Source organism: Hakea prostrata, chromosome 1 (assembly GCF_041222555.1).
Source record: "Hakea prostrata isolate BN-2017 chromosome 1, UWA_Hpros_2, whole genome shotgun sequence".
Taxonomy (NCBI): Eukaryota; Viridiplantae; Streptophyta; class Magnoliopsida; order Proteales; family Proteaceae; genus Hakea; species Hakea prostrata.
In genome coordinates this window covers 54,891,664-54,963,752 of record NC_142600.1, presented here as the reverse complement: position 1 = coordinate 54,963,752, position 72,089 = coordinate 54,891,664, and positions in this window count along the sequence as shown.

The window sequence follows — 72,089 nt, the reverse complement described above, 5'->3', positions numbered from 1 at the left end:
AAGTTGGCTAGGCTGTGTGTTGACAATGTGGTGAGACTGCATGGTGTTCCTGTTAGTATTGTGAAACCCAGCCCTAACCTGACCCTGACCTTGACCCGGTAACCCGGTTGTTTTTAGGTTCGAAGACCCGGAGTAAAGGAAGAAGTCAACTATGGGCCATCTCAGTAGAAGACATGGTGTTTGACTCTGAACCCATGGATGTTGTTGATGGAGTTCCATACTTGGATGTCTGTGTAGATTTGGAAAGGAAGCTGCAGCTGTCTAAAGATGAGAGTAGTTGAAGGACTTGGAGTATTATTTGACTTGGTTTGGAGGTATTTCCTTACACTTGACATGTCACTTGATGTGTATGCAAAAGCCCATAAGGTTTAAAGCCCATTTGATCCTCCAAATCCCTGTTTATTCCTTACTGTCTGCCTTGGTCGACTCCTTGGTCGAGTGGGCCACTCGACCAAGCACTCGACCAAAGGAGTGTGAAATCCGAGAATTTGTAATTTTAGGGTTTTTCACTTTTATTTAAACCCTACTTCATATTTCTTTGTTACAGCTGCCTCCTAAACACTTTGTGAACGTGAGAACACCTCTCCGAAACTCTCTCTGGTGATTTCGAAAACTCCTCTACAGATCTGAAGCCTCTCATCGCTGTTCTTACAATTCAAGGTTAGTAATCTCTTCAACATTGCGAATTTCTTTTCTTCGATTTTGTTCTTGATTGAGATCAGGAAGTAGATGTTGCATCCTTGCAACCATCCCTTCGTGATCTCCTTCGTTTCTTTGAGATCTATGATCATCATCGTGATCTTAACCCTGGCCGTATATTTTTCTGGAAACCCTAACCCTTGCTTGAATTCTGGAAAACTTTGGTGAGCTCCCATGCGAGGGAAACCTCATGGGTAATATTTCTAGTAACCTAAACTATAATTTCTATGATTTTCTTGTTATAATTGGCAAATCATTAATTCCCTTTCATTTTGTGATCATCACCTTTCCTGGGGGGCCATAAAGGTTGAAACCCTAATTTCTTGGGTTAAATCAAGAACCCATTTTTTTACCATAATTTGATGTTTTTATCTTCCCATATGATTCTAATACATCCTAGGAAGTTCCCCTTCGAATTTCGGATCAATCCGACTTCAAGCGAGGAAGTTATGGCCAAAGCAGTCTGTACAATTCCGTACTGACTTGCTTGGTCGACTGGGCCAGTCTACCAAGCACTCGACCAAAGGAGTCAGTAGCTTCGTTTTTCGCTCGATTTGATTCGTTTGCTCTTTGATCTTTTAGGCATCTTTCCTAATGTTGTATCTATGGTTATTAGGAGTTTATTTGCTAAGTTTGGAGTTGCTCACTTTGATCTTTGGATCATCTTCTTTGATAATCAAGGTAAGGACAATTATTTCCTTAACTACATAGACTGCTTGTTCTCTGGTTTCTACCTTATGAAACTATCAGATTACTTACTGTTATTGTAATTTAATTCTGATCTCTTACTGTGAGAACAGTAGCACTTGTTTATATTATCTTTTTCATTATTCATGTTATATGAATTACTTATTATTACCTAATCTGATTTTGCTTTTACATTCTCTTGTATATGATGAACTGTTGGTTGTATATGTCATGACTGATCTGAGAATGTGTTTGCTTAAGTTTGGTTTGGGATTGGGGAGTGTCCTTTGGACACTTCTGTCCTTGGACATCGGAGGGAATAGTATGGGATGTTCTCTGAAGATGCCCATCGACGCTTTCCCAAATCATTGGTTGTCATACCTAGGGATGTCTAGGAGTGTTTGGCTAGGATATACCCCTGTTATATCAGATCCGAATCGGAAGGGTATTGAGACCGAACGACCCGTGGTAGCAATGTGATTCACGGGCGCTCAAGACCGGTAACCAACCCGTGAGAGGACGGGAATCATATTGTGGGGGCCATTTATTGGAGGGTTGCATATGGCTAGACTTGGGCTCATGGGCGCTCAAGACCGGTAACCAACCCGTGAGAGGACATGAGAGCTTCCCGTTTACCATATGTGGATAACCGATAGGGTTGATGAGTCCGTATTCCGAGTTGGTCGGTGCCATAGGATACCGGAAAGGATCGTCATGGACGAGGAATGGACGTATCTGGAACTGAGATGATATAACTGACTAGATGACTTGCATTGGGCTAGGCTTTTCCCTAACATGCGCCGGTACTTATGCCAAATGGTTGTGAGAGAGTGTGTTGACTAAATCCCCTACCATGGTTTGATGAGGACTTTACCCAATTACCCGGCAGACCCAAGATGCCAGGATGGCTGAGGGGGAGTGATTGACCTACCCAAAGAAGTATGGTGCTATGACTTAAAGCATGTCTACCATAGAGACCAGCATACATAGTGTAACACCCAGCCCAAATCTAGCCCGGAAACCCGATCTGTTTTGGGTCAAGTAGGGTTTGTTTAATGTTGACTTTGAAGTTTGACCGTGATTTCAATTTTACTATCTTTTAAAATCTTAGGAAGATGTCTTTGTGGGCCATCTCAGTAGAAGATATGGTGTTTGACCCAAAACCCATGGATATTGATGATAGTGTTTCCTTATGGAAACCTTACTTGATTTGGTGTTGAACTACTTATTTGTGAAGAAGAATTTGGTTGATGGACCTAAAGCTTAGTTGGACCTAGTTTGAAGACTTCCCTCCATACTAGGTAAGTAGTACGATGTATTGAAAGAAGCCCATCCAAAAATATTGAAGTTAGGCCCATTAAATCCCTATTTTTGAATAAGCTGTCCGAGCAGTGGCATTTTGGTAAATATCTGTTTTGAAGGTTTTCAAAAGCTTTATTTCTTTTAATTTCGTGGTAAACTATTCCCACCATGTTTCTAAACCTCTTGATAGTGTGGGATCGACCTTTGAACTTCCTCTTTGGCAACCAATCAACCAACAGGGTCAGTTTGGTCAGTTTGGTGAAACCCTAGTAATTCTTGGACTCTTTGTGATATGTAAAAGGGGGAACTCCAAGTGTTTCACTCCCACTATGTTTCTAGTCCTTGGGAGAACGTGGGAAGATCCCTAGATCCTCTCCTTCGAAGCCAAGGAAGATCCTCAAGCAACTGTTCAGGTTTCTTCAGCGGTTTCTCTTCTAAAAGGTTGGTATTCAATTCGCTTCTTCTTTAATTCATTCTTTCTTCTCTACTTCTGATCTTCTGATCATGAGAAGGGTATTACACTACTGTAATGACCTCTTCTTTAATTCTTTTAGCCCTAGAGTGAATCCCCCAATTCACTCTAGGATCTTGAAGCCATATGGCGATGATCCTTGAATTTGATCCCACCAAAGCTCTTAATGATACTTTCCCTAATTTCCTACCTATCTTTATTATTGTGGGGAAGGTCTCATATTATTACCATGACCTTCCCTTGTGTCCTCATGATTGAGGAGTTGATCCTTATTTTTCTTTGGAACAATTGGCAACCCTTTTATTTTCTATTAATTCATTGGACCCTCCCCAAAACCTTTCTTGATTGTAAATTCCTTGCCCTAAGGGTGAATCTTTATTCTCCTTAGTCTTTTCGTGGGATACACGGATTCTTGTTAGTAAATCCCTAATTATATGATTTGAATTTCTTTCCCTTCACTTTAATTGAGAACCTTATTTTCTCTCATTGGTAGACCCTTTCTAATTCCATTCTTTATTTTGAAATACTAATGAGATGTTCTTTTATCTATCTTGGGTTGTTTTTGTGAGAGTTAATTATGGGTAACTCTCATGAGAGGTAACCAACTCTTATGAGAGGTAACCATATATGAAACCCTATTGTTCTTTTATTTGTTGGAAACTCCCCAACACCTTTTTCAGATTGTGCATTCTTTGTTTCTCTTTCCCATGGGTGAATCTTGATTCTTTGTTTCTCTTTCCCTTGGGTGATATTTTTGTTAACCTAAACTTGATCATCTATGTTTTCTTGTTTTATTGGCTATCAATTTATTTCCCTTCATCCGGTGCTCTCAACCTTTTCATTGGGAGCCAAAAAAAGGGTGAAATCCTAACCTCTTGGATCAAACCAAGAACCCTTAGTTTGATCTTGTTAACAGCCAATCAATGTGTTTTCTTTACTAAAATTGTAACCTATCATTCTCTAATTGTTTATCCTTGATCACACTATATTTTCTTCATGATCCATGCTTAACCTAATTAGGATTTCTAATTATTCTTTCTTCGTTCTTGTTCTTGTTTGAGATCAGGAAGAAGATGATGCATTCTTGCAACCATCTATTCCATGATCTCATTCTATTCTTTGAGATCTATGATCATCATCATGATCTTAACCCTAGCCAAATAAATTCCTTGAAACCCTAACCCTTGAATGATCTTTCTGGAAACCTCTTGTAACCTTCCATGTGTGGGAAACCTCATGGGTAATGTTTCTGTTAACATAAACTAGATTTCCTATGATTTCTTGTTATTTTCTTGATAACAATCATTCCCTCTCTTTCCGTGATCATAACCTTTTCATGAGCCATATGTTATGATGAAACCCTAACCCCTTTATTACAAACCTATTATGATTGATTTTTCGGACTATGATCTCCCCCATGTCTTCATTTGGGTTTGGTTGTACTTGGTCTTCAACCCCATGAGCAAAGCACCCTTGTATAGCAATATACTTGGGGGCGGTTACTAGTGGCGGTTGATTAAACCAAGCGACCGCCTTAAGCGACCGCCCGGTTCTGCTTGCGGGAAAATGCCCTATTTTGCCCCCTGTTCGTTATAAATAGCATCCCTCGCCCTATTAACGCATTATTATGTTCGGGATTGCTATTTTGGGCGATTAGGCGGCTGTGGAAACGTGCGGGATTCAAGTCTGAAGTGCTGTTAATGATATGAAACATTTTTCTTCTATTCTTGGTGATTCTTATTAAGGTAATGAATCTCCATCTTCTATTCTCTTCTTTTTAACCTCTGATTGATATGAACCCATCCCCATTTTGTTAGTGGTTACCCAATTGATTTGTTGTATCTCCCTTTTCAATGTTCTTGATGAGATCCTGTCTAGAAACGAATCCCCGCATTTGTTTAATGGATGGATCCCATCAAGGGGAATGATTTGGGTAATAAATCTTTGTTAATTTTAGGGTTTCTTGTTACCCCCTTGTTCTAGACCTATTAAGCTTGAAATTCGGACTAAGATCATCCCAAAACGGATTGAAATCGGATGATAAAAAGTCTGATTTTCGGAGTTGGAAACTATCTGAAACAGGGGCGGTCGCTTGTGGAGGTCGCTTAACTTAAGCAACCGCCACAAGCAACCGGCTGGTTTCCGAAGAATCGTGTAGGTTTGATTTTTGAATTGTTTTGACTCTTGACTCTTATACATTCTTGTAACCCTATGCCTAGGTGTTCTCTGTTTCAAATAAAAGTCTTATAATAGTTTTTGGATTGCAAGTTAGAGGACTTCTACTAAATTACAAGTAAGGACATGCATTCTTATTTATATGCAATTACATATACATGATGATTCTGTTGTTCTATTTACTATTCTTTGATCATGTAACTTGCTGTAATTGTATAAAGCATGTGAATCTTATTGTACACTTGCTGTTTGTGGTGTTCCTTGATGTACTTCATCTTTCATGATATTGCACAACTGTTCATGGTATGATAAAGAGTGTTGTAGTGTAGTTGTGATGGAAGGGGTATTCCATTGGGATATCTTGGCTTGGGATATCAGAAGGCTGTGGAATGGGACACATGCCTCGCTGATGTCTCCAGCACTATCATGATTACTTGATGACATACTTAGGGAGTCTAGAATTGCATGGCTAGGTACCCCACATGCTATTACCCTTTCGGCAGGGGAATTGAAGCCGGGTGACCCGTGACAATGGTGACGTGACTATGTTTCATCCAACAGCGGTAACCAGTCCGTGCGGAGACTCAGTGGTCCACTATTGGTCATGTAATGGTAGGGTTGCATATGTTAGGGTAGGGCTCATGGACGTCCAAGGAGCGGACCGGGTGTCGCGAGGAGTCATGAGAGCATCCGCCCCAATAATATGTGGATGACCATAGGGTTAAGGAGTGGAGTCCAATAGAGGTAGCCAGTCCGTGAGGATTCACACTCCTAGGTTGCGAAGGATACTTGAACCGAGTTGGTTGGTGCCATAGGGGAAGTATCTGGACTTCATATAGTATGTTACCATTATGACTTGCATTGGATTAGAAACCCCGACATGCGCCAAGTACTCATTGCCAATGGTCGTGGTGAGAGAGTGTTGACTTAACCCCTAGCCATGGTTTGAGAGCCGGTGTGGACTTACCCCTTTGCCCGGGATCCCTACAGAGGTAACCAGTCCTTGCCGGATCGAGTGATGAGACTTACCCAAAGGAGGGCTGGTGTATATCTTAAAGCATGTCAGCCATTAGAGACTTGCATAGTTAGATCTTAGTAGCATTCATATTTCGCATATCATCCATATCATTTCATATGTGCATTCGTGGATTGTATTGACATATATATGAGAATTGCTTGTTCCTTACTGAGTTCGTTGGAACTCATTCCTTTCATTGTATGTATTATATAAACTGTACAGATGGTTGCACAACGTCGGAAGTTGGAGATGATTCGTATGGAAGAGCCTTCTCGTTTGAAGCTGATGTGGCACAGACAGTGATACATGAACTTGCAGAGCATGAAGCCTCCTGAAGATGAAGATTACCTAGTTTTTTATTTTGCTTCCGCTGAACTCGATATTACATTTGATTCTTGATTCTTTCCTTTGATTATTTCTTGGATATTTATTGGAGTATTTGGACTCCTGTAACATTTTTATTAATTATTGCACTATTCTTGCTCTTGATTACAGGTATTTGTATTTATTATTATTGATAGACTAAAACCATGGATCCTGTGACGGTTCGCACCCACGGGTCGTCAGGCGAGTAACCGGGCCTGGCGGGCGGGGTGTGACACATAGAGTTTAGATGCATTCATACTTTATCTGTTTCATATTGCATTGTGATATGGAGAAAATATGATCGAACCGGGTTTATACCTGGTTCGACCCTTGACCCCGGTCGAGACAGAGGGAATCGACTCGCTCCCGAGCGAACCGGATCCAGAAGATGGCTTGCTGAGGAAGAAAACTTATTCAGCTACAAACACGCCCTAATTCAACTTATGAATTAGGTTAATTACCCTAATGATGGCAGACTCAAATTGACGGCTGCGGCTAATCATTATCGAAGGGATAATTATCGCATAACCTAAAGGTTATCTCAGGAGTCCTCTACTAGTCCAAATTAGTAGAAGTCTATTGCTCAACGGTTCTAACTGTTAAGATCCAACGACTACCCGAAGAAGGCTCAAGTGCATCCAACGAGAGAGATTCAGATACATACTGGTAGACGTAAACTATCAGAGGCTTATGATCTAGATCACCTTTCCCAGTTCTTTATTCCTTAGCTCTGTGCTTCTAGTAGCGCCGTTTGTGATTAAGTTCATCAATTGACTTAGCCTTCGGAGGTGGACTCCCGACCCCCGCGGCCGGGCCACATCTGACGCTTTCGTTTTGCAGGTCATCACGAGGAGATCTAAGGGCTGAGAAAATTTTGGACGCATCATCTGGCGCCGTCTGTGGGAAAGACTTGTGAAGCCATGGTGACTAGATCAGCAGCAGCCGTAGCAGCCGCTGCACAGCGCGATTCCAGTGTTTAGATCCCCAGAGTGAATAATCCGGATGTTCCCCAGGGAAGCCAAAATCCTATCGAAGTAGATGGTGGTCAGGGAGGACGTAATCCTCCTGATACATTCCAAGATCAATTGAATCAAGTAAAGATTCAACTCTTGGAGGTGAGCCAAGCACTCTGCATGCTCACCAGACGAGTGGTATTACCACAAGTGTAAAACCCAGCCCTAACTTGACCCGGAAACCTTGTTATTTGTAGGTCCAGTGACCCGAAGTAAAGTAAGAAGTCAGCTTTGGGCCATCCCAGTGGAGGACTTGGTGTCTGGCTTTGAATCCATGAGAGTTGATGATGAAGTTCTATTTATGGAAACTGAATCTTGATGAAGATCGGATTAGTTGATGGACTTGGAGTGCTCTCTATCTTGGTCTGAAGGCATTTCTACCTATTAGGTAAGTCACTTGACATGTGTGCAAAACCCCTTTAGGATTGGATTTGATCTGGGTCTTCAATTCCCTGTTTTGGAATTGCTGGCAGCATTGGTCGATCGATTGGTCGATTGGACCCGATCGACCAATCCACTCGACCAATGAGTCTTGTCTTTGGCAATTAGGTTTTGCTTGCTCTATTTAAGTCCAATCTCGAGTCTACTTCGTATTTGCTGCCTCCAAACTCTTTGGAACGAACCAAAGACCTCTGCAAGTCATCTCCCTTGCATCCTTGGTGATTTTCTTGACGGATCTTCGTCGAAACTCTTCCTTTTCATCAAAAGGTATGTCTACACTCTCTTCTTCTCCTCCATCTCTTATTTTCTTTAATTTTGAGTTGAGACAGTAGAGGAGATGCTGCATTCTCTGTTCCAAACATCTCTGGACTTGTCTCTCATGATCATCCTAAGGATTAATGGCTAGAACAATGATCTTAACCATGATCATTGCAAGCTTTTGAAGGAATCATGATCAAACCATGATCTAATCTTTGTTTAACTTCTGATTTGAATTCTGATCTCCTTGGATCTTCTATATTGATCATATTAGTAGTCAATTGCTGTGTTTTCTTTTCATGATCCATGATCTATCAATCTCTAGTTGTTCTCTTCTACCATACTATGTGTTCTTCATGAATCATGATAGTTACATATATGGTAGGTTTTGTTTCCTTATTTAGATTTATGCTTTTAAGCATATTTCCTTGAAGATCTAAGTATGCTTTTCATGATACCTTTACCTGAAGCAATGATCCATCCTCCTATTGATCTTGTCTTTGATTTCTATCTTGAATTCTTCAAGATCCATGGTTGATCTAATTATGGTAACTTTTTGTTTCCTAATTTGGATCTTGACGTCTTGTTTGGATTAGTGTTTTGAGGTCCCCTATATGTTAGAATACTACTGATGTAGTTTACCCCTTGATTAGTACCCTTTTGAACCACCAAATTCGGATTTCATATCTTAAAACTCTGTTTTTTTTAGGCTACTGTCTGCATTGGTCGACTGATTGGTCGACTGGACCAGTTGACCAATCCACTCGACCAATGAGTACAGCAACTCCAGAATTGGTCTGTGTTGGATGTTTTGGTATCTTTTCTGTTAGGGATCTTTCCTAATATGTTGTATGCACTTGTTTAGGACCTTCTTCTCAAGTTTGCCAAGATCTTACTTGATTTCTTAGGATTCCTTTGCGAGTTATAAAAGGTAAGGATGGTTATTTCCTTAATTACATAGATAGCATGAATCTAGTTTCTATATTTGAATATCATTGAGTTGTTTCCTAAATTAGATTCTTACAATGATATACTACTGTTGCATAACTTTGATTACAGTAACATTACTTATTCATATTGAATTGACTCATGTATGATTTACTTACCAATTATATACAAAGTGATTGTAATTATTGATTTCTTTCCATATATGAAGTTACCATATATGTGATGATATGAATTGATGCATGTGTATGCTTAAGTATGGTTTGGAAAGGAGAGGTGTCCTTTTGACACTTCTGTCCTTGGACTACTACGGGAATATTATGGGATGTTTCCGGAGATGCCCTCTGGACACCTTCCTAAACTATTGGATGACATATCTAGGATTGTCTAGTAGTGTTTGGCTAGGATGTCCTGTTATGTCAGACCCTAATCGGAGGGGTATTGAGACCGAACGACCCGTGGTAGCAATGGGGATTCATGGGCGCTCAAGACCGGTAACCAACCCGTGAGAGGACAGGAATCACATTGTGGGGGCCATTTATTGGTAGGGTTGCATATGGTTAGACTTGGGCTCACGGGCGCTTAAGACCGGTAACCAACCCGTGAGAGGACGTGAGAGCTTCCCGTTTACCATATGTGGATGATCAATAGGGTTGATGAGTCCGTAGTCAGGGACTATGAGGACTCTAGTGTGAAGGATACCGGAAAGGATCGTCAGGGACGAGGAATGGACGTATCTGGATCTGACTTGATGTAACTAAGTAGAAGACTTGCATTTGGCTAGGCTTAACCCTGACATGCGCCGGTACTTAGACCAATGGTGATGTGAGAGAGTGGTGACTTAACCCCCAGCCATGGAATGTCCGGAGGGATGCCGGACCCATTACCAACTGATGATGAGTGATTGAGACCTTCCTAAAGAAGTACGGTGCTATGACTTAAAGCATGTCTGCCAATAGAGACCAGCATACATAGAGTTAGATTCATTCATTCATTGCTTGTCTCATATCATATTGCATTTATGTTTGTTCTGAAATCCTGCCATTTATGTTATTATGGATTTAACTGCCTTACTGAGTTTCTTTGAAACTCATTCCTTTATTGTACAATGTTTGTTAGACTATTCTGCAGGTTCTGAGTACTATGACGGTCCCTATGAAGAAGCGCAAGGCGAAGAGGCATATCTCCAGGAAGGTGATTGCGGTTACCACAATTACACTGAAGATCCCGCGAGTGGTTATGCTCCGTACGATGCTTAGTCTGACCATTGAGTGGAAGCGCCCTTGTGCCATTTATGAGATTTATACTTATAGGGATGTTGTCTATAAAGTGGAGAACAATTTAGTTACCCATTGTACTTGCTACTGAGATTAGATTCTGTCTTGCTTATTCACTTTTAGAGCTACTTTTCCGCTGGTTGTAGAGTGGGATTTTTGCCTCACTTTACTTATCTGTTTTGACACTCTGATTATATCTAGTATTCTGATTTATTTATGATTCATTCTTTCCTTATTGGATCTATGGTTTATCTTCCGCACTTTTATTATGATTGTTCATGATTATGTTATTGTTTATGTGGGAGGTTGATTACTCGATACCTGATCTTCGGGCTGTGAATCACACTCTCGGGTATGCCAGATAGGGTACCGGCTGGGAGGATGTGACAACAAGAGCCTGACCATCGCGATCTAGGGAGGCGCGCGTTACCACGTGATTAACCGCGTGATCAAAGATTGGCTGAAGACCGGAATATCGGTCAGAACTTTTATGAAGGCGATCGAGGACCTAGACGAGTTGACGATCAACCTAGGCGGGACGATCGGTTCGACAGACCACAGGAAAGTACAACCAATTCAAATACAAGGTTGGACACAGGGGTGAGAACTCACTCACCAACTGTTAGAAGAACCGGTCGCGATGATCGAGCAGTTCTCGACGAGCGGAATGTTCGGGAAGGACGGGCTGTTCGTGATGATCGAATCTGTCACGCCCTCCCAGCCGGTACCCTATCTGGCATACCCGAGAGTGTGATCCACAGCCCGAAGATCAGGTATTGAGTGATCAACCTCCCACATAAGCAATAACATAATCATGAACAACCATAACAAGAGTGCGGAAGATAAATCATAGATCCAATAAAGAAAGAATGAATCATAAATGAAACGGAATACTAAATATATAATCAGAGTGTCAACAGATAAGTAAAGTGAAGCAAAAATCCCACTTTACATCCAGCGGAAAAGTAGCTCGAAAGAATAAACTAGATAAAAGCTAATCCCAGTAGCAAGTACATTGGGTAACTAAATTATTCTCCACTTTGTAGACGACATCCTTGTAGGTGTAGATCTCATAAATAGCACAAGGACGCTTCCACTCAATGGTCGGACTAAGCATCGTACGGAGCATAACCACCCGCGGAATCTTCAGAGTAATTGTGGTAACCGCAATCACCTTCCCCGGAGATATGCCTCTTCGCCTTGCGCTTCCTCATAGGGACCGTCATAGTATTCAAGACTGCAGGATAGTCTAACAACATTGTACAATAAAGGAATGAGTTTCAAAGAAACTCGGTAGAAGGCGATTAAAATCCATAATAACATAAATGGCAGGATTCCAGAACAAACATAAATGCAATATGATATGAGACAAGCAATGAATGAATGAATCTAGCTCTATGTATGCTGGTCTCTATTGGCAGACATGCTTTAAGTCATAGCACCGTACTTCTTTAGGAAAGTCCACTCACATCCTCAACCATTTAAGATATCTTGGATTCTCTCACGGATCATTTCACCGGTCTTGAGCAGCCGATTGGTAATGGGTCCTTCATCCCTCAAGACAAACCATGGCAGGGGGTTAAGTCAACACACTCTCTCACAACCATTTGGTATAAGTACTGGCGCATGTCAGGGTAAAACCTAGCCAAATGCAAGTCTTCTACTTAGTTACATCAAGTCAGATCCAGATACGTCCATTCCTCGTCCCTGACGATCCTTTCCGGTATCCTTCACACTAGAGTCCTCATAGTCCCTGACTACGGACTCATCAACCCTATTGATCATCCACATATGGTAAACGGGAAGCTTTCACGTCCTCTCACGGGTTGGTTACCGGTCTTAAGCGCCCGTGAGCCCAAGTCTAACCATATGCAACCCTACCAATAAATGGCCCCCACAATGTGATTCCTGTCCTCTCACGGGTTGGTTACCGGTCATGAGCGCCCATGAATCCCCATTGCTACCACGGGTCGTTCGGTCTCAATACCCCTCCGATTAGGGTCTGACATAACAGGACATCCTAGCCAAACACTACTAGACAATCCTAGATATGTCATCCAACAGTTTAGGAAGGTGTCCAGAGGGCATCTCCGGAAACATCCCATAATATTCCCGTAGTAGTCCAAGGACAGAAATGTCAAAAGGACACCTCTCCTTCCCAAACCATACGTAAGCATACACATGCATCAATTCATATCATCACATATATGGTAACTCCATATATGGAAAGAAATCAATATTTACAAACATTTGTATAACATTGGTAAGTAAATCATACATGAATCAATTCAATATGAATAAGTAATGCTACTGTAATCAAAGTTATGTAACAGTAGTATATCATTGTAAGAATCTAATTTAGGAAACATATTAGTCATATTCAAATATAGAAACTAGATTCATGCTATCTATGTAATTAAGGAAATAACCATCCTTACCTTTTATAACTCGCAAAGAATCCTAAGAAATCAAGTAAGATCTTGGCAAACTTGAGAAGAAGGTCCTAAACAAGTATATACAACATATTAGGAAAGATCCCTAACAGAAAATATAGCAAAACATCCGAAACAGACCAATTCTGGAGTTGCTGTACTCATTGGTCGAGTGGATTGGTCGAGTGGTCCAGTCGACCAATCAGTCGACCAATGCAGACGATAGCTTAGAAAATCGGAGTTTTGAGATATGAAATCCGAATTTGGTGGTTCAAAAGGGTACTAATCAAGGGGTAGACTACATCAGTAGTATTCTAGCATATAGGGGACCTCAAAACACTAATCAAATCAAGGTATCAAGATCCAAATTAGGAAACAAAAAGTTACCATAAATAAATCAAACATGGATCTTGAGGAATTTTGAAATAGAAAACAAGGACAAAAACAATAGGAAGATGGATCATTGCTTTCGATAATGAAAACATGAAAACATGCATAGGTCTTCATGGTATAAGGCTTAGAAACATAAATCTAAATAAGGAAATAAAACCTACCATATATGTACTATCATGCATCATGAAGAACACATAGTAAGGTAGAAGAGAACAACTAGAATTCTATGGATTATGGATCCTAGAAAGAAAACACAACCATTAACCACTAACATGATCAATGAAAGAAGATCCAAAGAGATCAGAATTCAGATTAGGAAATTAACAGAGATTAAATCATGGTTTGATCATGAATCCTTCAAAAGCTTGCAATGATCATGGTTAAGATCATTGTTCTAGCCTTTAATCCTTAGGATGATCATGAGAACATGTTCGGAGATGTTTGCAACAGAGGATGCAGCATCTCTTCTACTGTCTCAACTCAAAAAGGAAAGAAAAACAAAGATGTAGGAGAAGAAGAGAGAGTAGACATACCTTTTGATGCAAAAAGAAGAGTTCCGACGAAGATCCGCCAAGAAAACTCCAAGGATGCAAGAGAGATGACTTGCAGAGGTCTTTGGTTCGTTCCAGAGGGTTTGGAGGCAGCAAATACGAAGTGGACTCGAGGTTAGGCTTAAATAGAGCAAGAATCAACCTAATTGCCAAAGACAAGCACCCATTGGTCGAGTGGATTGGTCGACTGGCCCGATCGACCAATCGGTCGACCAATGCAGACAAAGCAAGGCCAAAACAGGGAATTGAAGGCCCAGATCAAATCCAAATCTAAAGGGGTTTTGCACACAAGTCAAGTGACTTACCTAGTAGGTAGAAATGCCTTCAAACCAAGATAGAGATCACTCCAAGTCCATCAACTAATTAGATCTTCATCAGGATTCTGTTTCCATAAATAGCACCTCATCATCAACCTTCATGGATTCAAAGCCAGACACCAAGTCCTCTACTGGGATGGCCCAAAGCTGACTTCTTACTTTACTTCGGGTCATCGGACCTACAAATAACAAGGTTTCCGGGTCAAGGTTAGGGCTGGGTTTCACATTCTCCCCCCTTAAAGAAATTTCGTCCCCGAAATTGAAAGCGTACTCCGTGCTTCCAAAGAGGTAAGGAAACTTCTCCTTCATGTCTTCTTCCTTCTCCCAAGAAGCTTCTTCAGGGGTATGGTTCTTCCACCGAATCTTCACCAAAGGAATGGCGCGATTCCGCAGCTGCTTGTCCTTCCTATCCAGGATTTCGGCCGGTTCTTCATCATAGGTCAAATCAGCACTAAGTCCTTCAGTGCTTGCTGCAAAATGTGTTCCGGATTCTCTATGTATTTTCGGAGCATCGAAATATGAAACACATTGTGCACACCAGCAAGAGACGGAGGTAATGCTAATCGATACGCAACGAGGTCCAACCTTTTCCAAAATCTCGAAAGGTCCAATGTAACGAGGGCTAAGCTTTCCCTTAACATTGAATCTCATCACACCCTTCATTGGTGAGACCTTCGGAAAGACTTTCTCTCCAACTTGAAATTCCAAATCGGTCCTTCTCTTATCAAGATAAGATTTCTGTCTCTCGATCAAGCGACTTAATCCTTTCTCTTATCATATCTACCATAGCACTTGTAGCTTCAATCATCTCGGGACTTAAGACTTTTCTTTCACCTGTCTGCCTCACCAAAGACAAAGGTGTCCTACAAGTACTACCATACAAAGCCTTGAATGGAGCCATGCCTATTGTTGCTTGATAACCGTTGTTATAGGCAAACTCAACCAAAGCTAGGTGTTCATCCCAATTACCACCCATATCCACCACACAAGATCCGAGCATGTCTTCCAATGTCCGAATTGTCCGCTCGCATTGTCCATCGACCGTGGATGATGAGCTGTACTCAAGTTCAATTGGGTTCCCAAGGCCTTCTGCAAACTATTCCAAAACCTTGAGGTGAACCTAGGATCACGATCCGAGACAATACTCAATGGCACACCATGCAGACGAACCACATTATCCACATAAAGCCCGGCTAGCTTATCCGGAGTATGAGTGATCTTCATAGGAATGAAATGGGCTGATTTGGTCAACCTATCAACAATCACCCACACAAGTGTCATTGCCTTTACTTGTCCGAGGCAAGCTAGTCACAAAGTCCATGGAGATATCTTCCCACTTCCAACTAGGAATAGGAAGGGGTTGAAGTAATCCAGATGGAGGTTGTCGAACGGCTTTCACACGTTGGCAAGTCTCACACTTGGCAACAAAATCGTCAACATCCGCCTTTAGACCAATCCACCAAAAATGTTCCTTCAAGTCCTTGTACATCTTGGTGCTTCCGGGTGTCTGAAGAAAGACCGATCGGTGTGCTTCCTTCAATATTTCTTTCTTAACTTCATCGTTTTGTGTGCACACACAGTCTTCCTCTAAACAACAAAGCACCATCCATGGATATACCAAAGTCGGGGTCCGACTCAGGATTTGAAGAAATCTTCTCAACTTTGGTCAAAAACTCTTGATCGAACTCTGCAGAGCAACAATCTTATCTCTAAGACCAGATCTTGCCGTCATGGCGTAAAGAATAAAATCGGAATTCTCGAGAACGATTTCCAAATCAAAACTCTCAATAGAAGACCACAATGGTAAACTCAAAGCATTCAAATCCAAAGTCTTCTTCTGGTTCTTCCTACTAAGAGCATCAGCAACAACATTTGCTTTCCCAGGATGATACCGAATATCACAATCATAATCGGAGACGAGTTCCAACCATCTCCTTTGTCTCATGTTCAACTCCTTTTGGGTAAAGAAGTATTTCAAACTCTTATGATCCGTGAAAATGGCAATCTTCTCACCGTAAAGATAATGTCTCCAAATCTTCAAAGCAAAGACAACGGCGGCAAGTTCTAGATCGTGAGTGGGGTAATTCCGCTCATAATCCTTCAATTGCCGAGAAGCATAGGCTACGACCTTGCCATGTTGCATCAAGACACAACCCAAACCAATCTTTGACGCATCGGTATAAACCGTCATACCACCGGAACTATCGGTATAGTCAAAACCGGAGCACTTGTCAATCTATCCTTCAACTCTTGGAAATTCTTCTCACAAAGCGTCGCGACCAAACAAACTTCTTCTTCTTTCCTCCGGTCAACTTAGTCATAGGAGCAGCCAACCGAGAAAAGTTCTCAATAAACCTTCGGTAGTAACCCGCCAATCCAAGAAAACTTCTTATTTCCGTTATCGACTTCGGTCTCTCCCAATCCGCCACAGCTTGGACCTTTTCGAGATCGACACGAATACCTTCGGCTGAAACTACATGACCAAGGAAAACCACTCTCTTAAGCCCAGAAATCACACTTGCTAAACTTAGCAAACAACTCTTTTCTCGCAACCTTTGCAAAGTGAAACTTAGATGACTCGCATGCTCTTCTTCGCTCTTCGAATAGATCAAGATGTCATCAATGAAAACAATCACAAACTTATCAAGCACATCATGAAATACTCGGTTCATGAGGTCCATGAACACCGCAGAGCATTGGTCAATCCGAAAGGCATGACTCTAAACTCGTAGTGACCATACCGCGTTCGGAAAGCTGTCTTGAAGATATCACTAGACTTCACTTTCAATTGGTGATATCCGGACCTTAAGTCAATCTTTGAGAACACAACTGCACCCTTCAACTGATCGAAGAGATCATCGATTCGGGCAGCGGATATCTATTCTTGATAGTCAACTTATTCAACTCACGGTAGTCGATGCACAAGCGCATACTACCGTCTTTCTTTTGACGAACAAGACCGGAGCTCCCCAAGGTGACACACTAGGCTGCACGAAACCTCTATCAATGAGCTCATTCAACTGATTTTGCAACTCTTTCAACTCAGTAGGAGCCATCCTATACGGAGCTTTAGATACGGGAGCGGCACCGGGGACGAGATCAATAGAGAATTCGACATCTCTCGTCCGGAGGCACTCCCGATAGATCATCGGGGAAGACATCAACAAAGTCGCAGACAACTCGACTTCATCGACTCTTTTCTCCACTATACCCTTGCCTTCAGATGAAGCATCATCCACTAGGGCATAGACTTGCATCAAAGTGCATAAAGCACCTTCTTACAAACCCTTCTCTTTTCACCTTGAAATTCAAAGACCGGACTTCCACAAATATGGAACTGAATCTTCTTTGAGGAACAAAGGAACACAGCCTTTGTGGGCTGTCAACCAATCAATTCCCAAAATAACATCGAAGTCCTTCATGTCAAGAATCACAAAATTGGCTTCCAAGTTCTTTTCACCAATCAACACAGACATTTAGATAACCCCTTATCTAGTTTCACAACAGACCAGTAGGTGTACTAATCAATAAACAACTAGACAACTTCTCGGGGATTAGGTTAGTCTTCTTGATGAATGCAGATGACATGAACGAATGAGATGCACCCGTATCAAATAAGACAAATGCGGAAATAGAAGCGACTAACAATGTACCCGTAATCACATCATGGCTTGGATCCCGCTCAAGATCGGAAATACCGAAAACTCTACCAGAGGGAGGAGCAGGAGCACTCTTCACCACCGGGGCAGGCTGTTGGCAGGCCGCTTCGGACAGGCACGAGCAAAATGACCAGCTTGCTTGAAGAGAAGCAAACAGGATTGCCGGATCCAACAGGGGTGGCTGCAACAGAGGACTTCGAACAAAAGGCCTTGCACTCGCACTTGCACTTGCACTTGCACTTGCATTTGCTGGTGGTCGGTTTCCGCCATATCGTTTAAACCGGCCGGGCTGCTGAAAACCCGTGTTCCGACCTACACTCTTAGCCCGAAAGGTAGGAGTGGGGTAGGGTGTAGGTCTCACATAACGACGGTCATTGCGATCCACCAAACCAGAATTCCTTGATCGCCAAGGCTTTTGCACACGAGCACTTTCCTTCTCTCGTTTCTTCCAACTTCTTCGAGTTCGCACCACTTGAGCATAGCTCACAATAGGCCGGACCGTGAGGTAAGCTTTAATGGCAGGGCGCAGTCCTTTGAAGAACTTCTTTGCTTTGGCGAGGTCTTCCTTCAAAGAATCTGGAGCAAAGAAATGAAGCTCCTCGAACTTCGTTGGTACTCCAACACAGTACAAAGTTCCTTGAGTCGAATCATAAACTCCGCTTCCTTTGCATCCTTCACCGCCTCGGGAAAGTAGTTCATACAAAAAGCCTCTTTGAATAACTCCCAAGTTACAACTCCCGCATGCAAACCTTCCAAAAACAGACGAGTGGAGATCCACCATGCATCAGCTTCTTGTTGCAACTCTCGCTCAAAAACAAAATCTTCTCGAGCTTCCGAGCATTGCAGATGCCGGAAAGCCTTCTCCAACTCACGAAGCCACTTGTTAGGAAACAAGGGGTCCTTGGTAACTCCAAGTGAAAGTGGGTACTTGCATCTTCGGAAAACTCTCCATCAAAGTAGTATGAGGAGTTCCAGCTAAACCTCCCGCATTCGAGATCGCGGCATGAGGATTCACATTAGCACCAGCCCGGGTCTCATTATGCAGAGTCATGAAACCCACCAACATCTGGTTGAACCGAGCCGCTTGTCGCCGCATCATATTGCCCATGATATTGGCAATATCTCCGAAACTTCCAACATTCGGGGCACCAGGGATCTCATGAGTACCCCGATCAGCATTTGGTATCTCACCACCTCCATGAGGCACTTCACCACCTCCCCGAGGTATTTCACCACCACCATGACCACCGGATTCACCACGCCCACTTCTCGTGAGTAACCATTCTCGCAAAAACCGAGAACATCAAAATACCGAATTTCGAAGATTCAACATAAACCACAAGTCCAAATGATTTGAAAACTTAAATCATGCTCAAATATATCCATATAGTCATCAAACAATATTCCATAAGGCAAAAATCACATTTTCCAAAAATTCAACAGCAAATGAGGTCACTGTGACCATTGGTCGAGTGGTTGGTCGAGTGACCCAGTCGACCAATCGGCCGACCAATGAAGACAGTAATACGAAAATTCGCATTATAAGCCTCATTTCCACATTCCAACCTCATTCTAACTTCTTCCAAAGGTGAGAGAGCTCTAGGGAAAATATCCAAGAGTTCCCACAAGTGTTCTTGAGGTGATTTAGTGCTTCAACAACAACACCACAACACACCATCTTCATAAACAAGGTAAATCTCTCATTCTTTCTTCCATTTTCATCTTCTCATGCTTGCATTTCAATAAAACTATGCTTTACTTGTATCCAATGCTAGAAATCATGCTTAGGAATGCTTAGAAACATATTCCCTAGGTTTTAAACACAATGACATGCATAGACAACAAGTTTTAACACATTTGGTGCTCATCTCGCAAAGTTTTATACCGAAATCGATATCTTTAGAAAAATTTCGTTTTCTCTCAAACCGCTTGAAATTTTCGCACGAGATCAAATGCTACATGCTCAAGATGACATTGTAGATAGGTCCATACAATTTGATTTAACCAATTTCAACTTTTCAAAAATCCAATTTTGACCTAAATTGCAAAATCCCCAAATTTCTTCTTGCTGAATTTTTCGCTTTAATCCAAGTTTTCGATTGATTTTCATCAAAACAACTTCATAGACATGAAATTCCAAGTATTGTGCACATGCTAGTATGTTCAAATCAAATTTCCCCCAAATTTGAAATTTTCCGAAAAATTACGAAAATACCCTTTTGGCTAAAATCTTGTATAGCACTAATTGGAATTGTCTCTTGTCTCTTTCACGGATACATCATGCGAGGGGGAGGACGAGGAGGAGGTAGAGGTAGAGGTCGCATCGTAGGTGCTCTCGGGGGCAGAGGTCGGGTTCCTTTCGAGCCCAGAGAGGAGGTTAGGAGACCGGACCTATTTGACACACCTCGAGCCGAGTTTCGTACGAGGCCTACTTCAGCTATTGTAACATCGAGATGGGGCGTCTACTTCACTTACGCCAGCTCGTAGCCTTCAGGATCCGGCAGAGGTTCGACACTTTACAAAGTGGACTCACCTCTTCACCGAGGATTTGCCGGTATACCCGGAGCTAGTGAGGTTGTTCTTCAAGCAACCTTACTTACACAGAGGAGGCTCGGGGCCGGGGACATCCACTCGGACTTGTCCTCGGGAGCAGTGGTCCACCAGCACTCGGATTCGCTTCTCCACCCGGACATCGGGCTGAGATCCCGCAGTTCCTTACTACCCACATCGGTGTGTGTGGATACCCGCGGAGCAGACACTGGACAGCCATCCGATGCCGTACGAGCTTCGCGAGATATGCTCCACGCTATGGGATAGCCGCCGATGCTTCACACCGTGGACTAGCGGACGGATGACGGGTTCTCGCACGTATTATCGGTCGCATAGTCGGCCGAAACATCATGCCGAAAGCCGGACATCACCATCGGGTCACAAGTGATGGAGGCCTTGGTCATTTACCGCATCTACATGGGCTTCGAGATCGATCTTTCCTACATCATTCAGCAGGTCATGCTGGACTTAGTTCTGCGGCCTAGCATGCGGAACCTTTGCTATGGGAGGCTTCGACTTTGATCTTCGGGCATTTCGGGGTGAGTTTCGAGGATACTCCGATGGACACTAGATCACGGGGATACCCCATTGGGACTCGGACCATTCGACGGATGAGACTACATCGTTAGAGAGATCTCCTGGTCCGAGAGGGTGAGGATGATGATGAATCGGAGGATGAGGATGAGGGATCCGAGGATGGAGGAGAGGATATCGGTCCCGATAGTGATGATCAGGCCGGAGATGATACAGATATGCGCGAGGCCGAGCTCGTGCATCACGAGTTTCCTTCATCACATTTCGAGGCAGGTGGCCCTTCACATGCGGTTCCGGAGACTTCAGATCTTGGTGCACAGATGAGATCGATGACTTCCATGCTAGAGAGGATGGAGGTCGGACAGAGCAGATGTACGAGAGGATGGAGTCTCGACAGACGTGATAGAGCATCGGGTGACTCGGCTAGCGAGAGGAGTTCGGAGCATATAGAGATCGAGTAGATCACCTAGATAGACCGTACCTTAGGATTTTCCATTTATGCTTTTCAGATGTAATCATTGTAAAACCTTTGAAATTAATGAAGTTCATTTTGTTTCTCTTTATTTATTGTATGTTATGCACTTTTCTTTTCCTTGCATTAGTGACATTTGTTCAAGTATAATTATGGTATGTTATTCAGAAATGTTCTGTTATGCCTCAAAGTTCAAGTTTCTAATTCAGTGTTCTATTATTCACTTCTAAGAGTAGAAGAGTCACTTCAGATCAATGACTCAGAATGTTCAGTTGTTGCCTTTTGTGGTTAGGATCTCCTCGAACCTTGGGCTCGATACCAATCTACGCCCTCCGCAGCCGGTACCCTATCCGGCATACCCGAGAGTGTGATCCACAGCCCGAAGATCGGGTATCGAGTGATCAACCTCCCACATAAGCAATAACATAATCATGAACAACCATAACAAGAGTGCGGAAGATAAATCATAGATCCAATAAAGAAAGAATGAATCATAAATGAAACGGAATACTAAATATATAATCAGAGTGTCAACAGATAAGTAAAGTGAAGCAAAAATCCCACTTTACATCCAGCGGAAAAGTAGCTCGAAAGAATAAACTAGATAAAAGCTAATCCCAGAGCAAGTACATTGGGTAACTAAATTATTCTCCACTTTGTAGACGACATCCTTGTAGGTGTAGATCTCATAAATAGCACAAGGACGCTTCCACTCAATGGTCGGACTAAGCATCGTACGGAGCATAACCACCCGCGGAATCTTCGAGTAATTGTGGTAACCGCAATCACCTTCCCCTGGAGATATGCCTCTTCGCCTTGCGCTTCCTCATAGGGACCGTCATAGTATTCAAGACGACAGGATAGTCTAACAACATTGTACAATAAAGGAATGAGTTTCAAAGAAACTCAAGAAGGCAGTTAAAATCCATAATAACATACATGGCAGAATTCCAGAACAAACATAATGCAATATGATATGAGACAACCAATGAATGAATGATTCTAACTCTATGTATGCTGGTCTCTATTGGCAGACATGCTTTAAGTCATAACACCGTACTTCTTTAGGAAAGTCCACTCACATCCTCAACCATTTAAGATATCTTGGATTCTCTCACGGATCATTTCACCGGTCTTGAGCAGCCGATTGGTAATGGGTCCTTCATCCCTCGAGACAAACCTTGGCAGGGGGTTAAGTCAACACACTCTCTCACAACCATTTGGTATAAGTACCGGCGCATGTCGGGGTAATACCTAGCCAAATGCAAGTCTTCTACTTGGTTACATCAAGTCGGATCCAGATACTTCCATTCCTCGTCCCCGACGATCCTTTCCGGTATCCTTCACACTAGAGTCCTCATAGTCCCTGACTACGGACTCACCAACCCTATTGATCATCCACATATGGTAAACGGGAAGCTCTCACGTCCTCTCACGGGTTGGTTACCGGTCTTAAGCGCCCGTGAGCCCAAGTCTAACCATATGCAACCCTACCAATAAATGGCCCCCACAATGTGATTCCTGTCCTCTCACGGGTTGGTTACCGGTCTTGAGTGCCCATGAATCCCCATTGCTACCACGGGTCGTTCGGTCTCAATACCCCTCCGATTAGGGTCTGACATAACAGGACATCCTAGCCAAACACTACTAGACAATCCTAGATATGTCATCCAACAGTTTAGGAAGGTGTCCAGAGGGCATCTCCGGAAACATCCCATAATATTCCCGTAGTAGTCCAAGGACAGAAATGTCAAAAGGACACCTCTCCTTCCCAAACCATACGTAAGCATACACATGCATCAATTCATATCATCACATATATGGTAACTCCATATATGGAAAGAAATCAATATTTACAAACATTTGTATAACATTGGTAAGTAAATCATACATGAATCAATTCAATATGAATAAGTAATGCTACTGTAATCAAAGTTATGTAACAGTAGTATATCATTGTAAGAATCTAATTTAGGAAACATATTAGTCATATTCAAATATAGAAACTAGATTCATGCTATCTATGTAATTAAGGAAATAACCATCCTTACCTTTTATAACTCGCAAAGAATCCTAAGAAATCAAGTAAGATCTTGGCAAACTTGAGAAGAAGGTCCTAAACAAGTATATACAACATATTAGGAAAGATCCCTAACAGAAAATATAGCAAAACATCCGAAACGGACCAATTCCGGGAGTTGCCGTACTCATTGGTCGAGTGGATTGGTCGAGTGGTCCAGTCGACCAATCAGTCGACCAATGCAGACAGTAGCTTAGAAAATCAGAGTTTTGAGATATGAAATCCGAATTTGGTGGTTCAAAAGGGTACTAATCAAGGGGTAGACTACATCAGTAGTATTCTAGCATATAGGGGACCTCAAAACACTAATCAAATCAAGGTATCAAGATCCAAATTAGGAAACAAAAAGTTACCATAAATAAATCAAACATGGATCTTGAGGAATTTTGAAATAGAAAACAAGGACAAAAACAATAGGAAGATGGATCATTGCTTTCGATAATGAAAACATGAAAACATGCATAGGTCTTCATGGTATAAGGCTTAGAAACATAAATCTAAATAAGGAAATAAAACCTACCATATATGTACTATCATGCATCATGAAGAACACATAGTAAGGTAGAAGAGAACAACTAGAATTCTATGGATTATGGATCCTAGAAAGAAAACACAACCATTAACCACTAACATGATCAATGAAAGAAGATCCAAAGAGATCGGAATTCAGATTAGGAAATTAACAGAGATTAAATCATGGTTTGATCATGAATCCTTCAAAAGCTTGCAATGATCATGGTTAAGATCATTGTTCTAGCCTTTAATCCTTAGGATGATCATGAGAACATGTTCAGAGATGTTTGCAACAGAGGATGCAGCATCTCTTCTACTGTCTCAACTCAAAAAGGAAAGAAAAACAAAGATGTAGGAGAAGAAGAGAGAGTAGACATACCTTTTGATGCAAAAAGAAGAGTTCCGACGAAGATCCGCCAAGAAAACTCCAAGGATGCAAGAGAGATGACTTGCAGAGGTCTTTGGTTCGTTCCAGAGGGTTTGGAGGCAGCAAATACGAAGTGGACTCGAGGTTAGGCTTAAATAGAGCAAGAATCAACCTAATTGCCAAAGACGAGCACCCATTGGTCGAGTGGATTGGTCGACTGGCCCGATCGACCAATCGGTCGACCAATGCGAGACAAAGAAGGCCAAAACAGGGAATTGAAGGCCCAGATCAAATCCAAATCTAAAGGGGTTTTGCACACAAGTCAAGTGACTTACCTAGTAGGTAGAAATGCCTTCAAACCAAGATAGAGATCACTCCAAGTCCATCAACTAATTAGATCTTCATCAGGATTCTGTTTCCATAAATAGCACCTCATCATCAACCTTCATGGATTCAAAGCCAGACACCAAGTCCTCTACTGGGATGGCCCAAAGCTGACTTCTTACTTTACTTCGGGTCATCGGACCTACAAATAACAAGGTTTCCGGGTCAAGGTTAGGGCTGGGTTTCACAGAATAACACGTGATGATCGTGTTAATCAAGGTCGTGATCATATCGCTGAAGATCACCCGACCCAAATTGGTCAGGAATTGGCCAACATCAATCAGAAGTTAGGGCAGTTGGCTAAAGGAAGGATGACTGAGGATATTTACTCAGTCATTCGGAAGACCCCCTTTGTCGAGCCAATTGTGGGATATCAGTTTCCCCATAACTTCCGTTTGCCTACTTTTTCTACATTCGATGGCTTCGGAGATCCAATGGCCCACAATGGCTATTATCAGCAGACCATGGCAGTTTCAGGTAATTCTGATGAAATTTTATGCAGGGTTTTTGGTTCATCTTTAACTGGAGCAGCACAAAAGTGGTTTTCAAACCTCCCCTCTGGAAGGATCGTAAACTTTGATGAATTGGTGTGCAAATTCATAGGGCGATTCCAGAGTGGAATACAGGTCAAGAAAACGGAAGAAACCTTGTTTACTGTCAGACAAGGAAAGAGCGAATCAATCAGAGAGTTTTTGAAAAGATTCAACAAAGTAACGATGGAGATAGAAAACTTTGATGAGCAAGTAGCCAAAACTGCTCTATTCACAGGACTCACTAACCGGAAACTCCTGGAGTTATTACTACAGGATATGCCCTGCAACTTCTGTTGAGTAGGTACAGAGATGCCAAAAGCAGGCCGAAGTCATGGAGATACTAGATGCGCACCAAGGAGATAACAAAGTCTCCAATAAGGAACAAAAGGCTCCTGAGCAGGAGCAGAAGCCAAAGAAAAATGTCCGTGATCGGGTTGGAAAATCTCAGGCTTGGCGCCAGAGGTCTCCCGGTAAAAGTGAATATACTCCATTGAATGTTCCTCGGGCTGATATTATAAATATCATCAAAAGAAAAAATATTTTGAAGTGGCCACCTAAAATTCTTTTGAAACCTGGGGAGCAGCAGGATCGAGAAAAGTATTGCCGATTCCACAAGGACTATGGTCATTATACAAATGACTGTCGTCATCTGAAAGCAGATATTGAGAGATTAATATCTCAGGGACACTTGTCCAATTTTGTTAGCAGAAGGAGGGAGGAGCCACGTGAGCCACGCGCCGCTGCTCCTAAAAGGTATAGTTCGGTTAGTTCAGAACGATGAAGGGAGGCTTCGAAGTCTAAGAAGGGCAAGGAGGTGACTGAAGCTACTTGGTCACCTATCCTTACCATTTTCGGAGGACCAGAGCCCGAATCACTCCGCAGTTTGAAGACAAAATCCAAATTTGTCGGAATCGGAGGGACGCAGAAGCGAAAGAAGCTGAATGGTGAAGATTCTATCACCTTTGGCGAGGAGGATGAAAGAGGCGTTTGTTTACCTCATGATGACGCCATAGTCATCAAGGTAGAGATTGCACGTCGGGAAGTGCATAGAGTTTTGGTTGATACAGGGTCTGCAGCTGACCTAATTTCTTATGAAGTGTATCAAAAACTGAAGGTGGATGAGGACTTGATGGAGCCTTCATCCACGCATCTATATGGTTTTCCAGGGTCGTTTGCGGTGGCAGAAGGATCTGTCCAGTTGGACTTATCTATTAGAAGTTTTCTTAAGGAAACAACCGTCCGAATCAATTTTTTGGTGGTTCGAGAACTGCCAGCTTACAATGTTATCCTTGGGCGACCATCTTTATCCAAGATAGGTGCTATTGTTTCGACAAAACACCTGAAGATAAAATTCCCGACTGACATGGGAATTGGTCAAGTTTCCTCTGACCAGAGGATCTCTCGGCAATGTTACGTTGCCTATTTAAAAGACAAGGAGGGCCTGAGGAAGGTGACTGCCCTACCTATAGAAGTTCGAGACGATCGGGAAGAAGCAGAAATGCAAAGGCCCGAACCAGTGGAGAAGCTGGAGCAAATCCAACTGTGTACCGAAGATAAGAAGGAGATTACTTATATCGGGTCTGAACAGCTGAAGGAATTCAAAGATGAGTTGAAGTTATTTCTTCAACAGAATAAAGACATATTTGCATGGTCTGCTGAAGACATGCCAGGAATCGATCGGGTTGTCGCAGAGCATGAACTCTGGATAGATTCGAAGGTGAAACCAGTGATACAAAAAAGGAGAAATTTCTCCATTGAGAAATATGAAGCTGTTCGGGGCGAAGTTGAAAAACTGAAGAATTTTGGTTTCATAGAACCAATTGAATGCCCAACTTGGTTAGGTAACGTGGTAATGGTAAAAAAGGTGAATGGGAAGTGGAGAATGTGTACAGACTACACAGATCTTAACAAGGCTTGCCCTAAAGATTGCTATCTGTTGCCTCGGATTGACCTCTTGATAGATGCGACTGCAGGATATGAAACTCTAAGTTTCATGGATGCCTACTCAAGGTATAATCAGATCCTTATGAATAAGGAAGATGAGACGTTTACGGCTTTCATGACTGATCGTGAAAGCTACTACTATAAAGTCATGCCATTTGGCCTGAAGAACGCAGGAGCTACATATCAGAAGGCCGTCAACAAGATTTTTAAAGATCTGATAGGAAAGAATGTTGAAGCTTATGTTGACGACATGCTGGTGAAGAGCTTTACAAAAGCAAATCATATTGCAGATTTGACTGAGGTATTCTCAGTACTGCGAAAATATCAAATGAAGCTGAATTTAGAAAAGTGCGCCTTTGGAGTTTCCTCAGGCAAATTTTTGGGCTTCATGGTGTCACAGAGAGGTATTGAGGCTAATCCGGCCAAAATATAGGCTTTGGTTGATATGGAGGCTCCCAAAACTGTTCGTGATATGCAGTGTTTAACAGGGAGAGTTGCCGCTTTGAATCGATTCATCTCCAAGTCTGGAGAAAAGTGTTTGCCATTCTTCAAGGCGCTCAAAGATTCGAGGGGCAGCAAGGAAGCAAAATGGACCGAAGAATGCCAGAAAGCTTTCGAGGAGCTAAAAGAAGCACTCGGACAACCGCCGATCTTGTCCCGACCAGAGAAGGGGGAAATATTACAGCTATATCTAGCGACGTCCCTTTCAGCGGTCAGTGCAGTACTTGTTCGTGAGAAAGATAAAAAACAATGGCCGATCTACTATGTGAGCCACGTATTGCTAGATGCGGAGACACGATATTCGCAGATTGAGAAGCAGGCTTTGGCTCTCATGATGGCCGCCAGGAAGCTAAGGCCATACTTTCAGGCTCATCCAATTGAGGTATTTACAACTTTTCCTCTCAATAAAGTTCTTAATAAACCTGATTTATCTGGAAGGATGGTGTCCTGGTCGGTTGAACTCAGCGAGTTCCAATTTAGTTTTAAGCCCAGAACCGCAATCAAGGCTCAGGCGTTAGCCGATTTTGTAGTAGAAACTACTGCACCAGTGGATTCCACCATTGAGGATCCCATTATACCAACCACTTGGGAGGTATATGTGGATGGTTCAAGTAATAAAGATGGAGTAGGAGCTGGAATTCTATTGAAAAGTCCAACAGGATTTATTATTCGATATGCTTTGAGGTTTGCTTTCGGAGCAAGTAATAACGAAGCAGAATATGAGGCTCTGATAGCTGGACTTCGGTTGTCAAAAGCATTGTCTATAGCAGATGTTACTATTTATAGTGACTCTCAACTTATAGTCAACCAAGTCCAGGGGGAGTATGGTATTAAAGAACCACGCTTGCAGAAATATCAAGAGATAGTACAGGCATTTCAAAACCAATTTCGGAATTTGAAGATATCTCAGATTTCGAGGACTGAAAATTCAGTGGCAGATGAGCTATCCCGACTAGCCAATGCCAAAGAAAAAAATCTAGACCTTTCGGTCTATATTGAAGAGATAACATTTCCAAGTTATCATGAGAAAGAAATTTCTTATATTGAAGTAGAGCGTTGCTGGATGGATCCGATAATTGAGTATCTGAGAGACGACAAATTACCTGAGGATCCGAAAGAGGCAAGGTTGATCAAGATACGATCGGCGAGATTTGTCATTCAAAATGGGAGACTATACAAAATATCTTATTCTGGACCCCTTATGAGATGTATAGGCCCCGAAGGAGCATAGTCAGCTTTGGCTGAGGTTCATGAAGGAATTTGTGGAGCTCACATGGGTGGACGAGCCCTGGCCCACAAAATTCTAAGACTTGGGTTATATTGGCCTAGATCCAAGAGGCTGCTATGGAGTATGTTCGTCGATGTGGCAATTGTCAAATTCATGCTACAGTATCGAAGCTCCCAGCGGAAACCATGACTTCAATTCTAGATCCCATTCCCTTTGCGATGTGGGGAATTGATATCATGGGCAAATTCACCAAGGCGTCAGGCAGACGGGAATATCTGATAGTAGCAATTGATTACTTCACGAAATGGGTTGAAGCCAGTGCACTGGCAGCAATTACTGAGAAAAAAGTGCAGAAATTTGTGCTTGAGTCAATCATATATCGCTTTGGGATTCCAAAGATTATCATCACTGACCATGGTACTCAGTTCGACTGTCCACAATTTGAGCAATTTTGCGGAACATATATGATCGAGCATCGTATGTCCTCAGTGGCATACCCCCAGAGCAATGGACAAGTAGAGGTTACTAATCGAACGCTCTTTGGAAGGAATAAAGAGAAGACTCGAAGCTGACAAGGCTTCTTGGGTCGAAGAACTTCATAATGTACTGTGGGCCTATTGAACTACGATTCGAACACCCACAAGAGAAACTCAATTCAAGTTAGCATATGAGTCCGAAGCATTGGCACCGGTGGAGATAATGGCGGGGACATTACGGGATCGAGAGTTTCGAGGAAAAAGCAAATGAGCAAGGACTGCTTGATAGTCTTGATCTGTTGGACGAAGTTCGGGCAAAGGCAATAGCACAAACTCAACATTATCAAAAAAGGATAGCGTCTCATTATAATACTGGAGTGAAGAATCGTCGGTATTTAGCCGAGATTTGGTGTTGAGAAAAACCATAGCTTCCGACCCGCGTCACCAAAGAAAATTGGACCCTTCCTGGGAAGGACCTTATATGGTTGTAAAACCAGTTGGTTCAGGAGCTTACAAGCTGATGAACATCAACACCCAAAAAGAGTTGGATCGTTCGTTGAATGCCAGACATCTCAAAATTTTTTATCCTTGATGATGATTTCAATTTTGTTCGTGATGTAAACATTTTCAACTCAATCAATGCAATTTTTGGCTTTCAAAAAATTATCTTTTGATTGGGGGGCATCATACACCACATTCAAGAACAAGATCCAACTATAAGGCATCGGATGAAAATCCGTGTGGGTCCTTCAACACTTATGGAATTTTTTCGGAATCTCTTAAGTCGAGGCATCGGATGAAAATCCGAGTGAGTTCCTTCTGCAAGGCGTCGGTTTGAAACCCGAGTAAGTTCCTTCAAGACTTATTGAATTTTCGAATTATCCTTAAGTAAAGGCATTGGTTTAAAACCCGAGTGAGTTCCTTCTCAGACTTATTGTATTTCTCCGGAAATCCTTAAGTAAAGGCATCGGTTTAAAACCCGAGTGAGTTCCTTCTCAGACTTATTGTATTTCTCTGGAAATCCTTAAGTAAAGGCATCGGTTTAAAACCCGAGTGAGTTCCTTCTCAGACTTATTGTATTTTTCCGGAAATCCTTAAGTAAAGGCTTCGGTTTAAAACCCGAGTGAGTTCCTTCTTAGACTTATTGTATTTCTCCGGAAATCTTTAAGTAAAGGCATTGTTCTAAACAACTAAGACTTAGTACAACAGCGATTCAAGTGGCTAGCAAAGTTCAAGATGAAGTTAATTTCTTATTTCTTCAAAAGACCAGAAGAGGCCGGTCTCAACATCAAACATAAGATTACAAGAGCTGGATACAATCTTCGGTCCAAAAAGAAAATCATCATCGATGATCATTAAGAAGTCATACAAGATCGGCACAACTTTGCTAGAACAAACACATGAGTCAATCATTGGTATGGATTCAAGGAGAAGAAAAGGAGAAATGAGGATTACAAAAAACATTTCAGTATGTATAAAATCCTCCGCAATTTCATACTCTTTGTCCAGCTTGTCCAGGAGAAGTATGGTCTTCGACCAAACTTGCATTCAAGGCAAGCTCGTCATAATTGAATCCTTCCAAGGGAGAATAAACAGGAAAATCTTCCAGATAATGCATAATATCTGGATCAAAAGGCAGAGGATCAATCTTATTTTTGGTCCAGTCAGGAGGAGGAAGGCCCAGTTTGGTAAATACTTCAGGATGGCAAACAACACTGTAGGGAGTTGTATCAAAATGAGGATCCTTCCTTAATATTGATTCCCATACTTCGTTCTCACCATCCCGGTACGCCTGCAAGTTATAAGCATTCAGCATATCAACAAAGGGCTTACTGTGTAAATACTTGAAGACGCAGGCTCTGCGAACATTAGTTGGAAGGGATTCGGGCAAAGGAACGACAGCTTGCCTTTGGGGTAACGTTTCAGATCCTTTGGCTCCTTACTTTCCAACTCCTCGCTCCAGGTCCCGAATCTTCTCCCTGGCATCATCCAAGTCTGACCGAAGACGATCGATCACCAAATTCTTTTCTCTTGCAAACTCCCAAGCTAGTTTCCTAAGGCAAGCAACCTCAGCATCTTTAGCTTCAGAGATTTCCTGAAGCATAGAAACTTCATTGCTCAACCTATTGAGCCTAGAGGCTGCTTCCACTTGGTTGTGGAAGTTACCAGTAAGACTCCTGCAAACAACTTCCGAGTTAAAAAGGAGCAGAAGAGTAATATTCAGAATCAAAAGATAATGAAGAAAGGCTTACATCACCAGTGACTTCATAAAGACTTCATCTGGAGGCTTGGAAAGAACTGCGCTCTCAGAAGTCATTCGAGCAGCAGTGCACCATTCCAACGCTCTGTCAAACTCGTTTGACACTAATTCAGGTGAAGGATGAGAAGGATGAACTGCATCACTTGTCACCCGACAACACTTCCTGGTGGCAAAATCCTCCAACTCCAAAGGAGAGGAGGAGGATGCCAAACAAGCACTAGAACTGGAAATAGGAGCAGCACCTGCTGGGACCACATCTTCATCAGACGCCAACATAGTTGCCTCAGATGCCCGAAGAGTCTCCTTCGGGGGTGCACCAACGGTCTCTGCAGCAGGGGCGTCAGCAGCGCCATCAACAACGGAGTGATCAAGATCTTCCTGGGAAGAACGAGCGATCACTTCAGGCAGAAGAGGCGTAGGGGCGGCATCAATAGAAACTGTGGGAATCTGACTTGAAGATTCACCAACAGCAGTCGCCTTACGCTTGGAGGATTCACTAGCTAAAACCACCTCACTGGCCCCAACCACATCCGATGGAACGATTTTCTTACAAGATTTCGCTCTGATAAAGTTCGGGTTGATCCTGAGAGCCACTATATAAACAGAAAAACCATATCAGTACAGATATCCAACAACAACAGCAACAAGGGAAAACCCTAGTTCTCTGTCAAATGCCCAAACCCGATTAACTAAACCCCAAGTACTACTACTGTGCAATTTACTCAGGGGGAAAGGGGGAAAGAGATGAGTAATCAAAAAACTCACTTGTTCAGAAGTTGATAGAGTTATTGTTGGAGTACGAGGAATACGGAAGCAAGCAGGAGGACGGAATGTCGCTTTAGCAAATCTAACTTGCAGATAGCAGGATAGATGGAGAGTACCCACGAAGGCTTTAAATAGCCTCAGGTATTAAAATGACGGTTGAGAGCTAAAGACAACCAATGGCTCAGATTGAAATGACACTTCGAGATCTGTAACAAGCAAGATCAACGGTCGTAGGGAGGCCACATGGAAACATGTGAAGGCGAGCACCCGATGCAGGGATACCTTCAATCGTCGCACCGCCATTGTGATAATGGATGTATTACCGATTCATTGGAAACAGTGAATAATATACCAAAGCAAGGAAACATTTGGACTTCGCGGATACCAGAAGGGAAACGTGCGGACTTTGCAGTAAATGAAGGAGTGGGGAAGATTAACGCATCTTTCCAAAACGTATCTTCATAATATCTCTACAAGATTATTATTCGTCGAGGAATGTGAAGTTAAGTGATAAGTTTTATCATTTATATTTTGATATTCAAGACAAGATTTCAGCAGGAGACGAGGAAATAGTAAGGCCAACATGAAAAAGAAGTGTCTATTCATTAGCAAGGAGGTCAATCTTTACAAAAAAAAAAAAAAGATAACTCCCTAAGCCTCGTCTTCATTGTTGCTCGAGGAGCCCTGGGCAGGGGGACCTTTCTCAAGATCCTGAGAAGAGCCTTCCTCAAGATTGACGTTGACTGAACCCCCTTCAGCAGCAGCTTGTGACTCGGCTTGTGATTTTTCCTCTGGAAGCGCCGGCTCATCAGCAAGATATGCTTCATATTGTGGGTCGGCTAGAAAAGGATCATTTTCTTCCTGAGCCCAGTTTGGGAGATCCATGCCTAATTTCCCAAAGACCTCTTTATGGCACACCTCATGAAAGGGAGCAGTATTGAAGGAAGGGATTGATGCGAGAATTCGCTCCCAAACATCATTCTGCCCCAAGCGATAAGCTTGGATGTTATAGGCACCTAGCAGTTTGGAGAAAGGTACGCTGTTCAAGTACTTCCGAACACAATCTTTCTGAAGCTCTGGCTTGATGTGCTCGGGCTTGCTAGGGACCGCCCACTTCAGATATCTCTCGTTCTCCGCACATTGAAATTCAAGCCTGTCACCGAACAACGTGGCAGCTTCTTTTTGCTTCTTGGCTTCGCGCTCAGTAGCAACAGCACGAGCCTTTGAAGAATCAACGGCCTCCTTGAGGGAGTTCACTTCTTCCTCGTGCTTCCTTTGCAGCTCCTCGACAGCTGCAGTCAGCCGGTCTATCTCAGATTTGGCTTTGGCCAAATTCTCTTCATAGGTCTGCAGCAAGGAGCTGTTGCGGCCAACCCGGCTCAATGCTTCCATGTGTTGATAGAAGCTCAACACAGCATTCCTGGGAAGGCGGAAATTATCAGAAGAAGTGATAAGAAATTATGAAAAAAAAAGTAAGCAAGAAGACCGGTACCTTGTGGATTGACTAACAAGGGCAACGTTGTCCAGGGTTTCAAATTCCTGGTGATCAGAAGGAACAAGACTGAGGGAGCTCCACTCTGCAGCTTTCTCAGGATCCTGTGTCACCCTGTCGGTCAACTTCAGGGTCCATTGGGGGGGTGAAGACCTCACAATCCGCAGAATTTTTGGATTTTTTGTGGGAGGAAGCATCGACTGTATCATGCCTCCTTTTGGTTCGGACAAAGGAGGAAACATTAGACCTCTCCACCATTGGCTTCTTCCCTTTACCCGAAGCATCAGCCACGGGCCTGATATTCCTGATACCCCTATAAGAGGGGTTGGGAGAGGGAACAGAAGCCTCTTGATCAACGGTCAAGGCTCTAGGCGATCTTTGCTCGGCTGTCACAACAGCCCTAGCGGCCTTCACTCGCAGGTTCTCGGGGTTCATTCTTGGAGGCACTGCAAAGAAGAGCAAAAGTCAGAATTGAAGACGTATCACTTCAGTAAAATTAAAAAATGATGGTTAGAAGCTCACAATGAGCCAAGCCCCAATACTGAAGAATGGAGTTATACTCCACCTCAAGTCCATGTATCTCTTGATACCATGGAATGGATTTGATCTTCCTGATGGCTGCCCTGTCTTCTTTGGATAAGGATAGGCCTCGGTTATTCTCAAAAGAAGAAGTACACCGCATCTAGACGGTCGGGAAGTTAAGATCCGATGGAGGCGCTTGACAGAAAAAGTATCATTCGCGCCATCTTTTGTGGTTAGAAGGGCAAGTTCCTTTGACAAGGATGCTACCCCTCCAATAAAGTTCAGCCTTATTGCGTTTGGATAGAAAAAACCCATCCGGGAGGATGGGAGATAGAAAGAACATGAAAATGCACAAAGAGAGAATGAGATGGCGTAATGCCAAGTTCAAAACACAAACCCAAGAAGCCGACGATGAGACGCCAGCTATTGGGAAGGAGCATTCCGGGACAAATGTCCCAATGATTCAGAACTGCTGAGAACAAAGGATTAAAAAAGGGAAAGCGAACCCCGCTTTCCAGTGCATCTATGTACAGAGAAAATTCACCCGAAAGGGTTGAATCAACCCTTTCATCAGGATGGGGAGCCCTAACTTGATAAGAGGAAGGAAAATCGAAATCTTGGATCGCTGAAAGAAGGGTTTCCTCCTTGAAAATGGAGGGAACAGAGCCAGGCCCGCCATCGGACCTGGAAGTTTGAGGCTGCCTAGAAGACTCGGCAGTTATCCTAGAAGTCTTGGAAGATCTAGACTCAGGAAGGACAGAAGGAGTTTCGGTTTTTCTCTCTAAACCTTTTTGAGAAACTTCAGCAAACTCGCGCCAGAGGACATTTAGGGTTTTGTTATCACTATCCGACTGTTCGGAAGGAGGAGAAGCAAAAGCTTCATCACCACTACTATTACTAACACTGGATACCAGAGAAACCCTATTATCCGCCATTACTTGTTTCAGTAAGTTACAAAAAGAAAAGGCTTACTGATTCAGTGAGGCAAAGGCTTTAGAGCAGGAAGGCACGAAGCAGACAACAAAGGTTCAAATTCCGGACAGGAAGAATGAAACCTACGAAGACAACGAACCGCTTTTAAAAGCACCCGCACGAGTGTTCGGGAATCTGAACGATCGAGATTGATTCAAAATCAACGATCGAGATTAGAAGACGTTTTGAAAGTTTTAACTCATGAATCCGAAACAGGCGTTCGGAAACCGTCGCTTGGATTACATGAGCCATGATAGATCGACTGCAAGGAGACACGTGGCCTTACCCTCACAACGCTCGAGGAAAAGTGACCACCGCATTAAATGTGATATGACATTTAATGGAACACGCAGAGACTATTGCCTGACGAAGAACCCAGTTAAAAACCAAGCCCTCGGGATTGACCGAACGCTTGGTCTCGGGGGCTCGTGATATGGAGAAAATATGATCGAACCGGGTTTATACCTGGTTCGACCCTCGACCCCGGTCGAGACAGAGGGAATCGACTCGCTCCCGAGCAAACTGGATCCAGAAGATGGCTTGCTGAGGAAGAAAACTTATTCAGCTACAAGCACGCCCTAATTCAACTTATGAATTAGGTTAATTACCCTAATGATGGCAGACTCAAATTGACGGCTGCGGCTAATCATTATCGAAGGGATAATCATTGCATAACCTAAAGGTTATCTCAGGAGTCCTCTACTAGTCCAAATTAGTAGAAGTCTATCGCTCAACGGATCTAACTATTAAGATCCAACGACTACCCGAAGAAGGCTCAAGTGCATCCAACGAGAGAGATAAAGATACATACTGGTAGACGTAAACTATCAGAGGCTTACGATCTAGATCACCTTTCCCAGTTCTTTATTCCTTAGCTCTGTGCTTCTAGCAGAGCCGTTTGTGATTAAGTTCATCAACTGACTTAGCCTTCGGAGGTGGACTCCCGACCCCCGTGGTCGGGCCACATCTGACTCTTTCGTTTTGCAGGTCATCACAAGGAGATCTAAGGGCTGAGCAGATTTTGGACGCATCACATTGCATCATGTTACGTTTTGTCACATGTTATCTATGATGTTATGGATTAACTTGCCTTACTGAGTTTCTTCGAAACTCATTCCTTTTTGTATATTTTCTTGTTAGATTATCCTGCAGGTACAGATTATTTCGACGAGCAGTACAGTGAAGCGCAAGCCGATGAAGCGTATTACACGCAAGGTACTGGCGACGATCAGGATTACTCTGATGATCCCCTGGCGGATCAAGCTACGTACTACTTTTGAAAACAGCATAGAGTTAGAAAGGATTCATTGGGTTGATGAAGTCCACACTTATGAAGACGTTATCTATAGACTAGAAGACTCTTGTTCCTAGTTTATTTCTTAGTACATTTGTTTCAGTTGTTATTTCCTTTTTGACTTTCATACTGCGTTCCGCTATGTTTGTGGAGTGAGTTTCCGCCTCACTTTACTTCTTTTGATATCTTCGGTTATCTGGTATCATTTTCCGCACTTTGATTATATTATTTATTCATTTCTTGAGTTAAACCTTTTGTTTATAATATTTAAACCTTGATTATTTCCTGTATATGATTATTTTATTGTATATGTGGGAGGATGATTTCCTCGATACTTGATCTTCGGTGCTGTGGATCACACTCTCGGGTATGCCAGTTAGGGTACCGGCTAGGAGGATGTGACAAGTATTGTGTCGGATATAGACCCGAGGTTTACCTCCCGTTTCTGGAATAGTATGTAGAAAGCTCTAGGTACTCAGCTGAATTTGAGTGCTGCTCATCATCCTCAGACTGATGGACAATCGGAAAGGACCATACAAATTTTGGACGATATGCTTCGAGCGTGCGTCATTGATATGAGTGGTAGCTGGGATGATCACCTTGCTTTGTTGGAGTTTGGATATAACAATAGTTATCAGTCTACAATTGGAATGGCCCCATTTAAAGCTTTGTATGGAAAGACTTGCAGAACTCCTCTGTATTGGGATGAAATTGGGGAAAGGTGTGTTCTTGGCTCTGATCTAATTGAAAACACAAGTACTATGGTGGATATGATTAGAGAAAGAATCAAAACTGCTCAATCTTGATAGAAGTCCTATGCGGATAAAAGAAGGTCAGATTTGGAATTTTCAAGTCGGTGAGCGTGCGTTCTTGAAGGTTTCGCCTATAAAGGGAGTCATGCATTTCAATATTAAGGGGAAGCTTAGCCCTAGGTATTTTGGTTCCTTTGAGATTACTGAGAAGGTTGGACCAGAAGGTTACAGGTTGGCTCTGCCTTCATCTCTTGTTGGTGTGCATCATGTATTCCATGTATCCATGCTAAGGCAATGCTTAGCAAGTGCAGAGTAGTTGCTCCAGCATGAAGAAGGTTTGAGTGCGGATTTGACGTATGATGAAGAACCGGAAGAAATCTTGGACTGAAAGGATAAGCAGTTGAGGAATCGGACTATACCTTTGGTGAATATCAGAAGGAAGAATCATTCTTGTGAGGAAGCATCTTGGGAAAAAAGAAAATAAGATGCGGACCAAGCACCCCTAGCTTTTCGAACTTACAGATACGTTACAATTTCGGGGACAAATTCCTTTTAAGGGGGGAGGAATGTAGCAACCCCCATATTTCTAACCCGGAATCCGTATTGCAGGTCTTAGAACCTGAAGGTCTAGTCGGATTAATTTGTGGAGTGTCTAGATAGAAGTCCATGATCCATACCCTAAACCCATGGATCTGGATTCTCTTGTTGAAGAACCTGCCTTACTGGGAAGTTGGATCTCTAGTAGAAGGCAAGTGGTATTTAGAGATGTCTGGAATGAAGGTAAGACCTCCCCCATGTGTTGTTTTGGCCTAGGTTGTGTTTGGGTTTCAACCCCTTGAGCAAAGCACCCTTGTATAGCAATATACTAGGGGGCGGTTGCTAGTGGCGATTGATTGAACCAAGCGACCGTAAGTTTCTGCTTTGGGGAAAATGCCCTATTTGGCCCCCTGTTCATTCTAAATAGCATCCCTCACCCTATTAACGCATTATTATGTTCGGGATTGCTATTTTGGGTGATTAGACGACAGTGGAAACGTGCTGGAAGGTGGGCGAAGTGTTGTTAGTGATCTGGAACATTTTCCCTTCTATTCTTGGTGATTCTAGTTAAGGTAATTAATCTCCATCTACTATTCTCTTCTTTTTAACCTCTAATTGATATGAACCCATCCCCATTTTGGTAGTGGTTACCCAATTGATTAGTTGTAGCACCCTTTCCAATGTTCTTGATGAGATCCTGTCCAGAAACGAATCCCTGCATTTGTTAATGGATGGATCTAATCAAGGGGAGAATTTTGGGTGGTTGATCATTGTTAATTTTAGGGTTTCGTTTCACCCCTTTGTTGTAGACCTATTAAGTTTGAAATTTGGACTAAGATCATCCCAAAACGGATTGAAATCGGATGATCAAAAGTCTAATTTTCGGAGTTGGAAACTGTCTGAAACAGGGGCGGTCACTTGTGGAGGTCGCTTAACCTAAGGACCGGCACAAGCAATCGGCTGGTTTCCAAATACTGTGTAAGTTTGATTTTGGATTTGTTTTGACTCTTGACTCTTATACATTATTGTAACCTTGCATATAGGTGTCCTATGTTTCTACTTAATGTTTTATAATTGTGTTCGGATTGCAATTTAAAGGACTTCTACTAAATTACAGGTAAGGACATGCATTCTTATTTATATGCAATTACATATACATGATGATTCAGCTGTTCTATTTACTATTCTTTGATCATGTAACTTGTTGTAATTGTATAAAGCATGTGAATCTTATTGTATAATTGCTGTTTGTGGTGTTCCTTGATGTACTTCATCTTTTATGATATTGCACAATTGTTCATGGTATGGTAAAGAGTGATGTAGAGTAGTTGTGATGGAAGGGGTATTCCATTGGGATATCTTGGCTGGAGATATAAGAGGGCTATGGTATGGGACACATGCTCACTGATGCCTCTAGCATTATCATGATTACTGGATGACATACCTAGGAGAGTCTAGAATTGCATGGCTAGGTACCCCACATACTATTACCCTTTCGGTAGGGGAATTGAAGCCGAGTGACCCGTGACAATGGTGACATGACTCTATTTCATCCTACAGTGGTAACCAGTCCCGTGCAGAGACTTAGTGGTCCACTATTGGTCATGCAATGGTAGGGTTGCATATGTTAGGGTTGGGCTCATGGACATCCAAGGAGCGGACCGGGTGTCGTGAGGAGTAGTCATTAGAGCATCCGCGCCAATAATATGTGGATGACCATAGGGTTAAGGAGTGGAGTCCAACAACGGTAGCCAGTCCGTGAGGGTTCTCACTCCTAAATTGTTAATGATACTAAACTGAGTTGGTTGGTGCCATAGGGGAAGTATCTGAACTTCATATAGTATGTTACCATTATGACTTGTATTGGATTAGAAACCACGACATGTGCCAGTACTCATTGCCAATGGTCGTGGTGAGAGAGTGTTGACTTAACCCCAGCCATGGTTTTAGAGCCAAGTGTAGACTTACCCCTTTGCCCTGGAACCCTACGGAGGTAACAAGTCCTTGCCGGATCAGAGGAACCTTCTCCACGTTCTCTGGTGTGCTAATAATTAGAATAGGGCTCAAAACACGAGGCAAGCCTAAATAGGATAGGGAATATTCCAAAGAATCATTAACTTCGAGTCTAGGAAACTTTGGTCGATGGCATCGACCAAGGAGGATCGAGCAAAACAGGTTTCTGCAGAAAATCCAGAAATAGTTCAGCAACTTCAGACAAGGATTCAGAGGGCTATAAAGGGTCAAATTGAGTGGGGTTTTCTTCTACAAGTCAATCAAGAAGTCTAGTTTCAGGAAATACCTTCAGATTGTGCACAGGAATCCATTAGATACTTCCACTGATTCATTCTTCTTTGATGCGCAGATTTTCACTAAACACCGACAATGTACTCAAGTAAGGAGTATCATCGTCAATTTCCATGGGCTCGGACTCCGACTCAAAATTATCAATCAAAAGGGTCCACAAGTCTCTTCTACCACTGCTTTGGGTCTTCGGACCTATAAACAACAATGGATCCTGGTCAGGGTCAGGGTTAGGGTTTGGATAGGGCTGGATTTTACATTCTCCCCCCTTTAAAAGAAATTTCGTCCTCGAAAATGAAAGCGTACCTGTGCTTCCAAAAAGATGAGGAAACTTCACCTTCATGTCTTCTTCTTTCTCCCATGAAGCTTCTTCCGGGGTTTGATTTTTCCACCGAATCTTCACCAAAGGGATGGTGCGATTCCGCAACTGCTTGTCCTTTTTGTCTAGGATCTAGGCTGGTCCTTCATCATAAGAAAGATCAGCACTAAGTCCTTCAAGTGCTTGCTGTAGTATGTGTTCGGGGGTCTCTATGTACTTTTGAAGCATCGAAACATGAAACACATTATGAACTCCAGCAAGAGATGGGGGCAAGGCCAAGCGGTATGCGACAGGTCCAACCTTTTCCAAAATCTCATAAGGTCCAATGAAGCGAGGGCTAAGCTTTCCTTTCCTTTCACATTGAATCTCGTCACCCCTTTCATAGGTGATACTTTGAGGAAAACTTTCTCTCCAATCGGAAATTCCAAATCGGTTCTTCTCTTGTCGACATAAGATTTCTGTCTAGACTGGGGAGACTTGATCCTTTCTCTAATCATGTCAACCATCGCACTTGTAGTTTCAATCATTTCTGGACCCAAGATTCTCCTATCACCGGTCTCAGTCCAATACAAAGGCGTCCTACAAGTGTTACCAGACAAAGCTTTAAATGGAGCCATGCCTATTGTTGCTTGATAACTGTTGTTATAGGCAAACTCAACCAAATCTAAGTGATCATCCCAATTTCCACCCATATCCACCACACAAGATCTAAGCATATCTTCCAATATTTGAATTGTCTGCTCAGATTGTCCATTAGACTGTGGATGATGAGCTGTACTCAGATTTAATTGGCTTCCCAAGGCTTTTTGTAAACCATTCCAAAACCTTGAGGTGAACCTAGGATCATGATCAGAAACAATACTCATAGGCACTCAGTGCAGACAAACCACATTGTCCACATAAAGCCTAGCTAGCTTATCCAAAGTGTAAGTGATCTTCATAGGGATAAAATGGGATGATTTGGTCAACCTATCAACAATCACCCACACAGTGTCATTTCCTTTACTTGTCCGAGGCAAGCTAGTCACGAACTGGTGGTGGAATGCCTGGACTTGATGAGCTAGATGGCCCAGATGGAGGGACTGGTCCTTTAGGAAGAATATGCACATGAATTGGTGGTAGAGTGCCTGGACTTGATGAACCAGATGGCCCAGATGGAGGGACTGGTCCTTTAGGAAGAATACGCACATGAACTGGTGGTGGAGTGCTTGGACTTGATGAGCCAGATGGCCCAGATGGAGGGACTGGTCCTTTTGGAAGCATACGCACATGAACTGATGGTGGAGTGCTTGAACTTGATGAGCCAGATGGCCCAGATGGAGGGACTGGTCCTTTAGGAAGAATACTCACACGAACTAGTGGTGGAGTACCCACATCAGATGACCCAGATGGAGGAATTGAAACTCCCTTGGAACCTACTCTAGCTCCATTAACAGCAACACCTATGATGGCTGGTGATAGAAGGATGAACAACACCAAGAACTTCATTGCTAATGCAGGCATGTCTAGATAGTAAGTGTCTCGTAGAAGGAAATGAATTTGTTGAGGCAAAGAAATTGAATTCATATATAGAGAACTAAGTGAAGGTAGAAACCAATATAATCCTATTTTTAGTTGTGAAGATCACAATAGTTTTACTTTATTTTGGCATTCACTAACAAAAGTACAGAAGGTAGATTATTCTAATGTAAGGAAGTTAATATCTTTTTAGGAGTAAGGAATTCTCATCCACCATGTAGTACCTACTTTAGTTTTCGGTTTTCTTACTAGAAAACAAATGATGATACATGTTATTGGACTTGATCCAAACTACAAACTAAAAGAAGAAAAAATTACCTACATCAATAGAATGACAGTTACATTTACACAATTAGTAGGTTTACATTAAATTTCCAATTTGAATTACATTTTTTTAGGGGAAAATTTCTACCTCTCCCTTGTATTTATTCTCTATTTTCTCTTACACAATTTGACAGTTACATCTTCATCCTCATCCGCATCATCCTCATCATCATCCTGGATTCTAATTTTATAGAAACAAACGCAATGATGACTAATAGGGTAAGGTCTTGTGTAAGAATAAGGAGATAGAGGGCCATGTTGGAATCATGTATTAGGAGTAATGTTGCAAGCATTAATTACCTTCAACAACAGAACTGGAGAACCAACCTTTGGACCTCTATTTTTTTTTTTTTTTTTTTTTTTATCCTTCATCCCAAGTTTTCTCCTAAGGAATTTCTCCAACAAGTAAGCAACGCAGCAACCGTTAGAGACTGGTACATGAAAAAGCGCAGATCTGGCTTGTGTGTATAGCAGTGCATACGGCAATAATTTTCACCTAATGATTTTTTTTCCAGTTCTAGAACCACAAGAAAGTTTGTGATCGTATCTCTACCTCAAGGCTTGCACTATGAGTTTGTATGCAATATGATAATAAAATTGACTTGAGAGCTAAGTTGCATCGAAAATCAAGAGAATGGTAGATAAATTTGAGCAAGTTGCGAAGAGAAACAAAAACATTCAATCATTATGTACATATATGCTAAAGGAGTTAAGAAAGCATCTTCCCATTTCTTGTCCATTCGTTTAGGGTCTGTTTGGTTACATGAATCTAGAGATTTCAAATCTCTGGATTCACAAATGGGAGATTTATACCTGTTTGGTTGTGTGAATCCTTAGATTTATGGGTATGAGGTGAAATCCAGAGATTTCATCCCTACTATAAAAGCATTAATATTTGAACCATGACTCCATAAATGTTTTTTTATGATGAATTTAAATATTTCATTTCAAAGATTCAGGCTAACCAAACAATGAATTTTATGAACCATGACTCCATAGATTTGAAATCTCTAGATTTTTGAAATCTCCAGACTCAAGGCTTGCTTTTTCAATATGCTTGACAATTGATTGCATAATTTGAACATTTAACGTTCTACAACACTAAACAAAACATTTTGAGGTGCAAAAACATACCTAATCCCAGAAACATAATTAAATATAGCTTGCAATGACATACATGTATCTACTTTATAGTAATTTATATATTTTGTCTAAAAGCATCATTTCTTTACGTGTTTGGAATTACTAATTTTTGAAAAATGAAACTTCAATTCACAAACAATTGATAATATTTTGAAGTAAGTTCTAGATAGTGGTAGTTTTAATGTTTGATGCTCAACTAAATAGAGACTGATCGATTATACTTTCTTTTATGTGCATTCTATGTGTATATTTGTTTGTTAACCTTGACATGTTTCTTATAATGTATCCATGGTTAAACAATTAATGTTCAAACTTATTAGTTGCTTGTATTCTTGATTTATGCACAACGCCGTCTCTCTTCTCCACCATCTCTATGATCTCAAATGCAACCATCTTTAGCCTTTCCCTTACACTCATAGGTTCAAATTACTTGGATAAGATTGACTTGAAGCCTTTTCCTAGAGTTTTGTCTTCTCAGTTAGTCTGTGCTTCAGTTCTACACATATACCTTAAGACAATTAATGACTCCAGCTTTCACAGAAGTTCAAATTTGACTCAAACATATATGCTAAATTCAACACTGAAAAGATACACATATTGATATATGTGTAAATTTGGAAGCTCAAGTTGGTTACTCGGATAAATATTACAATATATTGCTTCTCTTTTAGCCAAAAAGTATGAGTTGCTTTAAGTCTCTATTTGGAAATTTTCTTGTTTCAAGTTTGTTGTAATTTTGGAGAGACCTGTAGTATTCTTGTTTTGTACGAGGAAAATTCTTGGATCTCACCAAGGTTAAATGAAGGATTTGGACCTTGAAGAATTCAAGGAATGCATCATTGTTGGAACGCCATACAAAAGCACAAAGCTGTAGCCTGCACTACAAGGGTCCTACATTAAATAAGAATCTTTCCAAATAAAAATGGATGTAGAACTCACTTTAACAAGCTTTAACATACCCACTTTGGTGAACCTGAAGGTTTTGAGGATTTATGACGCTGGGGAGTTTAGTTGGACAATTAAACTTATTTTGTTCATTTTTGTTTTGGCACCAATATCATCTTTTCAAATAGGAACCAATTGAACAAGAATTTTAAGCTCTTATTTAGTTTATTATTAAATCTATTCCACATTTTAAAGAATCAAAAGCTAATGCCATGTTAGGAAAAGGCCTAAGCAATTGAGGAATTCACTTAATTTTTTTTTCTTATGATATTAATGGGAAGAACATGGAATATTGAAAATCCATATGTTGAGTTATTTTTGGTAGATATTATGCTTCATTTTCTTTCCTTTTGGATTCATTGAAAACTACTTATACACTTACTGTCGAAATCCAGCCCAAGCCCTAACCTAAACACCATTTCTGTTTTGGATGAAGAAGGGCTTGTTTGTTATTTGACCTTCAAGATGGACCTTGAGTGTAGTGTTGTTATCTTTGGAAGGTCTTAGGAAGTAAAGTTAAACCTCTCCCTTAATGTATGTCCAAAGACCCAAAGTGAAGGAATAATCTTTGTGGGCCATCTCAGTAGAAGACATGGTTTTTGACCCGAAACCCATGGATATTGATGATGGTGTTCCCTTATGGAAACCTTACCTGATTTGGAGTTGAACTGCACATTGATGAAGAAGAACTTGGTTGATGGGCCTAAAGCCTAGTTGGACATGGTTTGAGACATCCCTCCATGCTAGGTAAGTGAATAGATGTGTTGAAAGGAGCCCATTCAAAGATATTGAAGTTAGGCCCATCAAATCCCTGTTTTGGAGTTGCTGACATGGTTGGTCGACTGATTGGTTGATTGGCCAGTCGACCAACCATCGACCAATAGGGTCATTAAGGTCAAAATTGGAAATCCTGGTAACTTTTAGACTTTTTATGCTATTTAAAATGGGAAACTCCGTGTTTTTCACTCACAATCAGTTCTAAGCCTCTGGAGAATGTGGGAATAACCCTAGAACCTAGTCGACCAATCAGTCGACCAACAGGGTCATTAAGGTCAAAATTGGAAACCCTGGTAATTTTTTGACTTTTTATGCTATTTAAAGGGGGGAAACTCCCTGTTTTTCACTCACAATCAGTTCTAAGCCTTTGGAAAACGTGGGAAGAACCCTAGAACCTCTCCTCCGAAGCCAAAGAAGTTCCTCAAGCATCCGTTTGAATTTCTTCATCGGTTATTCTTTTAAAAGGTTAGTAATCGATTCGTTTCTTCTTTGTTTTATTGTTTCTTTTATACTTCTGATCTTTTGATTATGAGAAAGGTATTACACTTTTGTAATGACCTCTTCTCTGATTCTTTTAGCCCTAGAGTGAATCCCCCAATTCACTCTATGTTCTTGAAGCCATATGGCGATGATTCTTGAAATTGACTTTACCTAAGATCTTGATCACTCCCTCACTACTTTCTAATGATCTTGGTGATTGTGGGAAAGGTCTCACACCAGTGTTACAATCTTTCCTTCTATCCCCATGATTGTTGGGTTGATCTCCCTATTTTTCTTGTACCTTGAGAATCTGCTATTGGTTGATTTTGGGAGGAAACCCTTGGGTAACCCTCATGAGAGAATATCCAAATTGGGTAACCCTCATGAGAGAGTATCCAATTTGTGAAGCCTAGTTTTATTTAATTCTGTGGATCCTCCCCAACACCTTTCTAGATGTAAATTCTTTTCCCTAGGGTGAATCTTTATTCTCCCTAGTCTTTCCGTGGGATACATATATTCTTGTTAGCAAAACCCTAATTGTATGATTAGAATTTGTTTCCTTTCACTTTATGTGAAACCTTGTTTTCTCTCATTGCCCTACCCAATACCTTTCTTGAATTTTAAATACTATTCTTTCTTTCCTAGGGTGAATTCCCCAATTAACTCAATGTTCTTGAAGTTCTTGAAACCATATGGTGATGTTCCCGTTTCATGATTTTACCTGAGTTATTGATTACTCCCTTGTCATTGTTTTTCCTACCAAACTTGTTGATTGTGCGGAAGGTCTCATACTATTACAATGACATTCCCTTGTGTCCTCATGATTGAGGGGTTGATCCCTAATTTTCCTTGGACCATTGGAAGCCAAAAGTAGGGAGATTTTGGGAGGAAACCCTTAGGTAACCCTCATGAGAGGGTAACAAAATTTGGTTAAAACTATTGTTTCTGTTAATTTGATTGATCTTTCCCAATGCAATTCTTGATTTTGAAATGCTAATTTTATGTTTCCCTTACCCTCTGTGAACCTAACTTGGGTTATTTTGTGAGAGTTGATTTTGGGTAACTCGCATGAGAGGTAACCAAATTGGGGAATCCAAATCCACTAGTAATTTATTGGGTCCTCCCCAAAGCTTTTCCTAATATAATTTCTTATTCTTTACTCCCTAGGGTGAATCTTTATTCTCCTTAGCCTTTCCATGAGAGCCATGAACTATATATGATGAAACCCTAATTTTTATGACTCAATTAAGATCCTATCTTTTGACCATGATTTGATGCTTTGACCTTCTTAGATAGTCTTAATATGTTCTAGGAAGCTCCCCTTCGAATTTCTGACCAATCGGACTTCAAACGAAGAAGTTATGAACAAATTAGGGTTTTCAGCCCCGTACTGTTCCATTGGTCGACTGGTTGGTCCACTAGGCCAGTAGACCAACTAATCGACCAACAGAGTCAGTAGCCTCAAATCTGCTCTATTTGCTTCTGTCACATCCACCCAGCCAGTACCCTACCTGGCATACCTGGGTATGTGATCCACAGTCCAAGGATCAAGCATCGAGGGACCATGCCTCCCACATACGCGATAACACAATCATGGACAATGATAATCAAGGTAAAAGCAATAAATAACAGATATCACGGATAAGATACGAACAGATAATCAGAGTGTGGAAATAAAATGATACCAAGTGTATAAGTAAAATAAAAGAAAGAGGAGATGAGTGGAAGTCACTCTCTCAGTGGCAGTTTAAAAGTAGCACGAAATCAAGTTAAGTTACAATCTAACATCTAAAGAGCAACTCAGTGAAAGTTAATTACATATCCCAGTGTTTAACAAAAATCCAAGGGAGTGGGGCACTAAGCAAGGGTTTCTTCTATCTTAATAATTATGTCTTCATAAGTGTGGACGAAGAAAGCCCAACACGGCCGCTCCCTCACCACAGTGGGTGAAGTTGTGAAACCCAGCCCTAACCCTGACCTGGAAACCTTGTTGTTTGTAGGTCCAGTAACCTGAAGTAAGGCAAGAAGTCAGCTTCGAGCCATTTCAGTAGAAGACTTGATGGCTGGAGTGGAATCCTTGAGTGTGGATGTCAGTATCCCTTCTATGGAAACTGCACCCTGATGAAGATTGGATTAGTTGATGGACCTGGAGTGCACTCTGTATTGATTCGAAGGCATTTCTACCTACTAGGTATGTCACTTTAGGTGTGTGCAAAACCCCTTGATGTTTGGATTTGATCTGAGCCTTCAATTCCCTGTGTTGAAGTTGCTATTCTTATTGGTCGACTCATTGGTCGACTAGACCAGTCGACCAATCAATCGACCAATTGATTCTGTTATTGAAATTTAGGTCGTGGTTACTCTATTTAAGTTTAGTCTCGGGAATACTCCGCCTCATCTGCCTCCTAAGCCTCTGGAACGAGTTAGAACCCTATTCTAATCGATTCCCTTGCATCCTTGGTTGATATCTCGCAAGAACTCAAGTAATCCTCATCCTCCTGCATCAAAGGTATGTTTATGATATCTTTCCTCTCTATCTCTGATTTTCTTTCCTTTAATCTGTTCTTGAAACCCTAACCTTGTGTGGTCATCAGGAGAACCTTTTGGTAACCCCCCCATGTGAGGGAAACCTCATGGGTAATGTGGAGGTTGATATAAATTCAATGTTCTTTAATTCTTCTTGTTGTAATTGACCTAACAATTTACCTCCCTTCATCCGGTGCTCTCAACCTTTTCATGGGAGCCAAAAAGGGTGAAACCGTAGTTTCTTGGGTAAAATCAAGAACCCCTATTTTGATCATGTTAGAAGACACTCACTTTATTTTCTTTACTAGAATTTTAGCCTATCAATCTTTAATTCCTTACCCTTGATCATACTATATTTTTCCCTTCAAGATCTATGTTTAACCTAATTATGTTAACTTTCTGGTTCTTAAGTTGTAACCTGGAAACTTGATTTGACTAATGGTTTGATGTCCTCTATAGACTTAGATGCTTCCATTAGAGTTTCCCCCTTATTGTGTACCCTTTTGAACCACCAAATTCGGATTCATATTCTAAAAATTCTGATTTTTGAAGGCTACTATCTCTGTTGGTCGACTGGGGCAGTAGACCAATCAGTCGACTAATGGGTACAACAACCCCTTTCTTGGTCTGTTTTGATTGAATTGTGATCTTTCCTTTTATGTATCTTTCCTAACTTATTGTATACACTTGTTTAAGACTCTTTTCTCAGGTTTAGTCAAGGTCTAACTTGATTCTCTAAGTTCCTTTACGAGTTAGAAGGTAAGGACAGTTATCTCATTAACTACATAGATCACAGACTCTCTAGTTTTTATCTTTACGAAACTATGAGATTAACTACAGTTTGTATACTTTTACTTCTGATATACTACTGTGAGAACAGTAGCACTTGTTTAGGTTATCTTTTCATTATTTATACTTATATGAATTGGTTATTATCATGTTGTTAATGATTAGATCATGACTTTATATTCTCTTTGGTATATGATGAACTGTTGACTGTGTATGTCATGACTGATCTGAGATTGTATCTGATTAGGTATGATTTGGGATTGAGAGGTGTCCTTTTGACACTTCTGTCCTTGGACATTATCGGAAATAGTATGGGATGTTTCCGGGGTTCTCCATCGACGCTTTACCGAGTTATTGATTGTCATACCTAGGGTTGTCTAGCAGTGTTTGGCTAGGATGTCTCCGTTATATCAGACCCAATTCGGAAGGGTATTGAGACCGAACGACCCGTGGCAGCAATGGGGATTCATTGGCGCTCAAGACCGGTGAGATATATCCATGAGAGGACGGGAATCACATTGTGGGGGCCATTTATTGGAGGGTTGCATATGGCTAGACTTGGGCCATGGGCGCTCGAGAATGGTGAGTTATATCCGTGAGAGGACATGAGAGCTTCCCGTTTACCATATGTGGATAACCAATAGGGTTGATGAGTCCGTATTTGAGAGAGTCAGATACGCTGACTCTAGTGGAAAGGATACCAGAAAGGATCCCGAGAGGGGAGGAATGGAAGTATCTTGACATGACTTGATGTAACTGAGTAGATGACTTGCATTGGGCTAGGCTTTACCCTGACATGGTTTGTCCTGAGGGATGCCGGACCCACTACCAACAGGAGCCGTATGCGTGACCTACCAAAGGAAGTACGGTGTTATGACTTAAAGCATGTCTGCCATAGAGACCAGCATACATAGAGTTTAGATGCATACATACATTACTTGTTTCATATTGCATTGCATCTTATTATGGTTTGATTTCATGTTATTTATGTTGTTATGGATTAACTACCTTATTGAGTTTCTTCAAAACTCATTCCTTTTTGTACATTGTTTTGTTAGACTATTCTACAGGTATTGATTACTATGGCGAACAGTATGATGAAGCGCAAGCCGATGAAGCGTACTTCACGCAAGGTGTTGGTAACAATCAAGATTACTCTGATGATCCCTCAGTTGATCAAGCTGTGTACTACGATTAAATACAACGTATATGTGGAACGTCTCAAATGGATTGATGAAGTCCACTATTTTAAAGACATCATCTATAGAATAGAAAACTCTGATGTTTAGTTATCTTTATTAGTTCCTTTGATTTAGTTGTTATTTCTTTTAGACATACATACTGTGTTCCGCTGTATTTTGTGGAGTGAATTTCCGCCTCACCCTACTTCATTTGATGTGATTACATCTGGTATCATATTTTTGCACTCTAATTATATTGATTATTCATTCTTGACTTTAATCATTTGTTATAATATTAAACCTTGATTATTTCTTGTTTATGATTATGTTATTGTATATGTGGGAGGATGATTTCCTCGATACTTGATCTTCAGGGCTGTGGATCACACTCTCGGGTATGCCAGTTAGAGTACTGGCTGGGAGGATGTGACAGAAGTTGCAGTCAGCAACATGTTTGGTCGATGCTCTTGGTCGATGGCATCGACCAAAGAGGATCGACCAGGACAGTCTCGGGGCTTCATAGTGGTTTTTGGGATTTTGTCCAAAATTCGTCTTCCGGCGCTCGGATCGATCCAGAACTTGGAGGGATGCTTAAGAATAGTATAAGACCACCACTAATCAAGGAATTAACACAATCTAAAGGTCTAAATAGAAAGCCCCAAATTGGACTACTACGTTCTATAGATAAGAATCATAGCATGGATTGCAATCAATTGCATTTGCATTGGAAATGCATGAATTAGCCAGGGGAACTTATAGGAATTTGGTTAGAATCATATGTTAGTAATAAACATAGACATATCACACTATATACCTCAGTTTATGTTAAGAATGGATGAAGTTAAGAAGAAAATCAAGGAATACGTATGCAAGGCTTGAAATGAGGGCATAGCATCAATGGACAAGTGAGAGGATCATAGGTTAAGCAAGAGTGAACACTTGGAGTGATGGTTACAAGGTTGCAGCATCAACTCCAAGGTTTCAACAGCAAGAAAAGGAATAGAAAAGAACAGAATAGAGAGTGAGAGTGATGAATCATACCTTGTAGTTGGTGATGGAGACAAGGAACAATGATTGACAATGATTTGGGTGGAATCTTCTTCACAAATGCCAAGGAGAAGCTTTGGGGAACCTTCTCCACGTTCTCTGGTGTGCTAATAATTAGAATAGGGCTCAAAACACGAGGCAAGCCTGAATATGATAGGGAATATTCCAAAGAATCATTAACTTCGAGTCTAGGAAACTTTGGTCGATGGCATCGACCAAGGAGGATCGAGCAAAACAGGTTTCAGCAGAAAATCTAGAAATAGTTCAGCAACTTCAAACAGGGAGTCAGAGAGCTATAAAGGGTCAAATTGAGTGGGGTTTTCTTCTACAAGTCAATCAAGAAGTCTAGTTTCAGGAAATACCTTCAGATTGTGCACAGGAATCCATTAGATACTTCAACTGATTCATTCTTCTTTGATGCGCATATTTTCACTAAACACCGACAATGTACTCAAGTAAGGAGTATCATCGTCAATTTCCATGGGCTCGGACTCCGACTCAAAATTATCAATCAAAAGGGTCCACAAGTCTCTTCTACCACCACTTCGGGTCTTCGGACCTATAAACAACAATGGATCCTGGTTAGGGTCAGGGTCAGGGTTAGGATAGGGCTGGATTTTACATTCTCCCCCCTTTAAAAGAAATTTCGTCCTCGAAATTGAAAGCGTACCTGTGCTTCCAAAAAGATGAGGAAACTTCTCCTTCATGTCTTCTTCTTTCTCCCATGAAGCTTCTTCCGGGGTGTGATTTTTCCACCAAATCTTCACCAAAGGGATGGTGCGATTCCGCAACTGCTTGTCCTTTTTGTCTAGGATCTCGTCTGGTCCTTCATCGTAAGAAAGATCGGCACTAAGTCCTTCAGGTGATTGCTGTAGTGTATGTTCTGGGTTCTCTATGTACTTTTGAAGAATCGAAACATGAAACACATTATGAACTCCAGCAAGAGATGGGGGCAAGGCCAAGCGGTATGCGACAGGTCCAACCTTTTCCAAAATCTCATAAGGTCCAATGAAGCGAGGGCTAAGCTTTCCATTCCATTCATATTGAATCTCGTCACCCCTTTCATAGGTGATACTTTGAGGAAAACTTTCTCTCCAATTGGAAATTCCAAATCGGTTCTTCTCTTGTTGACATAAGAGAGGTCTTCTCACGTTCAAAAAGTGTTTAGGAGGCAGCCGTAACAAAGAAACACGAAGTCGGGTTTAAATATAAGTGAAAAAAGCCTAAAATGCCATTTTCTCGGATTTGACAATCCTTTGGTCGAGTGCTTGGTCGACTGGCCCAGTCGACCAATCAGTCGACCAAGCAGAATAGCAAGGTTCAAATAGGGATTCAGAGGGCTATACAAGGTCAAATTGAGTGAGTTTTCCTTCTACAAGTCAATAAAGACATCTAGTTTCCAGAAATACATTCATATCAAGCATGGGAGTTCATTAGGTCCACCAACTAAGCTCACCTTCTTATGCGTCAGCAGGATTTTCCAGACATAGTTTAGCAAATTCGGACAGGGATTTGGAGGGTTATATGGGGTTTAATTGAGTGGGGTTTTCTCCTACAAGTCCACCAAGAAGTCTAGTTTTGGGAGATACCTTCGGATTGAGCACAGGAGTTCATTAGGTATTTTAACTAATTCATCCCTCTTCGGTGCGCAGATTCAAAACTAACATTGACAATGCTCTCAAGTGAGGGGCATCATCGTCAATGTCCATGGGCTTGGGCTCCGACACCAAATCATCAACCAAAATGGTCTACAAGTCTCTTTTTCCCCCACTTCGAGTCTTCGGACCTACAACATAATAGATTCCGGGTCGGGTCAAGGTTAGGATATGGCCGGACATTACAGATCTACCCTAAGGGAAAGGTCTGGCATGACTTCCTAATGCTTTCAAAGATAATAACACTGAAATCAAGGTCCAACTTTAAGGGGTAACATTTAAACTAACCCTTCTTTACCCAAAATAGATAGGGTGTCTTAGCTAGGTTTGGGCTGGATTTCACATTCTCCTCTCCTTAAAATAATTTCGTCCTCGAAATTGGGAGGGTACTTGGTTTCAAAAAAAGCAGGGGTACTTTCCTATTATCTTGGCTTCCTTCTCCCAAAGTCTTCGGAAGACAAATAACAATAAGTCTTATGTAAGGAAACAAGGAATATATCTGACATGCTTTGAAATCAAATCGAAAGTATGATCATGGCGAAGATAAATATGAAGATCATAAAACTTTAAGAATGAGAGGAGATTGTAGAAGGGATGGTTGCAAGGATCAATATGTTGCAAGGATGCAACATCTTCTTCATAATCTCAATCTCAAAGAATAAATCATAGCAAGAGTAGATCAATACAACACAAGAGAGATTACTAATCTTTGATTGAAGAATAGGAGATGAAAAGCTTGAAGTCTTGAAACAATTAGAAGGAATAACAAATCATGAAGATCACACTTGATTTCTCTTTGAAATCATCATGTGAAGAATTCACAAGGTGATAGAGTGTATGGAGATCCATTCTAGAACAGCAGGGATAGAAGGATCTGTCATGGGAATGATTTAAGATCATCCTCCTATCAAAGGGAATGTAAGGCACAAGAAGAAATCGTGGAGAGAATAGATCAGCTTTGGGAAAAACTTCTACCAAACAAAACTAGGCAATTCGTACAGCAGAGAATAAATCGAACAATGCATATGGTATGTATGCATTTGGTACAACAACAAGGTTAGGGTTAGGTGGGATCTCACAATCTCCCCCCGTTAAAATAATTTCGTCCCCGAAATTGAAAGCATACTTGGGCTTCCACTAAGATGAGGAAACTTCTTCAAGGGTGTGATTCTTCCATCGAATCTTTACCAGGGGGGTGGAAGGTACAACAAAAATAGATCTAATAGGTAAAGAACATTGGACTCTTGGCTAACTTCTTAAACAGCTAAGAGGAATTCAAAACAATACTGACAAGCACTTCTAATCAAGACTAGTCAAACTGATATGGTAAGAATAAATCAAAACAATGCATATGGCCTATATGCAATGCATCAGTAAGGAATAAATCAAGCAACACATATGATATGTATGTAATGCATAAGTAAAGAATAAATAAGGGCAATGCATGTGGTATTCATACAATGCTCAAGCAAAGATAAATCAAAGCAGTGCATATGGTATGTATACAATGCATAAGTAAAGAATAGATCAATAACAGAAGTTAAAGGATAAGAGCAACGTACCGGTTTACGAGATTTTGGTTTGGTTCTAACTCGCTTCCAACTACGCTACACAGTTTACCAGCAGGAGGGGCTTGAAATAACCTTGCAGCTAAAGCAGCTCGACGACTTAGTTTATGAGGGCAGCGACGGGCAAAATGTCCTTTTTGACGGCAGTAAAAACAAGCAAAGTTTCCCTGTCCTAAAGCCCGCACTGGCTCTAGATATCTTTGATTCACTAGCCTCAGGTTTGCAGCAATTTGATTGAGGTTTGCATCCCCAACACTTTGTCCCACAGTCTGGGGCTGATAAGTCGAGGTGGAATACGGTGCAGGCCTAGTGAACTTTCTGTCGGTCCTTTTAGCATAGCTAGGACTTCTACTGGGTAGGGACTTCTGGTGACCAAACTTCTTTCTTCCAACTTCAGGCATAGTAGCAAGATTAGGGTTTGTCTGGGCAGCAGCACGGGTCTCGCATAGCCATAATCCCAGTCAAGATTCGGTTGAACTGTGCACTCTGCTGTTGCAACATATCCCCCATAAGATTAATGATTTCTTGGTAGTTGACCACTGGAGAAGCACCGGATGGGTTACCGGTCGCTTGACCTTTCAGAGGGTTCTGGGCCTCAACATTGCCAGAGGACACTCTAGCTCTAGGAACAACTCTCTTTCCATTCCCACTTGAGGAAGCACCAGAGTTCCTTCTTCCGGTCATTTTGATAAACGAATCGAAAGTCAAAAATCTACGAGAATATGTCCAAATTCAAATCACACTTCCAACATGTCAAACATACTTGATTACAACTGCAAATGCCATTAAAATCAAAACAATGCATCAAAATCAATATTTTCCAAGACTGCCAAAACAGCAAAATCTGCCCTGCTTGAAAAACAGCCTTGAAGGCACTAATTTCTCTATTTCAATCCCATTTCAACGCTTCCAACTTGAGTGAGGTTTTCTTCTACAAGTCAATAAAGAAGTCTAGTTTCCAGAAATACCTTCATATCAAGCATGGGAGTTCATTAGGTCCACCAACTAACCTCACCTTCTTATGCGCAAGCAGGATTTGCCATACATAGTTAAGCAACTTCGGACAGGGATTTGGAGGGTTATATGGGGTCAAATTGAGTGGGGTTTTCTCCTACAAGTCCATCAAGAAGTATAGTTTTGGGAGATACCTTCGGATTGAGCACATGAGTTCATTAGGTATTTCAACTAATTCACCCCTGTTCGGTGCAGAGATTCAAAACTAACACTGACAATGCACTCAAGTGAGGGGCATCATCGTCAATGTCCATGGGCTTGGGCTCCGATACCAAATCATCAACCAAAAGGGTCTACAAGTCTCTTTTTCCCCCACTTCGGGTCTTCGGACCTACAACATAACCGATTCCGGGCCGGGTCAAGGTTAGGATAAGGCCGGACATTACAGATCTACCCTAAGGGAAAGGTCTGGCATGACTTCCTAAGGCTTTCAAAGATAATAACACTGAAATCAAGGTCCAAATTTAAGGTGTAACATTTAAACTTACCCTTCTTTACCCAAAACAGATAGGGTGTCCTGGCTAGGTTTGGGCTGGATTTCACATCGGGATTCAAAGCAATCTTTTCAATCTTCTCTTCCAACTCTTGATCAGAACTTTGCAAAGCAACAATCCTTTCTCTAAGGGTGGATCTTGCCGTCATGGCATAAAGAATACAATCCGAACCAGACCATTTCCAAACCAAACCTTTCCATCGACGACAACAAAGGCCGACTCAAAGCATTCAAGTCCAAGTCCTTCCTTTGACTTTTCCTACTAAGAGCATCCGCAACAGCATTAGCCTTACCTGGCTGATACTGGATGTCACAATCATTATCAGAGACCAATTCTAACCATCTTCTTTGTCTCATGTTCAGATCCTTTTGGGTGAAGAAGTATTTCAAACTCTTATGATCTGTGAAGATAGCGATCTTCTCACCGTACAGGTAATGTCTCCAAATCTTCAAAGCAAAGACATCGCCGGCAAGCTCTAAATCATGAGTGGGGTAGTTCCGCCCATAATCCTTAATTGCCGAGAGGCATATGCCACTACCTTACCATGTTGCATCAACACGCAACCCAAACCGTTCTTGGAAGCATCAGTGTAGACTGTCAACCCACCAGAACTCTCATCAAGTATAGTCAAAATCGGGGCCCTTGTCAATCTAACTTTCAGCTCTTCGAAATTCTTCTCGCAAGCTTCGGTCCACACAAACTTCTCTTCTTTTCTAGTTAGCTTAGTCATTGGAGCAGCCAACCTAGAAAAGTTCTCAATGAACCTTCTATAGTATCCCGCCAATCCAAGGAATCTTCTTATCTCAGTTACGGTCTTCGGTCTTTCCCAATCAGCAACTGTTTGCACCTTCTTAGGATCCACACGAATACCTTCGGCTGAAACAACATGGCCGAGAAATACTACCCTTGAGAGCCAAAACTCACACTTGCTAAACTTAGCATAGAGCTTCTTTTCTCTCAATGTGAAATTTAGGTGTTTCACATTCTCTTCTTCATTCTTCGAGTAGATCAAGATGTCATCAATGAAAACGATCACAAACTTATCTAGCACATCATGAAATACTCGGTTCATAAGATCCATTGACACGGCAGGAGCATTAGTTAAACCAAAAGGCATAACTCTAAATTCATAATGTCCATACCTTGTTATAAACGTTGTCTTAAAGATATAACTTGACTTCACTTTCAATTGATGATATCCGGATCTCAAGTCAATGTTCGAAAACATAGCCGCGCCTTTCAACCGATCGAAAAGATCATCAATCCGGGGCAGCGGGTATCTATTCTTGATGGTCAACTTTTTCAACTCCCGATAATCAATGCATAGACGCATGCTACCGTCCTTCTTCTTCACAAACAAGACTAGAGCTCCCCAAGATGATACACTTGGTTGCACAAAACCTCTCTCTAAGAGCTCATTCAGTTGTGTTTGCAACACTTCTAACTCGGTAGGTGCCATTCTATACGGAGCTTTAGATACCAGAGGGCAATCCTGACAGATCATCTGGAAACACATCAGCAAAATCACTAGCAACCCTGACTTCTTCAAGTCTCTTCCCTTCTTTGACCTTGCTTCAAGGTGAAGCACTTTCCACCAAAGCGTGGACTTGCATTAAAGCGGTCAAAGTTTTCTTGCTAACTCTTCCCTTTTCTCCTTGGAATTGGAAAACTGAATTTCCTTCCTTTCAAAACTGAATCTTCTTTGAAGAGCACGAGATTACAGCATTGTAGGATGTCAACCAATCAATTCCCAAGATTACATCAAAATCCTTCATATCAAACAACACTAGATTTGCCTTCAAGTTCTTTCCACAAATTAACACATGACATTCTTCTAACACTTTATCTGGTTTAACAGCAGACCTAATAGGGGTACTAATCGACAAACAACTAGATAAACACCGGGGTGTTAGGTTAGTCTTCAAAGCAAAAGTAGATGAGATGATCGAATGAGATGCACCCGTATAAAACAAAACAAATGCTAGAAATGAAGCAACTAACAATGTACCTGTAACAACATCATGCCAAGGATCCTGTTCAACACCAGATATGTTGAATACTCTGCCAGAGGGAGGGGCAGGGGCAGGAACAAGAGCACTTTTCACGATTGGAGCATAAGGTTGGGCTAGTTTCTTCGGGCAAAAGCGAGCAAAATGGCCTGTCTGCTTGCAAAAGAAGTAGAATCTTTCTATCCAACAGGAGCCACAAAAGTGGGAGGTCTCTGGAATGCAGGTCTAGGATTCATCATCCCAGGCCGAGGTGGATGCACAACTCCCGAAGGTCTAACTCCACTGGACTGACCATGCTGGCCCACAGGAACAGAACTAGAACTCTTGCCAAAACTCCTTGGCTAGAAGGTAGGAGCAGGTCTAGCAAAGCGCCGATCATTGCGGTCCACATAGCCAGGGTGCCTAGGCTGCCAGGGTCTCTGTACTCGAGCATTTTCCGTCTCATTCTCTTCAAGCTTCTTCGGGTTTTGAACAACCTGAGCATAACCTTCTAGGGGTAAGACCGTGAGATACGCCTTGATAGAAGGCCGCAGTCCCTTGAAAAAAATTTTCGCCTTTGCCTCGACGGAATTGATGGATTTGGGGGCGAAGAAGAAAAGTTTTTCAAACCTCTGCTGATACTCTAGCACTGACAAAGAACCTTGCACTAATGCCATAACTCGGCCTCTTTGGCATCTTTTACAGCCTCAGGAAAATAATTCTTGCAAAAAAATTCCTTAAACCTTTCGAAGGAGACAACGTGAGCATTAAGATTTTCAAGAATGGGCCTGGTGGAGGTCCACCATGCATCAGCCTCGTGCTGAAGCTTCTGCTCGGCAAAAAGGACCTTTTGGGCTTCCGAACACTGTAAGTGCCTGAAGGCCTTTTCTAACTCCCGCAGCCACTTATTAGGGAAAAGAGCATCTTTAGTCACGCCGGTGAATGACGGTACTTTGTAATTTTAGGAAGCTCTCCATCAGCCTGGTATGCGGGTTTCCAATGAACCTCTCCCTCTCCACATACAGGGCTGCAACACCCGGATTCCCTTGGTCGCCAACACAGTTCTCTTCACGGAGGGTCATGAAGCCAGTCATCATCTGATTAAATTGGGCCTGCTGTTGCTGCATCATATTGGTCATGACACTAGCAATATCTTTGAAACTTCCGATCTCGGGGGCATTAAGAATCCCATTTGTAGTATGGCTATCCTCTTGAGTTTGCGGGTCGGCGCCCCCAGCAGGTGCTTCTTCATTCCCGGCACCAACGAAACGATTTCTAAGAAGGACCATTCTTCAAAAATCAAAGATAAGGACACCAAAATTCGAATCTATCAATAACAACTTGATCAATGATTAGAATACTCAAATCATGGTTAAAACTATGAATGTAGCAAGCAAATAAATCAATATTGGTCAAAATCCAAAGAAATCCAATCACAAATCAAAATTTTCTTAAAATTGGCCCAAGGCAGCAAAATGACCCCTCTTGGTCGATGGCATCGACAAAACATATCATGTGCGAAAAAATCAGATTAAAGGGCCCACTTCCTCATTTTATTTTCATTTCATACACTTTCATTTCGAGTTTAGCTCTGGGGAAAATGACTTTCTAGGGTTTCTTAGTGTTTCCAAGCTTGATTCAAGGTTCCAACAACACTTGCAAATCTTCTTTGATTCAACAACACAAGTAAGCTCTATTTCTTCTTCTCTTTTCTTTCAAAAATCAAATACCATTGATATGATTCTCTTCAAAACTGAATAATGTTTGTTGCTAATGGTTAGAATCATGCTTAGGAATGTTTATAAACGTGTTCCCATTAGTTTCCAAACAAATCCAAGTTTAAATCACAAGATTGCACACACTTTGGTTCCAAAATCACTATCCATCTCACCAATTTCCAACCTTGCAGACACTTGTCCTATTTTCAAACCAAATTGAATATTGACACGAAACGAATTTCTACAAGACTGATTTACTATGGGGAAGGTGTTCCCACTCTCCGTTTGGTAAAATTCCAATTTTAAAAAAATTCACAAACGCAAGCCCAAAGAGGATTCTCCCTATTTATACTTGCTGAATTTTCACTTTCATAATGCCAAATTGATTGATTTCCACCAAACAAACCATCCCAGCATGTTTATCCATGTCTTATGCACATGCTAGTATGGTCGAAAGGCAATTTCCTCAAAATCAATTTTTTTTGAAATTTACGAAAATGCCTTTCATCTACCAAATACACACAAGGACTAATCCAAATGCAATTTCCTCTTTGTTTCAACAGATTCACTATGCCTAGAGGAGGGCGGCGAGCAGATAGGGGTCGAGGACATGTTCCACGGTTGGAGGTTACAGACGAGGATCACTTCACCACTCCTATGGCCGAGTTTCTGTATGAGTACTACTTCCACGACATACCGATCGAGCATGAACAGTTGGTTGTCTTTGATGACCTAGAGGCATTCAGCATACGAGAGAGGCTGGAGGCTATGGATTGGTTACACTTGCACATCACGGCATATCCGGTCTACCCAGATCTCGTCAGGTACTTCTATAGTAACCTGACTTACCGCATCGAGGATGACCCACGAGATGGTTCTAGGATTGTCATGGACTCTATGGTTGGGGGCAAGGAGATAAGTTTCACTACTAGGACACTGGCTCGCATCTTGGATGTTCCGATTGTACGGGATTCCAGTTGGCATAGACATCACTGAGGCTCTTCTTCCACACGAGGTATACATGACTCTATGGGATGACATTGACTGTTATATGCCCCAGAGCGGCACTGCAATGCGTCCTTCAGCTTGGGTTATTGCTTGAATCGTCGGGCGAAACATTATTCCGAAGGCAGGGCACCACAACAAGGTGTCAACGATGGAGGCATTGGTCATCTACAGCATGTACACTGGAGTGCAGATAGACTTAGCCTACATCATGTAGAACATCCTGATAGATCGAGTTGAGCTTCCTGGGGCTAGGAACTTGGCTTTCGGTCGACTCTTGACACGCATTTTCAAGCACTTCGATGTGGACCTTGAGGGTGCACCAGTGATTCAGGGCCGAGATATAGGTGAGGACATCGGTTCATGGTTGATCAGGAAGATGGGGCTCCGCAATGCAGCCAGATCAGAGGATGAGGATGACATTGCTGTGCAACCTGGGGATGATGACTCAGAGGATGAAGATACCGATGATGATGATGAGGATGAGCATGGGGATGATGATGATCAGGGAGATGAAGATCGGGGTCAGCATGAGATTCCGAGACACGAGAAGATTCCTACTCCGCGATTCTTCGAGGTTGGAGGTCCATCTCATACAACTTCTGAGGCTCCAAGTGTGGCTTCTCATCAGTCATCGATTCATTCCATACTTGAGACGATCGAGGCTCGTCAGGAGGCTATAGAGGCTGGACAGAGGAGGATAGAGTCGCACATGTGCACCCTAGGTGAGAGGTTTCCACGACTGGAGGAGGAGCTCAGATCTAGGAGGGATCAGACAAATAGTTGGAGTCGATCACCTAAATAGATAGTACTAGGAATTTCCTTTTCTGCTTTCTTAGATGTATTTCCTTTCAGACTTGTAAAAATTTCTTATGTGATTAATGAAGTTCAGTTGTTTTGTTTATATTATTATGTCTTAATGAAGTTCAGTATGTTTCAGATCCGAAACTCAGGCTTTTGATCATCCGTTTTCAATCCGGATTTAGAGTGATCATAGCTTGAATCTCGAATCTAACACTCCTATAGCCAATGGGTGAAAGGAAAGCTTACAATCATCATAATTGGATGACCCAGAAACCTTCCCTTGATCAGATCAGCCCTTGTCACAAAAGCAGGGTTTCATTTTTGGATATGATCTAACCAAGATTATCAAAAGGATAAACAATGCAATGGAAGGATCAAGAACAACCAAAGATGAACATTGAACTACCTTAATCATAGCAAGTGGTGAAGCATAAGCGAACAGGGAATCACTTACCTCAACCAGATCAACTATGGAAGTCAGTAGAACCTTCTCCGCAACCGTCTAACCTCCAAAAACGGTAACCACGAATAAAATACTCGTAAAATAGCCGAAGGTTACTATTTATAGAAGTCAGGGGGAAAAATAGGGCAAAACCCTGGAACCAGAACCAGGCGGTCGCTCCAGGCGGTAGCTTGGTTCAATCAACCGCCACTAGCAACAACTCCCATGTATTTTGCCATACATGGGTGCTTTTGCTAGGTGGTTGCTCTCTCTCTCTCTCTCTCTCTCTCTCTCTCTCTCTCTCAAGAACCAAGGATCAGCCTTTATAAAATTAAGAAACGATTTCACACTCAGGAACCACACAGTCATCCTGCCACAGAAGTTACCCCCAAACACACCCAAACTCACGGGTAATTCCTTTATTAGAGACAAAGCAACAATGAATGATCAACATTATACAACATGAACTAGTACTTGAACCTTGGTAGGTGCATAGCATCCCATTGCAACTCCCTCGATCTGGATATAGTTAGGCCACTCTCCTAATAGGGTAGAAGTTTGATCTTGCGCACCAGATCTCGCATTAAAGTCTACAATCGAATTCGCTTAATGGAAACACTGCCTAATCCTCCACTCTATTTCCCCCAGGAACTCCTTCACACTATGCCAAAAATCCAACACAAATCATGGGATACAAAGAGCCTTCATACCCATCACAACCATAAGGGAATCCATGTCTATCCAAGTTTCCCCACTCCTAAATCACGGGCAGCAACCTACCCTTTCATAGAGGCCCAGAAAACTCAACTTGCATACTTGTTTTAACGCCCTAGTACCAACTAAAAGAGGATACAAAATCAAGAATCAGCTCACCCACTTTTGCATGTCCTACGTTAGCTAGAGCTGACCTATCCACATCAGTTTAAACCACTCCTCTAATGGCATTTCCCAAATCACATCTCTTGGCTTGTTCCTTGCTTTATGAATTGGACCACCTATGTCTCAGCAGTAGTCAGCGTGTCCTCTACCTTATATGGTCCCTCCTACAACTCCCTCAAAACCACCCAACCCCACTTGTATTGTATTTCCTAGAGTATGTATATTTATTTTGGTTAAGGACTTCAAAAAGGATAACTACAAAAGAAAAAATGGTTTGAACGTGAAATTCATTCATCTTAAGCAAGTCTTTATATGCAATAAAGCAAAATCATCATAATCATAGTATTTGTTCTTGTAAGGTTATTAACGTCATTTAAAATATGTATAGACCACACAATCTGTTCCAAATTTTTTCGATAATTGACGAATCCCTACTAAAGAAATCTAGGTACCATCCCGTTCTATTATTATTAATCAATATTAACTCCTTGATTTCAAATTGATTTGTTAATCATGGAAAAAAGGTTAGAATTGGTTAGAATATTCTATTGTATTCTAATTGACACTTGTTTACCAGATTAGAATCTATATTCAAGGATATCCAACTTTCCACTTGTTGCAGGTTGAAGAATGAAAATGGCATACAAGGTTATTTTAGAATTTTCTCTCGTCTACGGACAAGAATCTCTTTCATTCAATTATATCAATATCCAGAAGGAAAAAAAAACAATTATATCAATATCCATTTACCAAGACAAAATTTAACCAACATACATGGACTAATAAAACATAATTTTGGCCCACACTTACAAAAAAACTCTTCAAACTAATACACAAATAGAAGTGGATGGAAGCATATGATTCCAATGAAAATATAGCTGATGAAGTCCATCAACGAGCCGGTGGTGGAAAGCCCAGACGATATGACTTAGATGGCACAAATTAAGGGACTGGTCCTTTAGAAAGAATTGGGACTTAAACCTATGGTGAAGGGCCCAGATGAGATCCTTTAGATACCCAGATGGAGGGACTGGCCCTTTAAGAAGAATACGCTCACAAACTGGTGGTGGATGCCTGGACTTTATGAGCCAGATGGCCCAGATGGAGGGACTGGTCCTTTAGGAAGAATACGCACACGAACTGGTGGTGGAGTGCCTGGACTTGATGAGCCAGATGGCCCAGATGGAGGGACTGGTCCTTTAGGAAGAATACGCACACGAACTGGTGGTGGAGTGCCTAGACTTGATGAGCCAGATGGCCCAGATGGAGGGACTGGTCCTTTGGGAAGAATACGCACACGAATTGGTGGCGGAGTGCCTGGACTTGATGAGCCAGATGGCCCAGATGGAGGGACTGGTCCTTTAGGAAGAATACGCACATGAACTGGTGGTGGAGTGCTTGGACATGATGAGCCCGATGGCCCAGATGGAGGGACTGGTCCTTTAAGAAGAATACGCACATGAACTGGTGGTGGAGTGCCTGGACTTGATGAGCCAGATGGCCCAGATGGAGGGACTAGTCCTTTAGGAAGAATACGCACACGAACAGGTGGTTGAGTGCCTGGACTTGACGAGCCAGATGGCCCAGATGGAGGGACTGGTCCTTTAGGAAGAATACGCACATGAACTGGTGGTAGAGTGTCTGGACTTGATGAACCAGATGGCCCAGATGGAGGGACTGGTCCTTTAGGAAGAATACGCACATGAACTGGTGGTGGAGTGCTTGGACTTGATGAGCCAGATGGCCCAGATGGAGGGACTGGTCCTTTTGGAAGCATACGCACACGAACTGGTGGTGGAGTGCCTGAACTTGATGAGCCAGATGGCCCAGATGGAGGGACTGGTCCTTTAGGAAGAATACTCACACGAACTGGTGGTGGAGTACCCACATCAGATGACCCAGATGGAGGAATTGAAACTCCCTTGGAACCTACTGTAAAACCCAGCCCTAACCTTGACCCGGAAACCTTGTTAATTGTAGGTCCGATGACCCGGAGTAAAGTAAGAAGTCAGCTTTGGGCCATCCCAGTGGAGGACTTGGTGTCTGGCTTTGAATCCATGAAAGTTGATGATGAAGTTCTATTTATGGAAACTGAATCTTGATGAAGATCGGATTAGTTGATGGACTTGGAGTGCTCTCTATCTTGGTTTGAAGGCATTTCTACCTATTAGGTAAGTCACTTGACTTGTGTGCAAAACCCCTTTAGGATTGGATTTGATCCGGGCCTTCAATTCCCTGTTTTGGACTTCTTTGTCGGCATTGGTCGATTGATTGGTCGATGGGCCGATCGACCAATCCACTCGACCAATGAGTGTTGTCTTTGGCAATTAGGTTTTTCTTGCTCTATTTAAGTCCAATCTCGAGTCTACTTCGTATTTGCTGCCTCCAAACTCTCGGAACGAACCAAAGACCTCTGCAAGTCATCTCCCTTGCATCCTTGGTGTTTTCTTGACGGATCTTCGTCGAAACTCTTCCTTTTGCATAAAAAGGTATGTCTACTCTCTCTTCTTCTCCTCCATCTTTGTTTTTCTTTCCTTTTTGAGTTGAGACAGTAGAAGAGATGCTGCATTCTCTGTTGCAAACATCTCTGAACATGTTCTCATGATCATCCTAAGGATTTGAGGCTAGAACAATGATCTTAACCATGATCATTGCAAGCTTTTGAAGGAATCATGATCAAATCATGATCTAATCTTGTTAAACTTCTTATTTGAATTCTGATCTCTTTGGATCTTCTATATTGATCATGTTAGTAGTTAATAACTGTGTTTTCTTTCCATGATCCATGATCTATCAATCTCTAATTGTTCTCTTCTACCATACTATGTGTTCTTCATGAAGCATGGTAGTTACATATATGGTAGGTTTTATTTCCTTATTTAGATTTATGCTTCTAAGCCTTTTCCTTGAAGATCTAAGTATGTTTTCATGATACCTTTACCTGAAGCAATGATCCATCCTCCTATTGTTCTTGTCTTTGATTTCTATTTCGAATTCATCAAGATCCATGGTTGATCTAATTATGGTAACTTTTTGTTTCCTAATTTGGATCTTGATGTCTTGATTTGATTGGTGTTTTGAGGTCCCCTATATGTTAGAATACTACTGATGTAGTTTACCCCTTGATTAGTACCCTTTTGAACCACCAAATTCGGATTTCATATCTTAAAACTCTGTTTTTTTTAGGCTACTGTCTGCATTGGTCGACTGATTGGTCGTTGGACCAATCGACCAATCCACTCGACCAATGAGTACAAGCAACTCCAGAATTGGTTTGTGTTGGATGTTTTGGTATCTTTTCTGTTAGGGATCTTTCCTAATATGTTGTATATACTTGTTTAGGACCTTCTTCTCAAGTTTGCCAAGATCTTACTTGATTTCTTAGGATTCCTTTGCGAGTTATAAAAGGTAAGGATGGTTATTTCCTTAATTACATAGATAGCATGAATCTAGTTTCTATATTTGAATATCGTTGATATGTTTCCTAAATTAGATTCTTACAACGATATACTACTGCTGCATAACCTTGATTACAGTAGCATTGCTTAAATTGATTCATGTATGATTTACTTACCAATTATATACAAGTTGATTGTAGTTATTGATTTCTTTCCATATATGAAGTTACCATATATGTGATGATATGAATTGATGCATGTGTATGCTTAAGTATGGTTTGGAAAGGAGAGGTGTCCTTTTGACACTTCTGTCCTTGGACTACTACGGGAATATTATGGGATGTTTCCGGAGATGCCCTCTGGACACCTTCCTAAACTCGTTGGATGACATATCTAGGATTGTCTAGTAGTGTTTGGCTAGGATGTCCTGTTATGTCAGACCCTAATCGGAGGGGTATTGAGACCGAACGACCCGTGGTAGCAATGGGGATTCATGGGCGCTTAAGACCGGTAACCAACCCGTGAGAGGACGTGAGAGCTTCCCGTTTACCATATGTGGATAACCAATAGGGTTGATGAGTCCGTAGTCAGGGACTATGAGGACTCTAGTGTGAAGGATACCGGAAAGGATCGTCAGGGACGAGGAATGGACGTATCTGGATCTGACTTGATGTAACTAAGTAGAAGACTTGCATTTGGCTAGGTTTTACCCCCGACATGCGCCAAGATACTTATACCAAATGGTTGTGAGAGATGGTGTTGACTTAACCCCCCGCCATGGTTTGTCCCGAGGGATGAAGGACCCATTACCAATCGGCTGCTCAAGACCGGTGAAATGATCCGTGAGAGAATCCAAGATATCTTAAATGGTTGAGGATGTGAGCGGACCTTCCTAAAGAAGTACGGTGCTATGACTTAAAGCATGTCTGCCAATAGAGACCAGCATACATAGAGTTAGATTCATTCATTCATTGCTTGTCTCATATCATATTGCATTTATGTTTGTTCGGAATCCCGCCATTTATGTTATTATGGATTTTAATCGCCTTACCGAGTTTCTTTGAAACTCATTCCTTTATTGTACAATGTTTGTTAGACTATCCCTGCAGTCTGAGTACTATGACGGTCCCTATGAAGAAGCGCAAGGCGAAGAGGCATATCTCCAGGAAGGTGATTGCGGTTACCACAATTACACTAAAGATCCCGCGAGTGGTTATGCTCCGTACGATGCTTAGTCTGACCATTGAGTGGAAGCGTCCTTGTGCCATTTATGAGATTTACACTTATAAGGATGTTGTCTATAAAGTGGAGAACAATTTAGTTACCCAATGTACTTGCTACTGGGATTAGATTTTGTCTAGTTTATTCTTTTAGAGCTACTTTTCTGCTGGTTGTAGAGTGGGATTTTTGCCTCACTTTACTTATCTGTTTGACACTCTGATTATATCTATCATTCTGATTCATTTATGATTCATTCTTTCTTTATTGGATCTATGGTTTATCTTCCGCACTTTTATTATGATTGTTCATGATTATGTTATTGTTTATGTGGGAGGTTGATAACTCGATACCTGATCTTCGGGCTGTGGATCACACTCTCGGGTATGCCGGATATAGGGTACCGGCTGGGAGGGCGTGATGATTGGTATCGAGCCCAAGGTTCGAGGAGATCCTAACTACAAAAGACAATAACTGAACATTCCTGAGTCATTGATCTGAAATGACTCTTCTACTCTTAGAAGTGAATAATAGAACACTTGGATTAGAAACTTAACCTATGAAGCATAACAGAACATTTCCGAATAACATACCATAATTATACTTGAACAAATGTCACTAATGCAAGGAAAAGAAAGGTGCATAACATACAATAATTAAAGGGAAACAAAATGAACTTCATTAATTTCAAAGGTTTTTACAACGATTACATCGGAAATGCATAAATGGAAATCCTAAGGTACAGTCTATCTAGGTGATCTTCTCTGATCTCTGTATGCTCGAACTCCTCCGCTAGCTTGGTCACCTGATGCTCTATCCTATCCTGTCGTGACTCCATCCTCTCGTACATCTGCTCCTGTCCGACCTCCATCCTCTCTAGCATGGAAGTCATCGATCTCATCCGTGCTCCAAGATCCGAAGTCTCCGGAACCGCATGTGAAGGGCCACCCGCCTCGAAGTGTGATGAAGGAAACTCGTGATGCACGGGCTCAGCCTCGTGCATATCTGCATCATCTCCGGCCTGATCATCACTATCGGGACCGATATCCTCTTCTCCATCCTCCGACCCCCGATCCTCATCCTCCGATTCATCATCATCCTCACCCTCCGGACCGGAGATCTCTCGACTGTTGTAGTCTCATCGACGAATGGTCCGAGTCCCAATAGAGTATCCCCGTGAACCGGTGTCCACTGGTGTATCCTCGAAACTCACCCCGAAATGCCCGAAGATCAAAGTCGGTAGCCTCCCATAGCAAAGGTTCCGCATGCTAGGCCGCAGAACTAAGTCCAAGCATGACCTGCTGAATGATGTAGGAGAGATCGATCTCGAAGCCCATGTAGATGCGGTAGATGACTAAGGCCTCCATCACTATGACCCGATGGTGATGTCCGGCTTTCGGCATAATGTTTCGGCCGACTATGCGACCGATAATCCGTGCAGAATCCGTCATCCGTCCGCTGGTCCACGGAGTGAAGCATCGAAGGCTATCCCATAGCGTAGAGCATATCTCGCGAAGCTCGTACGGCATCGGATGATTGTCCCGGATCTGCTCCTGCAGGTATCCACACACACCGTTGTGGATAGTAAGGAACCTGCAAGATCTCAGCTAGTGTCCGGGTAGAGAAGCGAATCCGAGTCCGGAAGACCCCCGCTCCCGAGGACAAGTCTAAGTGGATGTCCTTGGCCTCGAGCCTCCTCTGGTGTAGGTAAGGTTGCTGAAGAACAACCTCACTAGTTCCGGGTATACCGGCAGATCCTCGGTGAAGAGATGAGTCCACTGCAATGTGTCGAATCTCTGCCGAATCCTAAAGGCTACGAGCTGGCGTAAGTGAAGTAGACGTCCCATCTCGATATTACGAAGAATCGAAGTAGGCCTCGTACGGGAACTTGGCCCGAGGTGTGTCAAACATGTCCGGTCTCCTAACCTCCCGTCTAGGCTCGAAGGAACCCGACCTCTGCCCCTAAGAGCACCTACAATGCGACCACGACCTCTACCTCGTCCTCGCCCTCCCCTCTGCATAGTGGGTATCTGTGAAAGAGACAAGAGACAATTCCAGTTAGTGCTACCCTAAGATTTGAGCCAAAAGGGTATCTTCGTAATTTTTCAGAAAATTTCAAATTTGGGGGAAATTTGATTTGAACATACTAGCATGTGCGCAATACTTGGAATTTCTTGTCTATGAAGTTTGTTTGATGAAAATCGATCGAAAACTTGGATTTAAGCGAAAAATTCAGCAAGAAGGAAATTTGGGGATTTTGCAATTTAGGTCAAAATTGGATTTTTGAAAAGTTGAAATTGGTTTAATCAAATTGTATGGACCTATCTACAATGTCATCTTGAGCATGTAGCATTTGATCTTGTGCGAAAATTTCAAGCGGTTTGAGAGAAAACAAGATCTTTTTCTAAAGATATCGATTTCGGTATGAAAACGTTGCGAGATGAACACCAATATGTTAAAACTTGTTGTCTATGCATGGCATTGTGTTTAAAACCTAGGGAATATGTTTCTAAGCATTCCTAAGCATGATTTCTAGCATTGGATACAAGTAAAGCATGGTTTTATTGAAATGCAAGCATGAGAAGATGAAAATGGAAGAAAGAATGAGAGATTTACCTTGTTTGTGAAGATTGTGTGTTGTGGTGTTGTTGTTGAAGCACCAAATCACCTCAAGAACACTTGTGAGAACTCTTGGAGACTTTCCCTAGAGCTCTCTCACCTTCGGAAGAAGATAGAATGAGGTTGGAATGTGGAAATGAGGCTTATAATGCGAATTTTCGCATTCAATCTGCATTGGTCGACTCATTGGTCGACTGGGTCAGTCGACCAATCACTCGACCAATGGTCACAGAGACCTCATTTGCTGTTGAATTTTTGGAAAATGTGATTTTTGCCTTATGGATTATTGTTTGATGACTATATGGATATATTTAAGCATGATTTAAGTTTTCAAATCATTTGGACTTGTGGTTTATGTTGAAACTTCGAAATTTGGTATTTTGATGTTCTCGGTTTTGCAGAATGGTTACTCTGAGAAGTGGGCGTGGTGAATCCAGTGGTCAAGGAGGTGGTGAAATACCTCAGGGAGGTGGTGAAGTACCTCATGGAGGTGGTGAGATACCTAATGTTGATCAGGGTACCCATGAGATACCTGGTGCCCCGAATGTTGGAAGTTTCCGAGATATTGCCAATATTATGGGCAATATGATGCAGCGACAAGCAGCTCGGTTCAACCAGATGTTGGTGGGTTTCATGACTCGCATAATGAGACCCGGGCTGGTGCTAATGTGAATCCTCATGCCGCAATCCTGAATGCGGGAGGTTTAGCTTGAACTCCTCATGCTCACTTTGATGGAGAGTTTTACGAAGATGCAAGTACCCACTTTCACCGGAGTTACCAAGGACCCCTTGTTCCCTAACAAGTGGCTTCGTGAGTTGGAGAAGGCTTTTCGACATCTGCAATGCTCGGAAGCTCGGAAGATTTTGTTTCTTTGAACAGAAGTTACAACAAGAAGCTGATGCATGGTGGATCTCCACTCGGCTGTTTTGGAAGGTTTGCATGCGGGAGTTGTAACTTGGGAGTTGTTCAAAGAGGCTTTTTGTATGAATTACTTTCCCGAGGCGGTAAAAGATGCGAAGGAAGCTGAGTTCATGATTCTTACTCGGGGATCTCTGTCGTGTTGGAGTACCAACGAAGTTCGAGGAGCTTCATTTCTTTGCTCCAGATTCTCTCGAAGGATGACCTCGCCAAAGCAAAGAAGTTCTTCAAAGGATCGCGCCCGCCATTAAAGCTTACCTCACAGTCCAGCCTATAGTGAGCTATGCTCAAGTGGTGCGGAACTCGAAGAAGTTGGAAGAAACGAGAGAAGGAAAGTGCTCGTGTGCAAAAGCCTTGGCGATCAAGGAATTCTGGTTTGGTGGATCGTAATGACCGTCGTTTTGTGAGACCTACACCCTACCCCACTCCTACCATTCGGGCTAAGAGTGTAGGTCGGAACATGGGTTTTCAGCAGCCCGACCGGTTTAGACAAGTATGGCGGAAACCGACCACCAGCAAGTGCAAGTGCAAGTGCAAATGCAAGGCCTTTTGTTCGAAGCCCTCTGTTGCAGCCACCCCTGTTGGATCCAAAGCAATCCTGTTTGCTTCTACCGCAAGCAAGCTGGTCATTTTGCTCGTGCTGTCCGAAGCGGCCCGCCCACCAGCCCGCCCGGTGGTGAAGAGTGCTCCTGCTCCTCCCTCCGGTAGAGTTTTCAGTATTTCCGGTGCTGAGCAGGATCCAAGCCATGAAGTGATTACAGGTACATTGTTAGTTGCTTCTATTTCTGCATTTGTCTTATTTGATATGGGTGCATCTCATTCGTTCATGTCATCTGC